This window comes from Nomascus leucogenys, chromosome 12 (assembly GCF_006542625.1).
Source record: "Nomascus leucogenys isolate Asia chromosome 12, Asia_NLE_v1, whole genome shotgun sequence".
In the NCBI taxonomy this organism is placed as follows: Eukaryota; Metazoa; Chordata; class Mammalia; order Primates; family Hylobatidae; genus Nomascus; species Nomascus leucogenys.
In genome coordinates this window covers 8,884,865-8,955,725 of record NC_044392.1, presented here as the reverse complement: position 1 = coordinate 8,955,725, position 70,861 = coordinate 8,884,865, and the positions used below count along the sequence as shown (strand labels likewise).

The 70,861-nt window shown below is 44.2% G+C and overlaps 2 protein-coding genes across 4 annotated transcripts; both read left to right on the top strand.

Moving 5' to 3' along the window:
• Window positions 1-2,715: 2,715 nt before the first annotated feature.
• Window positions 2,716-9,222, top strand: MYCL (MYCL proto-oncogene, bHLH transcription factor). 2 transcript variants are annotated; one of them, XM_012511042.2, is made up of 3 exons: window positions 2,716-2,819; window positions 3,186-3,690; window positions 6,679-9,222. In XM_012511042.2, exons 1-3 carry the CDS (start codon window positions 2,739-2,741, stop codon window positions 7,275-7,277), a joined length of 1,185 nt encoding a protein of 394 aa, XP_012366496.2. In that variant the 5' UTR covers window positions 2,716-2,738; the 3' UTR covers window positions 7,278-9,222. The 2 variants fall into 2 exon arrangements, with proteins under 2 accessions (XP_012366496.2, XP_030679043.1); XM_030823183.1 differs by having other exon boundaries at window positions 2,716-3,690; window positions 6,679-7,456.
• Window positions 9,223-21,699: 12,477 nt separating this feature from the next.
• Window positions 21,700-58,397, top strand: TRIT1 (tRNA isopentenyltransferase 1). Of its 2 annotated transcripts, XM_003273318.2 has the most exons (11): window positions 21,700-21,887; window positions 41,735-41,875; window positions 45,175-45,273; window positions 46,359-46,504; window positions 48,984-49,126; window positions 51,434-51,545; window positions 51,871-51,983; window positions 52,158-52,235; window positions 54,788-54,897; window positions 55,211-55,328; window positions 57,520-58,397. In XM_003273318.2, the coding sequence occupies exons 1-11, from the start codon at window positions 21,714-21,716 to the stop codon at window positions 57,687-57,689; spliced, it is 1,404 nt and encodes a 467-aa protein (XP_003273366.1). In that variant the 5' UTR covers window positions 21,700-21,713; the 3' UTR covers window positions 57,690-58,397. The 2 variants fall into 2 exon arrangements, 1 of the variants encoding a protein (XP_003273366.1); XR_004032564.1 differs by lacking the exon at window positions 54,788-54,897 and having other exon boundaries at window positions 57,520-58,377.
• The last annotated feature ends 12,464 nt before the right edge of the window (window positions 58,398-70,861 follow it).

The following is a 70,861-nucleotide window of genomic DNA, read 5'->3' as shown; positions in this document are numbered from 1 at the left end:
CTGAGGCAGGAGAATCACTTGAACCGGGCAGGCAGAGGTTACAGTGAGCCAAGATTGCACCACTGCACTCTAGCCTGGGCAACAGAGTGAGACTTGTCTTAAAGGAAAAAAAAAAAAACAACGCAAAAACTAAAGCATTAGTGTTTTGTGTTCAGTCATACACTCAGCACCCATGATGTGCCAGGCTCTGTTCTAAAGCCCTGGGGTACAGGCATGAATAAGGCTGACATTTGTCTGCCCTCATTGAGTTTACAGTCTGACGAGGAACACATTAAACAAACAAAAGTATGCAAAGTGAAGAAGCAGTGTAACTCTCAGAAGACAACTTAATTTCCTTTTTCCTACTTCTTGAGGAGGGACAGCACCTCCTGGTTGCCCCCAGATATCATCTACAATGAAACCATGAGAAGAGCTGCAGGGTGGGGGCTGTAGTCTGGGTAAAGAAGGCCCATTCTCCAAACATAAATTTCCAGCCTCCCTTGAGGTCTATACCACCAATTATTCCAATAAAGTCATTTTCTGCTTACATTTGTCTAAGGTTGGTTTTTTGTTTGTTTGTTTTGTTTTGTTTTTTTGTTTTGAGACAGAGTCTCGCTCTGTCACCCAGGCTGGAGTGCAGTGGCGCAATCTCGGCTCACTGCCAGCTCCGCCTCCCGGGTTCACGCCATTCTCCTGCCTCAGTCTCCGAGTAGCTGGGACTACAGGTGCCCGCCACGACACCCGGCTAATTTTCTTGTATTTTTAGTAGAGATGGGGTCTCACCGTGTTAGCCAGGATGGTCTCAATCTCCTGACCTTGTGATCCACCCGCCTCTGCCTCCCAAAGTGCTGAGATTACAGGCGTGAGCCACTGCGCCCGGCCTAAGGTTGGTTTTTGTTATTTGTAACCAATAACCCAGACTAGTACAGCAACCATCTCAGACATCTGCGGACCAGAGAAAAGTCACTAAAAGACAATCCAATGCCTGTGCCTTGGGGCTGCAACCAAACCTGGAACCCTTCTGATTTGTGACTTCCGTTTAGCACAAAGCAGGGCACACAAGCTGTCTCAATGAAATCTGGTTGGCTGAGTCCCTCAGTAAGTCAGTTAGTTCACAAATGTCTGCCAGAAGCTGTTCTAGGTGCAGAAATCACAAAGCAAATAGGAGCAGGTTTCTGCCTTCAAGATGTCCCACATGCAGCACAGACTCAACGTATCTAAAACGGAAGGCTGTCATTTTCCCTGCCTTCCCAACCCATGTAACAACTCACATCCGTGTCCCATGCTCCAACCACACTGAATTGCTTGCCCTTCTCACTTCCGTCTGCCACCAGTGAGTAGTTTGGTGTTCTTAGACCACAGGGGTGGGAGGGAAAGAGAGAGACAGCAGGCAATCAGGCTGGGGTAGACAGACACCAGACCTTGATGCCAGGTGGAGGAATCTAGATGCATTGGCTGCTGTCCCAAGTTACTCTCTGGCCTAAATCTCAGACTGGCCGTATAGTTTAATTTTTTCTCTTCCACCAAAGGTCATCTGTGTAGAAGATGACACAAAGGGGGACCCAGCACGGTGGCCCGTGCCTCTAATCCCTGCACTTTTGGAGGCTAAGGAGGGAGGATCATTTGAGCCCAGGAGTTCGAGGTTGCAGCGAGTCATGATCGAGCCGCTGCACTCCAGCCTTGACGCTGAGTGAGACCCTGTCTCTTAACAAAATATATTTAAAATTTAAAAAGAAGATTATACAAAGGGGTTATCTATCATCTTGGCCAGCAATGCAGGGCAAAACTTGAAACAACTTGGTCTGGCAGTATTTTCCAGATGCCAAATCCTCATTCTCTTTTCTCTGCTGTACAGCTCCCACAGTGTTTTGTGTGAGATGAGAGGGAGCATGGCGGGTCTCAGCCCTGGCTTTGCCCTGGGAAAAATTCCTCATTTCTGCACCGCCTCCCCAAAGTGGGGGCTAAGCCAGCGCCGTCTGCCTCTCCGCCTAGCCCAGGCCCCTTGCCTAGATGCCCTATTTCCCTAAAGTCTCACAACAACTCTGTGAGGTAAGCATTACCATCCCTTCATTTTACAGATGAAACTGAGGCTCAGGAAGTTACGTTTCGGGCTATAAATCCCGGAATCTTCGCTTCGATGCCGTCCAGGCTTGGGCCACCGAGCTCAAGAAATGGGCCGACGGGTGACCAGACGGACGCCGGGACCAGCCCAAGTTCAGGGCTGAGGGCCGCCAGGTGGCGCGTTTCCCTCCCCCTACCCCCCGCGGCGGCTCGGGTGCACCTGAACCCAGCGGGGCGCGCCGGGGAAAGTAGGCGCGCAGGGTGGGGCAGGGAGTAGCCCTAATTCCCCAGCTCGGAGTGGGCAAGGAGCACGGTTTAGCTCAGCCGGCTGGCACCGCCAAGCGGCCGCCGGGCCGCATCAGCCCTCCTCCTGTTCGAGCTCCCCAGCGTGCAATTTATTTGGGGGCTACCGGGGATAGAACGGAGCAGGCGAGCGCTGCCAGGAGGTGGGGCCGGCCCCACCTGTCGACTGCCCGTAGTGGGCAGGGAGAGGGCGGGGTTTGTCCCATAGGGCCCGCCCCCTAGTCCCCGGGTCCCGGGCGCGCGACGAGATATAAGGCAGTCAGGAAACAATGCACCAGCAGCTCGCGCTCCCGCGCCGATCCCGAGAGCGTCTGGGCCGCCGTGCGCGAGCGAGGGAGGGGGCGCGCGCGCGGGGGGCGCGCTCGTGAGTGCGGGCCGCGCTCTCGGCGGCGCGCATGTGCGTGTGTGCGGGTTGCCGGGCTGCCCCAAGCCGGCGGGGAGCCGGTCCGCTCCAGGTGGCGGGCGGCGGGAGCGAGGTGAGGCTGCGGGTGGCCAGGGCACGGGCGCGGGTCCCGCGGTGCGGGCTGGCTGCAGGCTGCCTTCTGGGCACGGCGCGCCCCCTCCCGGCCCCGCCGGGCCCCGGGAGCTGCGCTCCGGGCGGCGCTGGCAAAGTTTGCTTTGAACTCGCTGCCCACAGTCGGGTCCGCGCGCTGCGATTGGCTTCCCCTACCACTCTGACCCGGGGCCCGGCTTCCCGGGACGCGAGGACTGGGCGCAGGCTGCAAGCTGGTGGGGTTGGGGAGGAACGAGAGAGTCCGGCAGCCGGCTGTGCCGAGGGACCCGGAGACGCCTCCTTCGCCCTGCCGGCACCCGGTCAGCACGTCCCCCCTTCCCTCCCGCAGGGAGCGGACATGGACTACGACTCGTACCAGCACTATTTCTACGACTATGACTGCGGGGAGGATTTCTACCGCTCCACGGCGCCCAGCGAGGACATCTGGAAGAAATTCGAGCTGGTGCCATCGCCCCCCACGTCGCCGCCCTGGGGCTTGGGTCCCGGCGCAGGGGACCCGGCCCCCGGGATTGGTCCCCCGGAGCCGTGGCCCGGAGGGTGCACCGGAGACGAAGCGGAATCCCGGGGCCACTCGAAAGGCTGGGGCAGGAACTACGCCTCCATCATCCGCCGTGACTGCATGTGGAGCGGCTTCTCGACCCGGGAACGGCTGGAGAGAGCTGTGAGCGACCGGCTCACTGCTGGCGCGCCCCGGGGGAACCCGCCCAAGGCGTCCGCCGCCCCGGACTGCACTCCCAGCCTTGAAGCCGGCAACCCGGCGCCCGCCGCCCCCTGTCCGCTGGGCGAACCCAAGACCCAGGCCTGCTCCGGGTCCGAGAGCCCAAGCGACTCGGGTAAGGACCTCCCCGAGCCATCCAAGAGGGGGCCATCCCATGGGTGGCCAAAGGTCTGCCCCTGCCTGAGGTCAGGCATTGGCTCTTCTCAAGCTCTTGGGCCATCTCCGCCTCTCTTTGGCTGAAGCTGCCCGTGTAGCCCCCAACCGTGTCTGTCTGGCACGTGGGTGTGTTGGTAAACAGTTTGGAGAAGTGGCATAGGAGCCAGCGTCCCTTTGATGATTATTGGAGCCCCAGGGGACAAGGGATATTAGGTGAGGGTTGGCGCTTAGAGAGGACAATACTGGGGTTGGACTGTAAGGGATTTCTGTCCTAAGGAGTCTGGAAGGGGGTCCCTTAAGAGACACTCCAAGCCTGAAGTTTTTTTGCTGCTGCCTCTTTCCCTAGGAAATTCACATTCCCCTAGGGGGAGAAGAAGCTGAGAGCCTTTTGTGCAAAGCCAAAGCCTTCATCCTTTTAAAAACCTAGGTCTCCAGTTGGCTTTACTTTAAAATGCCAATAATAAATGCCCTCTTCTCGTGCTTCCCCACCACCACTTACCACTTGTGCATCCCTGAGACAGGGAGGGAAGAATGAACACTCCCCATTAACAGATGGAAAAACTGAGGCTCAGAGATAGACAATCACTACAAGTCAGCTCCAGCTTTCTGCCATCTAGCCAGCACCTCTTCCCCAGTGCTCCATCCCAGCCAGGCACCTCTTCCTTGATGTTTGGGTCTTTGTGGTAGCTTATCTTAGAAGCACTACACCTTGCCTTGCTGTTTGTCCTGAGATGGGAAATTGTCCTTCTCACTCCCCCTCAATACATCTCTAGCGTCAGCTGCTCCCTGGCATTCAACAAATATTCACTGGCCCCTACTTTGTGGCAATCTGTGGGCTACGTGCTGGTCAAGGCCGTAAAGCTCCAGGCCCTCCTCTCCCATCCTTGATGCAAGTGCAAACCTCGCTGAGGGCAGACTGGGGCATCCTGTGCCACTAAACTACATTGTTCTTATTCTGGCATCTTAGACCTCCACACCGATGAGAAATACTGGAGAGGGTATTTTTGTAGAGTGTAGACTGAGGCTAGTGACAAATCAATCAGGACCAAGAAAGCTCACTGTAGCTTTTAGGAATAACTTTTACACGACCATTTGATAGGGAACTGGGGAATGGGGTATGGAAGTTTTCATACACTTGAGAGAAAAAATAGGATAACAAGAAAAATTAAAAGTCTTTTTTTTTTTCCTGGTCCACTGTGTTAAGGTCATTTTTAACCAGCTTGCTTTCTACACCAAGAGTTTATGTTCGTTTAATGGCTGGAAAGAGAATCTTGAGATCAAAAAAACCAATAAAGATGTATCTCTACAACGGCTGGTGGAGTGGTAGAGTGGAAAGAGCATTGCTTTGGAAGTTGGACATTTTAGTTTGAGGTCCAGAACGTTACAAAGGTGATATGTGGACTTGGCTGATCTGGGCCTCAGTTTCCCCATTTGCACACGATGGGGTTGGACTTGATTGTCCTGCTGAAGACAGTTCCTTGTCTGGGTAGAGTAAGACACTACTCTCTGAAAGGGAGAATGGTGTCTTAAATTATTTCTTTCTTAGAATCTTCCTGAGCCACGAGGCTTAACACTGAAAATTAAAGGTTTGGGATGTAGGGAAGCCTGCTGAATCATTTTCTGACCTACCCTTTAACCTGAACCTGTTTGTGAGCTTCTAGTTCACTCACAGGCCACATGGCCTGGAACAAAATGCAACAGATTGCAAACAATGAGGCGGGGGGTGGGGAAAGTGATTGGCAGCAGAGCTCACCCAATAGGGGCTAGAGGCTGGGTAAGACAGCATTCCAAACACAGCGTAATCAGCCAATCATGGGCTTTGGGGCCAGGAGGGCTGAATGGTCAGGTTTTATTAATGGAGAAATAATGCGATTGTCCACACAATGGAAGCCTTCCTGACAAAGGGGCTCAAGCTTCCTGATATGCAAAGAAGCTGAGAACGGAGCTCTTCCGTTGCGAGGCCGAGATCCATTAAGGTGGACTTCTGTGTGGAGGCCGCAAAATGTGTGGAGCAGGAGGAGAGTTTTCTCCCAATTGCCCCTCTCCTGGTTAGGTTAACCTAAGAGACCTTCAAGCCAGTGAATAAGAAGGGCATGTCCAGGTGTCTCCAGGTCTCTGGTGTTTTGAGCCCCATATCTGGGACATTCTGCTGCCCAGTCTCTGCCTCTGGTGCAGGTAGTTTGGAAATGGTCGCTTGTACCTTTGTGAAGTTCCTGCAGCTTCGCCGACCTATGATTACAAATCTAACCTTCTAGTCCAGGGAAGGAGGTGGGGCAGGGGACCTATAAATGATGGATGACTTTAGAAACCCATTGAACCCAAGAGCAAAATGCTCCTAAGGGAAACCCTTTCCCTCCCCTCTGTGGGTGAAGAGGGATGGGTTGTAGCCCTCCCTTCTCTGAATCTTCAGCTGAAAGGGATGGCAGAATAGAGAGGTGGGGGAATAATAGGATTTATAACTTGTGAAAAGTAACAATTCCCCAAGTGCAGGCTGTGCTGGGCAGGAACAAAGGGCAGCTCTGCCCACAGACCCCTCATTTACAATTCTGATGGGGCATGAAAGAGCCCGACTGGGGGAGATCTTTATAGCTAAACTTTGTCCCAGGCCGGTAGCTCTTTCTCTCCATCCCCTCTGTGGGGGAGGGGAGAGCCTTTGCAGACTGGGGGCCGTTGGCTTGGGTCTGCCTTTTGTTCTTATCTAAGCCTTGCTGTGCAAAAGGAAATTGGAGAATATTTTCCTTCTTGCTAATGTCCCCTCCTTTCCTTCACTGTGCCCTTACCCCATTACAAATGAATCAGCTTTCTGCTCACCTCAATTTGTATATATCTAAATTGGAAAAATGTCACCTACCTTCCCAAGCACCAGCGTAGACAGCTAAAGCTGTAGGGTCTATGTTTGTGTTTCTCATGGGATGTGTTTCTTCTCTTGATCTCTTTTCTTGGACAGAGAATGAAGAAATCGATGTTGTGACAGTAGAGAAGAGGCAGTCTCTGGGTATTCGGAAGCCGGTCACCATCACGGTGCGAGCAGACCCCCTGGATCCCTGCATGAAGCATTTCCACATTTCCATCCATCAGCAACAGCACAACTATGCTGCCCGTTTTCCTCCAGAAAGCTGCTCCCAAGAAGAGGCTTCAGAGAGGGGTCCCCAAGAAGAGGTTCTGGAGAGAGATGCTGCAGGGGGAAAGGAAGATGAGGAGGATGAAGAGATTGTGAGCCCCCCACCTGTAGAAAGTGAGGCTGCCCAGTCCTGCCACTCCAAACCTGTCAGTTCTGATACTGAGGATGTGACCAAGAGGAAGAATCACAACTTCCTGGAGCGCAAGAGGCGGAATGACCTGCGTTCGCGATTCTTGGCCCTGAGGGACCAAGTGCCCACCCTGGCCAGCTGCTCCAAGGCCCCCAAAGTAGTGATCCTAAGCAAAGCCTTGGAATACTTGCAAGCCCTGGTGGGGGCTGAGAAGAGGATGGCTACAGAGAAAAGGCAGCTCCGATGCCGGCAGCAGCAATTGCAGAAAAGAATTGCATACCTCAGTGGCTACTAACTGACCAAAAAGCCTGACAGTTCTGTCTTACAAAGACACAAGTTTATTTTTTAACCTCCCTCTCCCCTTTAGTAATTTGCACATTTTGGTTATGGTGGGACAGTCTGGACAGTAGATCCCAGAATGCATTGCAGCCGGTGCACACACAATAAAGGCTTGCATTCTTGGAAACCTTGAAACCCAGCTCTCCCTCTTCCCTGACTCATGGGAGTGCTGGATGTTCTCTGGCGCCTTTGGCTTCCCAGCAGGCAGCTGACTAAGGAGCCGTGGGGTCTGCCTAGCTCACTAGCTCCGAAGAAAAGGCTGACAGATGCTATGCAACAGGTGGTGGATGTTGTCAGGGGCTCCAGCCTGCATGAAATCTCACACTGCATGAGCTTTAGGCTAGGAAAGGATGCTCCCAACTGGTGTCTCTGGGGTGATGCAAGGACAGCTGGGCCTGGATGCTCTCCCTGAGGCTCCTTTTTCCAGAAGACACACGAGCTGTCTTGGGTGAAGACAAGCTCGCAGACTCGATCAACATTGACCATTACCTCACTGTCAGACACTTTACAGTAGCCGAGGAGTTGGAAACCTTTATATATTATGATGTTAGCTGACCCCCTTCCTCCCACTCCCAATGCTGCGACCCCGGGAACATTTAAAAAGCTTGGCCTCTAGATTCTTTGTCTCAGAGCCCTCTGGGCTCTCTCCTCTGAGGGAGGGACCTTTCTTTCCTCACAAGGGACTTTTTTGTTCCATTATGCCTTTGTTATGCAATGGGCTCTACAGTACCCTTTCCCACAGGTCAGAAATATTTCCCCAAGACACAGGGAAATGGGTCCTAGCCTGGGGCCTGGAGATAGCTTGGAGTCCTGGCCCATGAACTTGATCCCTGCCCAGGTGTTTTCTGAGGGGCACTTGAGGCCCAATCTTTTCTCAAGGCAGGTGTAAGACACCTCAGAGGGAGAACTGTACTGCTGCCTCTTTCCCACCTGCCTCTCATCTCAATCCTTGAGCGGCGAGTTTGAAGTTCTTCTGGAACCATGCAAATCTGTCCTCCTCATGCAATTCCAAGGAGTTTGCTGGCTCTGCAGACACCCTTGGGCCCCTTCCAGCCTGCCATGAATTAGATCTCTTTCCCAGAATCTGGGCCTTTCTGAAGTTTTGGGGAGAGCTGTTGGGACTCATCCAGTGCTCCAGAAGGTGGACTTGCTTCTGGTGGGTTTTAAAGGAGCCTCCAGGAGATATGCTTAGCCAACCATGATGGATTTTACCCCAGCTGGACTCGGCAGCTCCAAGTGGAATCCACGTGCAGCCTCCAGTCTGGGAAAGTCACCCGACCTAGCAGTTGTCATGTGGGTAACCTCAGGCACCTCTAAGCCTGTCCTGGAAGAAGGACCAGCAGCCCCTCCAGAACTCTGCCCAGGACAGCAGGTGCCTGCTGGCTCTGGGTTTGGAAGTTGGGGTGGGTAGGGGGTGGTAAGTACTATATATGGCTCTGGAAAACCAGCTGCTACTTCCAAATCTATTGTCCATAATGGTTTCTTTCTGAGGTTGCTTCTTGGCCTCAGAGGACCCCAGGGGATGTTTGGAAATAGCCTCTCTACCCTTCTGGAGCATGGTTTACAAAAGCCAGCTGACTTCTGGAACTGTCTACGGAGGACAGTTTGGGTGTGGGTTACTGATGTCTCAACTGAATAGCTTGTGTTTTATAAGCTGCTGTTGGGTATTACGCTGGGGGGAGTCTTTTTTTTTATATTGTATTTTTGTATGCCTTTTGCAAAGTGGTGTTGACTGTTTTTGTACAAGAAAAAAAAAACTCTTGGGCAATTCTCCTGTTGCAAGGGTCTGATTTATTTTGAAAGGCAAGTTCACCTGAAATTTTGTATTTAGTTGTGATTACTGATTGCCTGATTTTAAAATGTTGCCTTCTGGGACATCTTCTAATAAAAGATTTCTCAAACATGTCAGAGTGGGGGCAGCTTATGCCACCTGAGTCATCCTCAACCACAGAAAACTATTTCAGGGTAGCCACAAGTGATCCAGAGGGCTGCACTTCTCTAACCATGTTGCTAACCTGGTCATTCCACTCTGGGTTCCTGAAATGCCATTTCAGACATGTTGAAACAATGTAGGCTCAGTACTCAGTGAACACGGAATTCTCTTGTGAATTGCAAAGAGTGCTGAATTTGTACTTTAGAAGGCTTGAAATCCCGGCTCCACCACTTCTGCAGCCTTTAGCTTTATCTTTCTGAGTCCTAGTTTCCTTATCGGTAAAATGGGGATAAATGCTGCTTCTCTGGGTTTTTGCAGGTATTAAATGAAGTGGTAGACTTTAAACTGCTTTCTAAACTATAAAGCCTTATACTCTTTAGGATGGTGTTATCTTAGTGGTATGATGACCTTCTGCAAGATGTCTTTTAAAATTTTTTTGAGAATTTATGTTGCAATGTACTTTTTTCTTACAGAAAGATAGTTTTAAAATTCTTTCTCCTGGCTGGGTGCAGTGGCTTATGCCTGTAATCCCATCACTTTGCGAGGCTGAGGCAGGCAGACTGCTTGAGCTCAGGAGTTCGAGACCAGCCTGGGCAAAATGGCAAAAACCCATGTCTACAAAAAATACAAAAATTAGCCAGGCATGGTGGTACACGCCTATAGTCCCAACCACTCGGGAGGCTGAGGTGGGAGGATGGCTTGAGCCTGGGAGGCAGAGGTTGCAGTGAGCCAAGATTGTGCCACTGCACTCCAGCCTGGGCAAGAGAGCCAGACCCTGTCTCAAAAAAAGATTCTTCCTCAATTAATGAAAGAAAGTTTAAGCTTCATTTTCTTCCCATAGTTCTCATAAACTTGCTGTAAATGCAAGACAAGGGAATTCAGTAATAGCTGTTCCTCATAGGGCACTGCTTATGTCTGAACACTCTGCCATATCAACCATGTGTCAGGGCTACAGATGAAGAAACTGAGGTTCTAAGAGTAAACAAAGCTATGCAAATTCACAAGCTTGTAATTCAGTTGTGATTTGAAACCAGCTCTGCCTATCTCCAGAGCAAGGGGTCTTAGTCACTCCATTATGATGATTAGCTTGTTTGTTAGCACGGGGTATGTGGAGAAGGTAAACGTGGAATTCCATCATTTAACTGCTTGTTGGAACCTCTCTCTTTGGGGCTATTGTGCCTGCCACTTATTGGGATGAAATGGAGCAAATGTCCCATGACCAGCAACTCTGAGGCATATGTGTGCTGGGTGGGATAGTGTTGCTGCAAAGGGGCCCCATCTGGGACTGAAAAGAAATCAGTTGCTGTTCAGGATGGTCATGAGCATCCGGGTGAAAGAAGCCTCCACTAACTCCTCCTTACAGATGGGACTTGGGTTGGTATTGCCCACCCGGATTCCTATGGAGCCTCAGTAAGGTCAAAAAGCTCCTCTTAATTCCTCACATTTACAAAATGACCCTCTTGTGACCCTCCAACCTGGTAAGTAAGCAATATCTGCCTGATGGTACTAGAGCCCAGAGAGTTTTCATGCTCAAAGTCACATAGCAAAATCAGGATTCCAAACCCAGTCTCCTATCAGGTAAGCTTTTTCCACTTGTCCCCCACTGCACATAGGTAACACACTTAGAACCTAAGAAGCTGTTTGGTAAAACTGACATGGATTATTGGAACTCTTTTCTTAAAACTCCCAGTGTATTTTTCTCCCTTTTTTGAGGCCATTAGTCAAGGGTCTGGTTTGTAGGACGTATCTCCCTTTACTGGACCTTGAAAGAATTCAATAAAAATTTTTGAAAGCACTTAGTACAATAGTATGGACCCATGGGTACAGGCATGAATGTTAGTAGTTTTGCATATCTTAATTCTTACAATAACTTGGAGAGCAGGATGCTGTCAGCCCCATTTCACAGATAAGCCAACTGAAGCTCAGAGACATTTAAGTCGTTTGCCTAAGCCCACACACCTACTACCAGCTGCCTGATTCCAAGCTTCAGCTCTTTTGAGTCAACTCTGCTGAGAAAGGAGTGGGAATAAAGCCATCTCCTGGGGGAAGGGAGGGTGTTTCTGGAATGCGAAGTATTTTAAGCTCCTTCCTAGCTCATTTCTACAGACTCCTACCTCTATCTTTGTCTGAAAATAGTCAGGAGTTTATTCCTGGATTTCAGAGGACAACTTCTACAAATTAGGTTTGCCTCTGAATAATGCACCTAAGGGATCACACTCCCAACTCAGGGACATAGACAATACGGGGTGACCCGGAAGCCACACTTGGTGTAGCAAAGAGAGAAGGACATCATCTCCGTTAGACAATAAAAGGCTAAAGTGTATGTTTAACTTCTGCCTCTGTTGGCAGTTATTTTGGGGAACTGAGACAGGTTGAACTATCTTAGATGTGCTCAATTTGTCTACAGTGCTCTCGAGGTCAGGATATTCCAGAATATTAAAAGGGGAAAAAGAGGATGGGGATGGCTTTGCTGATCTGTGATAAGTGATAGGAGGGAGTGTGAGAGAGGTTTCTTTTCAAGGATAAGATAACCAGCTGGGAGATGATTGATGACCGGGCGACTGGGAAGGGGGAAGGAGGAGGTGTCTAAATGTGTCAGCTAGAGTTCTGTTTGTTGGTGTGTGGGCATTTCTACTGTAAGCCCAGTGGGCAGCTTTTGTTAATGTCTGTTTATTTATACCCCCTGGCCAAAGGGAGCAACTGTATTAATGTTACCATTCTCTTGGCAAGCAAATGTAAATATTTAAAAAAGAAAGTCTCTAATCAGGTGTGTTATTAAATGATTAGGCTCAGTGCCAAGGGTCCAGTAGGTGCCCAGTAAATAATGGATTTCTTTTAAACTTGTGGGAAGCAGTATGATTAAGTGGTCACCCACACCCAACAGGTCTCAGTTCCAAATCTTGGCCCTGCGTTTTCTAGCATTTTCTTGACCTTGGGCAAATTATTAACCTTTCCTAACCCTAGTTTTCTTATCTATAAAATAGGTAGAAATAATAGCATGCACTTCATTGGGTTGTCAGGGCAATAGTAAGTGCTCAGTAAATGATTAGTATTATTTAAACCATGTTAACAGGCCACACCTAGAATATAGATTAGTCGTATCTGAAAGATGATAGAAGGAATTGGTAAAATAATAAATCTTCCCAGAGTGCACATATTGATGCTTCAAGAGGTGGTAAATTATTAGGGAAGAAATAGCCAGGTTTGGGGAGCTTGAAATAGGCAGCAGAGGAGGGAGGGCAAAGACTGGAGCTTCAGACTGGTTCACAGCATTCACAGCCCATGGCCAGCAGAGGTTGTGCATCAGCAAAGCCATTGCACATACAAACCCTCTACTTTTCCTTACTGGGCACTGTGGTGCCTTTAAACTGAGCTAGAGTCAACTGACTCCATTTAGTCATTAATGCCTATATTATTAAGACAGTGATTCTCAAACCTGAGTGTGTCTTAAGAATCTACCCACCCGGCCAGGCACGGTGGCTCACGCCTACAATCCCAGCACTTTGGGAGGCTGAGGCGGGCGGATCACGAGGTCAGGAGTTCGAGACCAGCCTGACCAACATGGGGAAACCCCGTCTCTACTAAAAACAAAAATTAGCCAGGCATGATGGCATGCGCCTGTAATCTTAGCTATTCAGGAGGCTGAGGCAGGAGAATCACTTGAACCTGGGAGGCGGAGGTTGCAGCGAGCCGAGATCGTGCCATTGCACTCCAGCTTGGGCGACAGAGTGAGACTTGGTCTCAAAAAAAAAAAAAAAAAAAAAGGAATTGGCCGGGCGCGGTGGCTCACGCCTATAATCCCAGCACTTTGGGGGGCCAAGGTGGGTGGATCACAAGGTCAGGAGATCGAGACCATCCTGGCTAACACGGTGAAAACCTGTCTCTACTAAAAATACAAAAAATTAGCCGGGCGTGGTGGCGTGCGCCTATAGTCCCAGCTCCTCGGGAGGCTGAGGCAGGAGAATGGCGTGAACCCGGGAGGCAGAGCTTGCAGTGAGCCAAGATTGTGCCACTGCACTCCAGACTGGGAGAGAGAGCGAGACTCCGTCTCAAAAAAAAAAGAATCTGCCCACCCTAGGTCAGGGCCAGGAATCTGCATTGCTACCAAGCAAGCAGGGAGGTGAATTCCTGAGGCCACACTTAAAAAAACATTGATATAAGGGGTTGGAGCCCAGGTTTTGCAAAGATAAAAAGTATTCACAGAAGGTGGTGTAGATGCCATGGTTAAGAACTTGGGGCCAGGTACAGTGGCTTATGACTGTAATCCCGGCACTTTGGGAGGCAGAGGTGGGAGGATCACATGAGTTCAGGAGCTTGAGACCAGCCTGGGCAACATAGCAAAATCCCATTTCTACTAAGAAATTAAAAAAAAAAAAAAAAAAAAAAAAAAAAGGCTGGCAAGAGGGCCTGTGCCTGCAGTCCCAGCTACTCCGGAAACTGATGCTGTGGTGGGAGGATCACTTGAGCCCAGGAGTTTGAGGAGGCTGCAGTGAGCTATAATTGTGCCATTTCACTCCAGCCTGAGTGACAGAGTGAGACCCTATCTCTAAAACAACAACAACAACAACAATAAAAAACAAGGACTTGGGGTTACTACCTGTGTGCTGTTGGGCAAATCACTCAACCTCTCTGAGTCCTACAAGTATCCTTCTTCTGTAAAATGGAGATAATAATGATATCTATGTCACAGGACTGTTGTGAAGATTAAAGGAGTTGTTACGTGTAAAGTTCTTAGAACAGTGCCACAGTGCCAGCTACATAGTGACAGCAATATGTTTGCAATGATACGTGAAGCTATGGTTCCTTCCTTCTGGAAGTTTATGAGCATGGAAACACAATCAGAAAATATTCTGGTCCGAAGTAATATAATAATAAAAAGATAACAAACATGATCACAAACTAAGGCAATATGTGTCTCAAAGAAGTGCTATGAACCTCAGAACGGGAAGAGAACATTTTGTTTAGAGTCATCATGAAAGTTTTTGTTGGAAATTGTAACATTAACCAGAACTAGAAGTACAGGTAGTATTTGGCTAAGTGAAAAGAAGGATGTTCTAGGCTAAGAGAATAGCTTTGGGGAAGAGCAGTTAAGAAGGTTGTGTCAAATTTGGGGACAGGGGAGAAATCTGGTCTGATTTGCTGGCTGGGTAGTCTCATTTTTACAAAATAAGGAGGATTGTACTAGATTTCTAAGGGGATCCTTTCAAGAGCAAACATCCTCTTTGAAATAGGGAAGTCAGGGGAAGAAACTGATTGTGGTTTGGGACATGATGAAATTAAGGTGATGGGGTCATCCAAAATGAAGTACCCAGCAAGTTGAAAATGTGATACTGAGGCTTTAGAAAGGGATTTGAATGGGAGATACAGGCTTGAGACTCATGAGGATATAAAGATGGCAGGGTAAAGTGGCTCATGCCTATAATCCCAGCACTTTGGGAGGCTGAGGCAGAAGGATCACTTGAGGCCAGGAGTTCAAGATCAGGTTGGGCAACATAGTAAGACCCTGTCTCTGCAAAAGAAAAATAAATAAATTAAAAAGCTGTTATTATTTATTTATTTATTTATTTATTGAGACAGAGTCTTGCTCTGTCACCCAGGCTGGAGTGCAGTGGCACAATCTCGGCTCACTGCAACTTCTGCCTCCTAGGTTCAAGTGATTCTCTTGCCTCAGCCTCCCAAGTAGCTGGGATTACAGATGCCCACCATCATGGCCAGCTAATTTTTGTGTTTTTAGTAGAGATGGGGTTTTACCATGTTGGCCAGGCTGGTCTCGAACTCCTGACCTCAGGTGATCCACCCACCTCAGCCTCCCAAAGTGCTGGAATTACAGGCGTTAGCTACCGTGCCCAGACCTAAAAAGCTGTTATCTTGACACTGGGAGGCTGAGGCTGGAGGATCACTTGGGGCCATGCATTTGAGACTAGCCTGGGCAACATAGTGAGACTCTGTCTCTTAAAAAAAAAAAAAAAACGAAACCGGGCGCAGTGGCTCATGCCTGTAATCCCAGCACTTTGGGAGGCCCAGACGAGGTCAGGAGTTCGAGACCAGCCTGGCCACCATGGTGAAACTCCGTCTCCACTAAAAATACAAAAATTAGCTGGGTGTGGTGGTGCGCGCCTGTGATCCTAAGGAACCACGAAAGATTGCTGGCAACCACCAGAAGCTAGAGGAAGGAAGGGCCCTGTGGACACCTTGATTTCAGACTTCTAGCCTCCAGAACCACGAGAAAATAAATTTCCCTTTGTTTTTTGTTTGTTTGTTTTTGAGATTTAAAAAAAAAAACAAAAAACCAGCCTGTTGCCCAGGCTGGAGTACAGTAGTGCAGTCTCTGCTCACTGCAACCTCTGCCTCTCCCGTTCAAGCGATTCTCGTGCCTCATCCCTGCCCCTGACTGAGTAGATGGGGCTATAGGAGTGCTCCACCACGCCCGGCTAATTTTTGTATTTTTAGTAGAGATTGAGTTTCGCCATGTTGGCCAGGCTGGTATTGAATTCCTGGCCTCCTGCCTTGGCCTCCCAAAGTGCTAGAATTACAGGGGTGAGCCACCATGCCCTGCCAATTTCCCTTGTTTTAAGCCACCCAGTTTGTAGTAATTTATGACAGGCCTAGGAATCTAATATAGGAATCATGTTCATCATAAAATATCTCCCACAGAAAATATTTTTTATTTGGGTAGCTAATTAGCGTGAAGATTGGGCTGCAAAGGCATCTTAGGTTGTACCAAAAAGCTAGTGTTGGCCGGGTGCTGTGGCTCACACCTGTAATCCTAGCTCTTTGTGAGTCTGAGGTGGGCAGATTAGTTGAGGCCAGGAGTTCGAGACCAGCCTGGCCAACATGGCGAAACTTCATCTCTATTATAAACTTGTATAAATAAATTTTTAAAAAGGCTAGTGTTGGTCTTTGACCCAACTTTCTTCCTTACCTTGGAGACAGATGCTTCAGGCCTCCCATAGCATGTTCCTTTTTCTGTCCTAAATGTCACCACATACTCTAAAATTCCATCTGGAACCTTTTGGATGATCTGATTTAAATGGCCCTTTTACTGTAATGACTACATCTTTTGCCTTCTCCCTGTAAATTTCTTTCTTTTATTTTTTGAGACGGAGTTTCGCTCTTGTTGCCCAGGCTGGAGTGCAATGGCACGATCTCAGCTCACCGCAACCTCCGCCTCCCAGGTTCAAGCAATTCTCCTGCCTCAGCCTCCCGAGTAGCTGGGATTACAGGCATGCGCCATCACACCTGGCTAATTTTGTATTTTTAGTAGAGACAGGGTTTCTCCATGTTGAGGCTGGTCTCGAACTCTTGACCTGAGGTGATCCGCCCGCCTCGGCCTCCCAAAATGCTGGTATTACAGGCGTGAGCCACCGCACCCGGCCAAATGTCTTTCTTTTTTAAAAGAGATTTTGAATGAGTTATTTAAAGTATACGGAGGATAGGAAATACTACTGAGTAAACACTCATGGGTCATCACTGAGATTTTCCTCCCTATCTTTTTGCACCCCCCCCACATTCTCCTTTTCTGCCATCTTTCTGTGCCCATCCCACCCTATGTATTGCTTTCAATTTCCTAAAGAAGGTGAGGTAGGTGCAGAACTCCTAACTATGTATCTGCCCTTGGGGTATGACACACACAGTGGGGGTGAGAATTAAATGACTGACTGTGGGCTTTCAGTAGGGCAGGCAAGGAATTATTATTCTCCAAGTAATTTGAGTATCCCTGGTACCTCATTTCTGCATTTTAGATATGCTCTTCCAGACTGAACTTATCCTGGCATATTTGCCTTTAAAACCAGGATTTCTTTGCCCATAATAATCTGTAATGCATGGAGCATGTCGGAGCTGGGATTCTGCATCCATCACCTCTAGACATATACATACATTTTAAGTGAGAGACTCTCTTTCTGTTTGAGCCTCCCTTCCAGAACACAGTGAGCTACTTCCCCTCTGGCCTCACAGAAAGGGGAGGCGAGTCAGAGCCAATACCTAGGCATGAGTACAACTAGCTTCCCTGACTCCCTTTTGCCTTCTTTTGTCTCTTTTTTTTTTTTTTTTTTTTTTGAGACGGAGTCTTGCTCTGTACCCCAGGCTGGAGTGCAGTGGCGCGATCTCGGCTCACTGCAAGCTCCGCCTCCCGGGTTCACGCCATTCTCCTGCCTCAGCCTCCCGAGTAGCTGGGACTACAGGCGCCCGCCAACACGCCCGGCTAATTTTTTTGTATTTTTAGTAGAGACGGGGTTTCACCGTGTTAGCCAGGATGGTCTCGATCTCCTGACCTCGTGATCCGCCCGCCTCGGCCTCCCAAAGTGCTGGGATTACAGGCTTGAGCCACCGCGCCCGGCCACCTTCGTTTGTCTCTTTTTAACCCTGCAAAGCTTCCCATTAGAGGGTTTTATGTAGTTTTTTAAAGAAATACTTATTATCTCTTGGTCATAGACTTCAATTTCCCAATTTTCCCTTGAATTTAATGTCTCCAATTAGGATTTCAAGTTACAGAATATCTTTCAGGACCTATTTTTAGTATAATTTAGAGTTCAGAAGATCACTAGGGAGACAAACAAAGCTACGAATAAAACAGCCTAAAGTATTTTTAAAAATATGTTCCCATTCTCTTTTGGTAGGACTAATAGAATTACGATGAATGGAAATGATACTTTTTTTCTTCACTTCTCATTTGTTTTGGCCCACAGGCTCCTTTCTGGTTTAGGAGTCTCTCCTGCTCAGCATTTTGGTGATAATTCTCCCCATAGTCTATAGGGTCCCTGTTCTCTTTGTTTCTATAGCAACAGTCCTGTGTTGCTTGGCTAGAAGCAATTTTCTGCTGCTATGGTGAAGCTCCATTTTTCCATTCCTTTCTCCCTAGTTGCCTTGGTAACGAGTCTCTTCATCTTCTGGTCTCTTGGTGGTAAATTCCACTCCCATCTTTTTTTCTCTTTCTAGTAATAGTCACCTGGTTCATGACTTGGACAGTGCTATCCCATCTGTGAGTGAGCATACTCTGTCATGGTCAGATTGTCATCATGAAATCAGCCTCCCTTTTCCTTTAATTGCATCATTTCTCTGGCCTGCCATCTTTCTGGTGGTTGTCATGGTAACTGTACCCTCTGAAAGTCTCTAGGCAAAGGTTCTACAGTTAACAACCATCATGTGAGAGTGTCTGCCAATATGTGGCCATGCATCTCCATTTTAAACCCAGCCCCAGGTGGGTACTACAAATTGGAGAGAACAGGGCTTTTGATCAAAGCAGGCTGGATTGAGAAAAGGAGGGACAGGGGACCCAGAACTGGGAACTGGTATTCTCCAAACAATGTACGTGGCAACAAGGTTTAGGCTGGATTTGCAAGAGTGGTCATTATGCCAATGGGGATTCAAGTGATTGATAAATGTATTAGCAGTCATTCCAGCAGGCCTGTCAAATGCTTGAAACTTGCAGGGGTCACTCCTTTGGCCCAGGGGATCCTGGTGATATGACCTGAGAGTTAGAGCCAATCTCAGTGAAAAAGCAATTATAATTCTTTTTTTTTTTTTTTGAGACAGAGTCTCGCTCTGTCGCCCAGGCTGGAGTGCAGTGGCGTGATCTCAGCTCACTGCAAGCTGCACCTCCCGGATTCACGCCATCCTCCTGCCTCAGCCTCCCGAGTAGCTGGGACTATAGGTGCATGCCGCCAAGCCTGGCTAGTTTTTTGTATTTTTTTAGTAGAGATGGGGTTTCACCTTGTTAGCCAGGATGGTCTCGATCTCCTGATCTTGTGATCCACCTGCCTTGGCCTCCCAAAGTGCTGGGATTACAGGCGTGAGCCACCGCGCCCGGCCTAGAACTCTTAAATTGGCTAACAAGGGGTTAGTAGAATAGGTATTTAGGCACCTTTATACATTACTGAAAATTTCTCTGCCCTTAGGCTGCTGCTTTTACCTCTTTAGAGAGGCAGATGGGGTGTTACCATTATAATAATACAAAGTGTTCAACAAATAGTGGGTGTTATGTGCCAGGGCATTGTAGCAGGCACTCTTCAGATATTACTTCATTTTCTCCTCATGGCAATCTTGAGAGGAATTTAAAGATAAGAACACTGAGGTTAAGAGGTAAATTTAGGCCAGAAGTGCTGGCTCACTTCTGTAATCCCAGCAGTTTAGGAGGCCCAGGCAGGAGGATCACTTGAGCCCAGGAGTTGGTCACCAGCGTGGGCAACATAGCAAGACCTCATCTCTCAAAAAGAAAAAAAAAAAAAATAGTGGGCATGTTGGTATGGGTCTGCAGTCCCAGCTGCGGTGCGGTGATGGGGTGCTGAGGTGGGAGGATTGTTTGAGCTCAGGAGGTCAAGGATGCAGTGAGCTGTGGTTGATTGTACCACCGCACTGCAGCCTGGGCAACAGAGCAAGATCCTGTCTCAAAAAAAAAAAAAAGAGGTGAAGTTAATGAAGTTCACAGAGCTGATAAATGGCAGAGCTGGGATTTGAACCCAACTCTATATGACTCCAAAGGCCTTTCTTAAAATGGTGTGGTCTCTGGAATTTTGGTCCTCTCTGGCCCTAATTTTTTCCACCTCCATTTTAACCTCAGGGTTGCTACAACTTTAATCCTTTCTTTTTTTTTTTTTGAGACTGAGTCTTGCTCTGTTGCCCAGGCTGGAGTGCAGTGGCTGATCTCGACTTACTGCAACCTCCGCCTTCCGGTTTCAAGCGATTCTCCTGCTTCCTGCGTAGCTGGGATTACAGGCACGTGCCACCATGTCTGGCTAATTCTTGTATTTTTAGTACAGACGGGGTTTCACCATTGTGGCCAGGCTGGTCTTGAACTCCTGACCTTGTGATCCACATGCCTCGGCCTTCCAAAGTGCTGGGATTACAGGCGTGAGCCACCACGCCTGGCTATTTCTTTCTTTCTTTAAGAAGGAATTTAGTTCTTGTTGCCCAGGCTAGAGTGCAATGGTGTGATCTTGGCTCACTGCAACTTACACCTCCCGGTTCAAGCGATTCTCCTGTCTCAGCCTCCCATGCAGCTGGGATTACAGGTGTGCACCACCATGCCCACCTAATCTTGTATTTTTAGTAGAGACGGGGTTTCACCATGTTGGCCAGGCTGGTCTCAAACTCCTGACCTCAGGTGATCCACCCGCCTCGGCCTCCCAAAGTGCTGGGATTACAGGCGTGAGCCACGGCTCCCGGCCAACTTTAATCCTTTCTACCTGCCTTCCTTTTCCCTTTCCTATTTTGCGGATTGTAGTTTACTTGCTTGTTTTTCTCTGTTCTCACTCCACCCGTGGCATTCTTTGGTCAAGGAGACGAAAAGGTTTGTCTTCTGCTTTTTTTGTTTTGTTTGGGACGGAGTTCTCCCCTTGTTACCCAGGTTGGAGTGCAATGGCGTAATCTCGGCTCACTGCAACCTATGCTTCCCCGGTTCTCATGCCTCAGCCTCCCAAGTAGCTGGGATTAAAGGCATGCGCCACCACGCCCGGCTAATTTTTGTATTTTTAGTAGAGACGGGGTTTTACCATGTTAGTCAGGCTGGTCTTGAACACCTAACCTCAGGTGATCCACCAGCCTCAGCCTCCCAATATGCTGGCATTACAAGCGTGAGCCACTGTGCCGGGCCAAAGGTTTGCTTTGTGATTGAGTATGAGGTTGTACTACCGGATGAAAATATTAGAGCAGCTGCGCTGGCCTGAGAACTGGGCAGACCTCATTCTGGAGAATGCCACACCTCTGAGCTTACTGCCCTGGGCACTAGACCGGCAAGTCATTTTCCTCTTCATTTAACAAGTATTGGGTGTCTCTTGGGTACCAGGTACCGTGCTAGACACTGGAGATACAGCAATGATCTAGGCAGAATTTGTCCCAATAAGTCAGACAAAAAAACAAGAGACATATTTATAATTTTATATTGTAATAAGTACTGTGAAGAAAAATAACTTGAGTGCTGTGAAAGAATAATAGGGACGCATCTATTTAGATAGGGTTGCCATCTACCATTTAAGACGACAGGTGGCCCGGCGCAGTAGGGCACGCCTGTAATCCCAGCACTTTGGGAGGCCGAGGCGGGTGGACTGCCTGAGCTCAGGAGTTCGAGACCACCCTGGGCAAGATGGTGAAACCTCGTCTCTACTAAAATACAAAAAATTAGCCTGGCATGGTTGCGGGCGCCTGTAGTCCCAGCTACTCGGGAGGCTGAGGCAGGAGAATCTCTTGAACCCAGAAGGCGGAGGTTGCAGTCAGCCGAGATCGCGCCACTGCACTCCAGGCCGGGCGACAGAGGGAGACCCCGTCTCCAAATAAGAAGAAGAAAAGAAAAAGGCGGCGGGTAGTTGAGGTTCTGACACCAGTTAGTTGACTGCAGTCATGTCGCCTGGGTCCTGCCGCTCCCTCCTCCCTAAGCAACCTCACTACAAAGCCCGAGATCTGCGCAGGAGCATAGACGGTTGCCATGGGGACAGCTGCTCCGGCGCAAGCGCAGACTTCCATAAGATGGCGTCCGTGGCGGCTGCACGAGCAGTTCCTGTGGGCAGTGGGCTCAGGGGCCTGCAACGGACCCTACCTCTTGTAGTGATTCTTGGGGCCACGGGCACCGGCAAATCCACGCTGGCGTTGCAGCTAGGCCAGCGGCTCGGCGGTGAGATCGTCAGCGCTGACTCCATGCAGGTATGGCAGTGCGGCTGGCCCGGGCGCCTGGGAACCCGGGAGGCCGCGTGGACACCCTGTGGCAAAGGTCTTAAAGGGTGAACCCCGAGGCTTGTAGGGGCGGAGGGGGTAGGTAAAGGGAGCCCATACTTACTAAGCACCCGCCGCATGCCAGACACAGTGCCAGATGTTTCCCTTATCATCGTCTCATCAACTTCTCACGACGTTACTGTTTGGTAGATACTATTATCTCCTTTTATGGAGAAGGGAATTGGGGCTTAGGGAGGGGAAACGACTTTTTCCATGTCACACAGCGAAGAAGTGAAAGACATGGTATTTGAACCTACAAGGTCGACAGATAGGTATCCAGTAAATATCTTTTGAATAAAAATTATTCCAGAGCTTTTGTTGTAACTCTAACCCTAACCCAGCGAGATCAGGATAAATTGGATACCACCTGCGGTGTCTGCTGGGGGGAGTGGAATAGGGTTGACAGTCAGGAGACCTGGATTCTAGTCCTGAATCTGCCATTGGCCATGTGACTTCGGATCAACAATGTCGTTCATTTGGACGTTATTTTTTGTGTCTGTGAAGGGAGGAAAATGTCACCTACCGCACAAGGTTATAGTGCTTAATAAATGGGATCATGAGCGTTAGAACGAAGAACAGAGTGCCCTGTCCGGAATAAGGCCAGACTCGTGGTAAATGCTTTTTTAAGCAGAGGTTTTAAATCATAATGGCTGATTTAAAGTTGAAGGGGCTTTGTCCTCTTCTTCGAACTGGGAGGCCCAGAAGGGGTGTACATCACATCTGGGAGCATTTTGCTCCATTAAGAGTGGGTAGTGGGTGACATTTTGGGTAAATCTCTGATGGAGGAACTACAGCAGCTATTTGTTGAAGAGAATTTACAGTTATGAGCCTTCACAGAGTAAATGAGATGTTGAACATGAAATGCCTGGCAGTGAACATAGCACCTGATGAGTACTCAGCAAAGAAGGGCAGTTCCTTTCCCCAACTCACCCAGAAGCCAGTGGGCATAGTTTCTGCTTTCATTAGTTTATTTGGCATGACAAGACCATCAGCACACATGAAACGATCAGATAATTCAACAAATAATTTGTTTGCAGTCTACTTTGTGCCAGCTTCAGAAGACAATTTACCTCAAATCCCAGCCGTCTTTTCCAAGATATGCAGCTATAGCCTAACCTCTTCATACCTTTGTTTCTTCTTCTGTAAAGTAGGAAGAATAATATCAATAACACAACATTATTGTGATGAGTAAATGAGATAAAGTATGTGCAGTACTTAATACAATATATGGCACATAATAAGAGCTAAAAATACAGTAGCTGCTATCTTCTGCAACGCCCTAATGGAGAGACAAAATCATAATTTCTGCCCTTGAGTTTTAGTCCAGCTGAACATAAAACAAGGCGGAGCTAATAAATGTTTGGACAGAGATATTAATGGATTTGCAAGATGTTGGGAGGAGAGAGACTACAAATGTAGATTTTATGACACGTATTATAGAATTTCTGAGACAGGAGAAATTATCGAAGGCTGGCTTAGTACGGAAAGCTCTCTGAAAAAGGGCTTGAAAAATAGGTCAAGTTTGGATAGGTAAGAAAGAAGAAAAAGCTTATTAAAGGGAAGAACATGAAGCTGGTCCAAAGGTATTGAGTTGTCTCAGTTGATTGTTCACAGTCAGTTACAGATGGAACTCCTTTTTCTACTCTTTGGCCCTTTCTCACTACTGTACATGACTAGTCTTAAAAAAAAAAAAGGAACATGAATGAAGATGAAGATTTAGAAGGTGAAATGGCCATAGTGTGTAGGTAGGATAGTAAAAGGAGACTGTTCAGTTGTAGATATGGAATGTGAGATGAGTAACATGATGAAGGCAGTGTGTAAGGAACATTCATTTGTGAGCAGTACGTATGGTACTTGGATAAAAAATATCCAAGAATGGTATAATAGTAGACCTTTGGTCTGATACCTCAGAGACTTAAGTAATAAGAGTTTCAGTAAGATGGAGTTACACTGATGACATCTAAGGTCCATGCCAATATTTATGTTCTATCATTTCTTTTTTTTGGAGACAGAGTTTCGCTCTTGTCGCCCAGGCTGGAGTGCAGTGGCGCGATCTTGGCTCACTGCAACCTCTGCCTCCTGGGTTCAAGGATTCTCCTGCTTCAGCCTCCCAAGTAGCTGGGATTACAGGCACCTGTCCCACACCCAGCTAAGTTTTGTATTTTTAGTAGAGACGGAGTTTTGCCATGTTGGCCAGACTGGTCTCGAACTCCTGACCTCAGGTGATCCACCCGCTCCAGCCTCCCAAAGTGCTAGGATTACAGGCGTGAGGCACTGCACCCGGCCTTACATCTATTTTTAAGTAGGTTACCTGGTTCTGGCAGTGAGGGTTGGATATAGCTCTATAGTAGCTATTATGTCTCGTTACTCATAGCTGTGTACCATAGAAATGTTTCTATCTTTTTTCTTTTCTTTTTTTTTCGAAACGGAGTCTTGCTCTGTCGCCCAGGCTGGAGTGCAGTGGCGCAATCTCTGCTCACTGCACCCTCCGCCTCCCAAGTTCAAGCAATTCTGCCTCAGCCTCCCGAGTAGCTGGAATTACAGACACCCGCCACCATGCTTGGCTAATTTTTGTATTCTTAGTAGAGATAGGGTTTCACCATGATGGCCAGGCTGGTCTCAAACTCTTGACCTCGTGATCCGCCCGCCTTGGCCTGCCAAAGTGCTGGGATTACAGGCATGAGCCACCGCGCCTGGCCCAACTTGTGTTTTTAACCAGTGAAAGGAAATGCTGCTTTTCAGTGACTTGAGGTTGACTCAGAAGTATTTGGTAAACATGTAAACAAAATGATATTGTTGATGTTGAATCACCACCTACTTGAAATAACATTTTCAATTTCAAGTAACTCCACAGGCAAAGCAATAATAAATATCAACAACTCAAATGTGCAAAGCACTGTTTACCAGATGTTTACAGTTTCTTCTTTTTCTTCTTTTTTTTGATTTGAGGTCTTGCTCTATTGCCCCGGCTGGAATGCGGTGGTGTGATCATAGCTCACTGCTATAACTTTGTTTTTGTTGTTTTTTTTTTTTTTTTTTTTTGAGATGGAGTATTGCTCTGTCACCAGGCTGGAGTACAGTGGCACTGTCTTAGCTCACTGCAACCTCCGCCTCCAGGATTCCAGTGATTGTCCTGCCTCAGCCTCCTGAGCAGCTGGGACTACAGGCACGCGCCACCAGGCCCAGCTAATTTTTGTATTTTTAGTAGAGATGGGGTTTCCCCATGTTGGCCACGATGGTCTCAACCTCTTGACCTCGTGATCCCCCCACCTCGACCTCCCAAAGTGCTGGGATTACAGGCGTGAGTCACCACGCCCAGCCTTTTTTTTTTTTGAGATGGAGTTTCGCTATTGTGGCCCAGGCTGGAGTGCAATGACACCATCCTGGCTCACTGCAACCTCCACTTCCCAGGTTAAGTGATTCTCCTGCCTCAGCCTCCCTAGTAGCTGGGACTACAGGCATGTACCACTGCGCCCGGCTAATTTTGTATTTTTAGTAGAGATGGGGATTCACCATGTTGGCCAGGTTGGTCTGGAACTCCTGACCTCAGGTGATCCGCCTGCCTTGGCCTCCCAAAGTGCTGGGATTACAGGCGTGAGACACTGCGCCTGGCACTGCTATAACTTTGAACTCCTGAGTTCAACCAGTCCTCCTGTCTCAAGTAGCTGGGACTATAGGCATGGAACACTGTGCTGGTGATATATATATATTTTAAAAATCCTCACAGTAGCCTCATAAAATGGATATTATCACTTCACAGTTAAGAAAACAGGCCTAAGGTCTTAGAATAAGTAGCAGACCTGGAGTCTGAACATGAAAGTTTCTGCTTTCCATGCTCAGTGGCATATCTGCTACACAAAGCCATTTCCTTTAAGATGACCAGGGGCTGTGGGGTTCAATCAGTAGGGAGTTTTTTGTTTGTTTGTTTGTTTGTTTTTGTTTTTGTTTTTTTTTTGAGACGGAGTCTCGCTGTGTCTCCCAGGCTGGAGTGCAGTGGCGCAATCTCGGCTCACTGCAAGCTCCGCCTCCCGGGTTCACGCCATTCTCCTGCCTCAGCCTCCCGCCTAGCTGGGACTACAGGCGCCCGCCACCTCGCCCGGCTAATTTTTTGTATTTTTTTTTAGTAGAGACGGGGTTTCACCGTGTTAGCCAGGATGGTCTCCATCTCCTGACCTTGTGATCCGCCCGCCTCGGCCTCCCAAAGTGCTGGGATTACAGGCGTGAGCCACCGCGCCCGGCCGGGAGTTTTTAACTTGTATGCCAATCATCCTTCTTAGGAGTGTGCAACATTTTGATCAGGAAGAAGATGTATTTTAGGATTCATATTGTAAATCACAGTGTTAATTCATGGTGATATCTGTCAAGTGGAGTGTTGAGCTGACTGGAAGCCACCTGATGTACGCTGGGGATAAAATTTGCTGCAGCTAAGAGATATTAATAGAATCTAATATCAAGTTCGTATCAAAGACAGATAGTGTTTATTGGAACAAAGGGTAAACTTGGATTTCTGGAGAGCCTAGACAGAACAGTAAACTTCTTTGTTGTAACACACCAGTGACCAAATAGAAAGTGTGATCACTAGAAAGTTTTTTCAAGTTTCCAAATTGGGTTTTTTAAAACCAATATTTGCATTTTAATAATTCCTTTTGGTGTGCTGCTGAAAATTTTCTATTCAGAAGTGTACCAGTAACTCAAAAACTATTGTACAACGCTATCTTAGATGTTAAATTGTCTCATACCTCATACTGCTTTTGTCACCCCTTTGTCCTGCTTTAAACTGTAGGGTCATCTAAGGCAACACCTACCCAAGGTCAACCCTACGGCACCTACAGGGCAGTTCCTATCCAGAGAAAGTATTTGTTTTTGTAAACATTGAATAAATACTTTAAGCTTTGAGGTAAAACTACAATGGGGTTGTTAAAGGTATTGTGACTGTAGTGATAATTTCTTCATGTAGCCTGATATGCAGTGACTTGCTTCTGTAGCCATCTAGCATCTGAAGGTCCTGCCTGTCCTCTTTCTTCCCAGTGTTCTTTTTTCTTTTTCTTTTTTTTCCTATGACACAGCCCCAAGAGGTCCTGAGAACACATGCCCTTCCATGATTCTTATGCAAGGTAGTTGTGGATTGGGAAGTCAGAACTACTTTCTGAGGGGATTACCTTCTTTGGGATTTCTCTTGGGTTTTGCTGAGGATTTCTACATGGCCATTCTGACAGAAGTGACAAACAACATTTGTGCTTTCTGAGTCTTCTGAATGCTGGTTGTTTCACAAATTATAGAAATAAAAATATTCTCTTTTAGTAGTAAGAGTCTGAATTCAAGGAGGGACAGGTAATACAATCCCTGTTTTCCAGGATGGAAAAACTGGAGCTACAGAAAGATTAAAGAGCTGTCTAGAGATCACACTGCAAGACACTGGGAATTGGATCTGGGTCTTCTAACTCATTTGTAGAGTGTGATATATTTCAGGAAGATGATACCGAAGGTCTTCTTTTCAGTCTGAGTCTTTTTCTTGGCTTGTAAATTCAAGGTACGATGCCGGGCCTTCCGTGACTGGATGAAACATTGTACTGAGAAATTGAAGGCCCTTGCCAAACATGTACAATGATGGCCTGGAAATACAAACTACCAACTATATGCTAAGAGAAAAGAAACAAAGCGTTCTGTTTGGGTTTATAGAGAGGAAGTGTCTCTAATGCCTCGTTTTTCAAGTCCTGTGGTGAAGCAGTAGCCGTACATAGGAGCACAGTTCCTTTTGTGTTTGTTTAAAACTATAAGAGGAGAAACAAATGATTTTTGGCAGTCTGACTAGTAAGCAAGCAGAATATGTGTCATCTTGTCATCTAATAGATGTGGAGCTCTTTGTTCTTTTTTTTTTTTTTTTTAACAGAAATGCTATGTTGCCCAGGCTGGTCTTGAACTCTTGGCCCCAAGTGATCCTCCTACATTGGCCTCCCAAAGTGCTAGGATTACAGGCATGAGCTACCCCACCTGGCCTCTGTATTCTTTTTGTCTGCTTTGGGACATACTATAGGAGCAGTGTTTGTACCAAAAGACTGTCTGATCAAGGGAGATATGGGATGCTTAGGGGAGGGATATGAAAGGAAAGATGGGATGGTAGATCACAGTGGCTAAATAAAATGTGAAAACCTGTTTTTTTTTTGAAGACCCATTAACCAGGAGAAATGGGGTCTATCTGGAAGCCGTTTGCCACAACTGACAAAGGCAGTCCTTTTTTTTTTTTTTTGAGATGGAGTCTTGCTCTGTCACCCAGGCTGGAGTGCAGTGACTCCATCTTGGCTCGCTGCAACCTAAGCCTCCCAAGTTCTAGCCACTCTCCTGCCCCAGCCTCCTGAGTAGTTGGGACTACAGGCACCCGCCACAACGCCTGGCTAATTTTTTGTATTTTTAGTAGAGACGGGGTTTCACCGTGTTAGCCAGGATGGTCTCCATCTCCTGACCTCAGGTGATCCGCCAACCTCGGCCTCTCAAAGTGCTGTGATTACAAGCGTGAGCCACTGCACCCAGCCAATGGCAGTCTTTTAGAAGGACTGAGACTTACAAGAGGCTAAAAAGGAAATCTCAAAATTTTCGACTCATCATTCATATATATATATACATATAAATAATGAGTTTCTAGGTCCCTTGGTTCACCTCCATTGTAAGTGAATTTAGTTTTCCTTTGGCTACAGTATTAAGCTGTGTATGTTGTACATATGTGGTCACGTTTTTGCACCTACAGGGAGAACTTTGGAGTCAAATCTGTGTTATATAAGGAAGGAGAAGTGACTACTGGCCAAATAGGAAATCATAGGAGAGCACAGATGAGGCTTGCAGATTCAGATTCATGAGGATGAGTGCTATCCTGATGTTTCAGTGCCTGAGGCAGGGTGTTGAAGCAGCTCCACTTCAAAAAGAAATATATATTTGAGGAGTAAAAGTTACTTGGGGTATATAGGAATTCACATATGTGCTCCATTGTGATTTAATGGAATTGGTTTTGTTTTTCTGTGTAGTTTTGGATTCCTTAGAGACTTGAATCAGACCAGGACCCTGCTTGCCTCTTGATCCCTTTGGGGCTCTGCTTGTACCTCCCTCATTGTGGCAGTCAGAGTTCAAGCCCTCACTACAGGAATGATCATAATAATTATACTACTGAAGATAATAGCAAGAATAATATATATGTCAGGCACTGTTCTAAAAGTTTGACAAATATTATCTAATATCCTCACCATAGCCTTTTGACATGGGTGCTGTTATTGTCTCATCCCTACCAAAAATTACTTTATTAAATCCTCATCTCCATGCTGTTTTATACTTTTCCCTCTAACTCTTATTTATTTATTCATTCATCCTCCATCCCATTCTTTTCCTCTGTACCACTGTGTACATTTTATCAAGCAGAGAAGTGGGAAGAATAATATTACTGACAAAAGAACAGTAGGGGCAAAGTTAAGAAAATGCATGGTATGTTTTCAAGGAATGACCAGCAACTATCTGGCATAGAGGGTACTTGAGGGACAGTAGTAGGAGGTAAAACTAAAAATATAGACCCTGGGAACAAATTTTTGAGGCCCTCAAAAGTCATGCCATGAGGTTTGAGGTTTTAAAGAGGGAAGTGGTAGTAAATCTATTTTTTTTTTTTTGAGACAGTGTCTCGCTCTGTCGCCCAGGCTGGAGTGCAGTGGCGTAATCTCGGCTCACTGCAACCTCCACCTCCTGGGTTCAAGCAAGTCTCCTGCCTTAGCCTCTTGAGTAGCTGGGATTACAGACGCATGCCACCACGCCTGGCTAATTTTTGTATTTGTAGTAGAGATGGAGTTTCCCCGTGTTGGTCAGGCTGGTCTCGAACTCCTGACCTCGTGATCTGCCCACCTCGGGTTCCCAAAAGGCTGGAATTACAGGCATGAGCCACTGCACCTGGCCTGTAAATCTATTTTACAAAGTAACTGGGTGGAGAGTGGGTTAGAGAAGGAAAAACAGTTTAGGATTCTGTTACATTAGCCTGGGTGAGAGGCTGGAGTTGGGCTTTGGCTGGAGAGAATAGGTAACCATTTTGATATTTTGGAAACAGAACCAACAGGATTTTGGTTATTGAATTGGAAGGACTATGAAAAAAGTGACAACAAAGCATTTTTGTGTTCAGAAAAATGAGACATGCGGGGGCCGGGCATGGTGGCTCACGCCTGTAATTCCAGCACTTTGGGAGGCTGAGGCGGGCAGATCACCTGAGGTCAGGAGCTCGAGGCCAGCCTGACCAACATGGAGAAACCCTATCTCCACTAAAAATACAAAAGAATTAGTCAAGCATGGTGGTGCATGCCTGTAATCCCAGCTACTCAGGAGACTAAGGCAGGAGAATCACTTGAACCCGGGAGGCCAAGGTTGCAGTGGGCTGAGATCGCGCTATTGCACTCCAGCCTGCGCAACGAGAGTGAAACTCCATCTCAAAAAAAAAAAAAAAAGAAAAAAAGAAAAATGAGACATGCTTATTAAAAAAAGCCAATAATACTGAAAAGTACAAAGACAATATAACCATAGTCTTAGCATCCTGGAGTAATGATTTTGGTTCACATCCTTCCAGACATTTGTATATATATTTAAGCACATGTGTCATGTGTGTATATGTTATTACATAAATTGACTCAGAGGTTAGATGCTATTCTATTTTCTTTTAACACTATGTTATGGATATCTTTATATGTTAATGTATATAGCTATATTAGTAGTCTCAACTTGGGGTGGTTTGGCCTCCTAGGGGACGTTTGGCAATCCCTGGAGACATTTTTGGTTCTAATAACTGGGGAGGTGGGTTCCTGGCATCTAATGGGTAGAAGCCAGAGACATTGCTAACATTCTAGTAGGCACAAGACAACTTCCCATAACAGAATTATTTGGCCCCAAATATTAATTGTACTAAAGTTAAGAAACCGTCCTATATTATTGTTTTTATAATTTTTTATTTATTGATTGATTGAGACAGGATCTCACTGTGTTACCCAGGCTGGTTTCAAACTCCTGGGCTCAAGCAGTTGTCCCACTTCACCTTCCAAGTAGCTGAGATTACAGGTTTAATTTTGATTTTGAAATAGTTGTAGATTTTAATTTTAATTTTAATTTTTTTGAGACAGAGTTTTGCTCTTGTTGCCCAGGCTGGAGTGCAATGGTGTGATCTCAGCTCACTGCAACCTCCACCTCCTGGGTTCAGGCAATTCTCCTGCCCCTGCCTCCCGAGTAGCTGGGACTACAGGCATATGCCACCATGACCAGCTAATTTTGTATTTTTAGTAGACGTCGGGTTTCTCCATGTTGGTCAGGCTGGTCTCGAACTCCCGACCTCAGGTGATCCGTCCATCTCGGCCTCCCAAAGTGCTGGGATTACAGGTGTGAGCCACTGCACCTGGCCTGAAATAGTTGTAGATTTACACAAGAGTTTCAAAGATAGTACCAAGAGTTCCTGTATACCCTTCATCTACCTTGTCCTAATATTAATATCTTACATCATCATGGTGCATTTATTAAAACTAAGAAATTGATATAGGTACAATACTATTAACTGTAGTCTTGGGTTTCACCAGTTTTTTCACTTATGTCCCTTTTCCATTTCAGGATTCAATTTAGGATACCATACTGCAGTTAGTCATCATGTATCCTTAGTGTCCTCCAATCTTTGACAGTTTTCAGTCTTCCCTTGTCTTTTACGACCTTGATACTTTTGAAGGGTAGTGATCAGCTCTTTTGTAGATGTCTCTCCATTTGGGTTTTGGTTTCTCGTGATTAGACTTGGCATTATGGATTTTGGGAAAGTATACCACAGAAGTGAAGTACCCTTCTCATTGGATCACATCAAAGTATGATATCAACATAGTATTAGCATGGCTTATTACTGGTGTTGGTAACTGATCATTTGGTTGAGATTGTTATACACGTTTCTCCACTGAAAAAGTCACGATTTTTCCCTTTTCCTGTTATTTTTCTTTTCCATTTCCATTAAATGACAGTACCTAGTCATATTTGTTGGAAATCATTTGCCAAGTCTGGCCCACACTGAATAGAAGGAGAATTAAGCTTCATTTACAGGATGAAAGCTTATCAAATAATTTGCAGACATATGTTAAAAGCACCACAGTAATTAATAAATATTTTAGGGGAGCTACTCTCAGGCTATGCAGATGTCCTGTTTCTCCTTAAAGTTTCACCCTCTGATTTTAGCATTCATCAGAGTCTTTCTTTTCTTTCTTTTTGTTTTCTTCCTTTCTTCCTTTTCTTTCCTTTTCCTTCCCCTCCCTCTCTTCTTCCCTCCCTCCCTCCCTCCCTTCCTTCCTTCCTCTCTCTTTTTCTCTCTCTCTCTTTCTCTCTCTCTCTCTCTGTGTGTGTGTGTGTGTTTAGTACTTCCTGTCTGGTACTACAAGATGCTTCTAGTCCCTTTCAGTGGAAAGAGCTAGGAAATATATGTATGTATATTAATCTATATATACACACATCTATATTTATTTCTCTATCTGTATGTATATTAAAATAAGCATGGGTTTGTACTGGTATCTGACTAATCCAGCACCACAAGATTCATTCTAGTCTTCCCCGCTTGCTTATTTGTGACTTCTTTCTCAGAGTAAGAAATTTAGCGCTCATTCCCTATAGTATATTTACTTATTTGTGTAACCTGTAGTTTCAGTGATTACTCCTGTGAGAAATTTACCAACTAGAGTACAATGTTTGCCTACAGTTTGTTTGTTTTTGTCCTTACAGTATCAAGTAGTAACATTGTTTTATGAAGTTACTTAGATCAGCTCCTTTTGTCTTCCTCCCTGAGGTTATATCAGACGTTTGTAATGCAGTTAGATTTCGTTTGTTACAGTCTGTAGTCTATCCTGGGTTCCCGGATATTCTGGTTATTTTAAAAAATTTGCATACAGTGGCCAGCTGCAGTGGTTCACACCTCTAATCCAAGCACTTTGGAATGTCAAAGAGGGAAGATTGCTTGAGGCTAGAAGTTTGAGATCAGCTTGGGTAACATAGTGAGAGCCCATCTCTACAAAAAAAAAAAAAAAAAAAAAAAAATTAGACCTGGTAGCACATACCTGTAGTCCCAATTTCTCCTGGCTCAAGCAGGAGGATGGCTTGAGCCAGGGAGGCCAAGGCTGCAGTGAGTCATGATGGTGCCACTGCACTCTAGCCTGGACAACAAAGCGAGACTCTGTCTCAAAAAAACATTTTTTTAAATTTTTTGCATACATATAGTAAAGTGTACTCTTTATGATGTTTAGTTCTATGGGTTTTGACAGATGCATAGAGTCAAATATATACCCCACAGTACCATACTGAACAGTTCTGTCACCCTAAAAAATCCCTCATAATGGCCCCGTTGTAGTCAACCCTCCATCTCCCCCAGTCTCTGGCAACAACTTACCTGTTTTCCATCCCTGTTGTTTTGCCTTTTCCAGAATGTCTTAAAATGGAATCATACAATATGTAGCCTTTGAGGTTTGGCTTTTTTCACTTAGCAAAATACATTTTTTTTAAGGTTGATTGATTGATTGATTGGAGACAGGATCTTACTCTGTTGCCCAGGGTGGGGTGCAGTGGCACCATCTTAGCTCACTGCAGCCTCAACTTCCTAGGCTCAAGCAATCCTCCCACCTCAGTCCCCCAAGTAGCTGGGACTATAGGCGTATGCCACCACACCTGGCTCATTTTTGTATTTTTTGTAGAGACAGTTTCACCACATTGCCCAGGCTGGTCTGGAACTCCTGAGCTCAAGCAATCCACCTGCCTCCGGCTCTGATTATAGGCTTGAGCCACTGCACCTGGCCAGCAAAATATGTTTAAAATTCTTCTGTGTTGTTGCATGCGTCCAGTGCTCTTTATTGCTGAGTAGTATTCCATTGTTTGGATGTACCATAGTTTGTCTAGTCACCTTTTTTTTTTTTATGAGACGGAGTTTCTCCCTTGTTGCCCAGGCTGGAGTGCAGTGGTGTGATCTTGGCTTACTGCAACCTCCGCCTCCCGGGTTCAAATGATTCTCCTGCCTCAGCCTCCCGAATAGCTGAGATTACAGGCATGTGCAACCACGCCCAGCTAATTTTGTATTTTTAGTAGAGACAGGGTTTCTCCATATTGGTCAGGCTGGTCTTGAACTCCTGATCTCAGGTGATCTGCCCACCTCAGCCTCCTAAAGTGCTGGGATTACAGGCGTGAGCTACCGCGCCTGGTGTCTATTCACCTATTAAAGGACATCTGGGTTTCTGGTTTTTGGTGATTATAAAGAAAGCTGTTGTAAACATTCATGTACAGGTTTTAGTGTGAACATTTCATTTGAGTGAATACCTAAGAGTGGGATTGCTAGGCTGCTTGGTAACTTTATGGTTTAACTTTATAGGAGACTACCAAACTGTTTTCTAAAATGACTGTACCATTTTGTATTTCTCCCAGTAGTGAATGAGAATTCTTGTTCCTCTGTATCTCTCTATTATTTCCAGCATTTGGTATTGCCAGGCTTTTTTTTTCTCTTTTAATTTCAGCAGTTCTAATACATATGTACTGGTATCTCATTGTCGTTAATTTACATTTCCCTAAAGACCAATGATGTTGAGCTTCTTTTCTTTTTCTTTTTCTTTTTTTTTTTTTTTTTGAGACGGAGTTTTGCTCTTGTTGTCCAGGCTGAAGTGCAGTGGCAGGATCTCGGCTCACTGCAACCGCTGCCTCCTAGGTTCAAGCAATTCTCCTGCCTCAGCCTCCCGACTAGCTGGGATTACACGTGCCTGCCACCACGCCTGGCTAATTTTTTGTATTTTTAGTAGAGATGGGGTTTCACCGTGTTAGCCAGGATGGTCTCTATCTCCTGACCTCGTGATCCACCTGCCTCAGCCTCCCAAAGTGCTGGGATTACAGGCGTGAGCCATCGCGCCTGGCCTGGGGCCGGATAATTCTTTGTGTTGGGGGCTGATGGCTAGACCAGGGTGCATCATTGGATGTGTAGCAGCATCCTTGGCCTCTACCCTCTAAATATTAGTAGCACCCCCAGCCCTGCAGTTGTGACAATCAAAAATGTTTCTGTCTGGGTATAGTGGTTCATACCTGTAATCCCAGCACTCCGGGAGACGGAGGCTGGCGGATCACCTGAGGTCAGGAGTTCGAGACCAGCCTAGCCAACATAGCAAAACCCCGTCTCTACTACAAGCACTAGCCAGGCGTGGTGGCAGGCACCTGTAATCCCTGCTACTTGGGAGGCTGAGGCAGGAGAATTGCTTGAACCTGGGAGGTGGAGGTTGCCGTGAGCTGAGATCACACCACTGCACCCCAGCCTGGACATTGCCAGATGTCTCCCAGTGAACAAAATCACTTGAGTTGAGAACCATGGCTCTGGATTCTGCTGGTTTTCTTCTTCTAGGTCTCTGTTGTGGATTTCTTTTTTTGTTTTTTGTTTTTTCCATATCTTTTGTTGTTGTTGTTGTTTATAGTTTTTTTCATATCTCCTTTTTTTTTCTCTGTTGTAGATTGCTTTTACCTTCATTAGTTCCTCCAGGCATTTCAGCTCTGTTGATTTGGAGAGTTCAGGTTATTTCAGCGCTGTACCATTTTTACAAATTTTTTTTTCAGTCGAAATAAAACCATCAATAGAGGTGCAACAAAGTGGTATATTTTTCTATAATGCCCAACTTAATGCCTAGAACATTAAATGTTTAGTGGTTATACACTCTTACATCATGTATCTTCTTTAATTACAGCTATTTGTGTCTAACTTGGACTCTTTGAGGACTAGGACTCTTTTTTTTTAAGAGACAGGGTCTTGCTCTGTTGCCCAGGCTGGAGCGCAGGGGCACCTTTTTAGCTCACTACAGCCTTGGACTCCTGGGCCCAAGCGGTCCTCCTGCCTCAGCCTCCCAAGTAGCCGGGAGGCACGTGCCACCACACCCGACTAATTTTTAAATTTTTGGTAGAGATGGAATCTCACTGTGTTGGCCAGGCTGGTCTTGAACTCCTGGTCTCAAGTGATCCTCCTACTCAGCCTTCTAAAGTGCTGGAATTATAGGTGTGAGCCACGATGCCCGCCCATGGGACTTTCTTAATCTTCTTTTCATAACTAACATGTTGCAGTATACCTAACACACAGTAGACGCTTAGTAAATGTTTGTAGAGATAAGTCAATTATGTTAGATAATTGATGAAGTGGATTAAACCTGGAATTTTTCAGAATATTTCAGTCATCAGGCCTTACAAAGAAGCCAGTAGTCCCTTAGTATTGTCAAAATATGGTTTGTGCAGAGAAAAGCATTTTATTCCAAATCATTTCCATGTACACAGATCACAGGTATCCTTTGGGAGAAGGGGAAATGGAGCAGAGTGGCATGCTGTCTTTGAAAGATAACACAGATCCTCTTGGCTCTTCCCAGCATTCAGGCTGACTGTAGGTAGAATGATGCTGAAACTGTAATTGAAGCTGAAAAATAGGGGAAGTGTAAGGCATTCAGCTACAAATCTCACATGTGAATGTTTTCTAGGCTGGTAATAAAATAATAAGCCTGATTATGGCATTTAGAGCATGGATGTGACCTAAACCTCTGGACCAAATGTGATATTTACAAAATTGATTGATTTCTAAGTTTGTTTGGATATTTATGCTTGGTACAAATGTGAAAAATGTTGTGTTTTTGCTTCTTAACTGTGCAGTATGATTTTATTTGATAAAGGATGCCCATAAAAACACATAATTAATAACTGTACAGCTCAATACATTATCAAAAAGTTAAAATACCTGTGTAACCACAACTCAACTGAATTTCAATTCAAGAAATAGAGTATCACAAGAAATAGAACATTACCAGCTCTCAATAATTTTGAAAATTTTATTTCATTGCTGCTATTCACTAGTTTCTTATTGTGCTTAAAAGCTATCATCCAAGTCTTTTTTTTTTTTTAATTGTGATATAACATTGACCATTAACCATTTTGGTGGCCATTTTAGCCATTTCAGTATTTCAGTGGTATTAAGTACAGTCGCATTGTTCTGCAACCATTACTACCTTCCATCTCCAATAGGTTTTTATCTTCTTAAAATGAAACTGTGTACCAGTTAAACAATAACTATTCTCCCCTCTCCCCAGCTCCTTGTAACTAATATTCTACTTTGTCTCTATGAATTTGACTACTCTAGGTACTTCATATACATGAGATCGTACAGTGTTTGTCCTTTTGTGATTGGCTTATTTAACTTAGCATAGTATGTTCAAGGTTATCCATGTTGTAGGGTGTGTCATAATTTCATGCCTTTCTTTTTTTTTTTTTTTTTTTTTTTTTTGAGACAGAGCCTGGCTCTCTTGCCCAGGCTGGAGTGCAGTGGTGCAATCTCGGCTCACTGCAACCTCTGCCTCCTAGGTTCAAGCAATTCTTCTGTCTCAGCCTCCTGAGTAGGTGGGATTACAGGTGCCTGCTACCACGCCTGGCTAATTTTTATATTTTTAGTAGAGATAGGGTTTCACCATATTGGTCAGGCTGGTCCTGAACTCCTGACCTCAGGTGATCCATCCACCTCAGCCTCCCAAAGTGCTGGGATTATAGGCATGACCCACCGCCCAGCCAATTTCCTGCCTTTCTTAAGGCTGAATAATACTCATTTGTATGCATAGACCACATTTTGTTGGTCCATTTATCTGTGGATGGATACTTGGATTACTTCACCTTTTGGCTATTGTGAATAATGCTGCTGTGAACATGGATGTGTAAATATCTGTTCAACACCCTGCTTTCAATTCTTTTGGGTATATACCTGAAGTGGAATTGCTAAGTTTATGTTAGTTCTGTTTTATTTTTTAAGGAACTGCCATATTGTTTTTCTTTCAGTTTTTGTTGTTGTTTTTAAGTTCTAGAGATGGGGTCTCGTTATGTTGCCTAGGTTGATCTTGAACTCCTGGGTCTGCCTTAGTCTTCCAAAATGTTGGGATTACAGGCATGAGCCACCTTGCCCTTCCCGAAACTGCCATATTGTTTTCCATTATAGCTGCACCATCTTACATGCCCCTCAGCAATGCACAGGGGTTCCAGTTTCTCTACATCCTTGCCAACATTTGCTATTTTCTGTTTCTTTTTTTCTTTTTCTAATAGCCATTATAATGAGTGCGAAGTACATCCACGTCTTTTTTGAGACAGAGTCTCACTCTGTCACCCAGGCTGGAGTGCAGTGGCACCATCTCAGCTCACTGCAACCTCTGCCCTCCGGGTTCAAGCGATTCTTCTGCCTCAGCCCCTGAGTAGCTGAGATTACAGGCGCGCGCCACCACGCCTGGCTAATTTTTGTATTTTTAGTAGAGACGGGGTTTCACCATGTTGATCAGGCTGGTCTTGAACTCCTGATCTCATGATCTGCCTGCCTCGGCCTCCCAGAGTGCTGGAATTACAGGTGTGAGCCACCGCACCCGGCCGTCTTTTTTTAAATAAACTTTTTGTAATGGAAATTTCCCAACATATAAAGAAAGTAGGGCAAGTAGAGAAATGAACTATCCATATATCCATCATCTAGAGTTGATAATTATGAACACTTGGCCAATCTTGTTTCACTTAGAGTCTGTCTCTCCTTTCCCTATTGTTGCAATGCAGGTCACAGTCATATACTTTGATTTATTGTACTTTAATATACTGTGATACAGGTTGAGTATCCATTATGCAAAATGCTTGGGACCAGAAGTGTTTTGGTTTCCTAGTTTTTTCTGATTTTGGAATATTTATATTTACCAGTTGAGCATCCCAAATCTGAAAATCGAAAATCCAAAATACTCCAGTGAGCATTTCCTCTGAGTTGTGTGTTTGGTGCTCAGAAGTTTTCAGTTTTAGATTTAGTTAACAACTATAAAACATACCCATAAAACCATATTATATGTAAATCAGGTGTCTAGTCTATATCACCCACATCTTTATGACCCATTTCTTTTAATCTGAATGTATAAGAGGCAAAGAGTTAACAGATCACCCAAAGATGACAATTTATTTTAGTAACCAAGATTTAGTACTTTTATGAGTTACAGTTTTTGTTAACTATGAGTAAGAGCTCTGCTTTCTTTAAACCATTAATACTCTTTTCTTCTTCCTGATATTTGGTGGCATTTGTGTTATCTATCATAAGCAGTACAATAGGCCACTTCCTTTAGTAAATAAGGTGAGCTAGCTCTGGGTTACCTTCTGTTTGAATTATATTTATGTGTCCATTTGTTTAAGCTCACCATTTTAAGGGCCTCTAGAAGATACACCTAAAGGCAGATTACAGGAAGAAATTTTATCTAGCCTTCTAGGGTTTCTGATAGAAGGTGCTGGTAGAGATATTTACATTTTGACCTTGTTGGAGGTGTGGGTAATTGTACATTTGCAGCTATGCATTTGACACTGATTAACATTAATCTCAGTGTAAAAACTTAGAATCCTTTTTACTGTAACATACTTAACAGGATTTAGAAATCCTCTACTAGCCAAATCAAGTTGTTGCTACGTGAGCTCTTTAAAATGGGATCTTTTGGAATTCTAAGCTACAGCAGAGCCAACCAAGGGCGTGGGAAAAAGAGAGAGAGAGAGGAATAAACAGTTATTATTAACTTTTTCCTCCCTTTAGTTTTCTTTCTTTCTTTCTTTCTTTCTTTCTTTTTGAGACAAAGTCTGGCTCTATTGCCCAGGCTGGAGTGTAGTGGTGTGATCTCGGCTCGCTGCAACCTCCGTCTTCCAGGCACAAGGATCCTCCCACCTCAGCCTCCCCAGTAGCGTAACTACAGGTGCATGTCACCACACCTGGCTAATTTTTGCATTTTTTGTAGAGCCGCAGTTTAGCCATTTGCCCAGGCTGGTCTTGAACTCATGAGCTCAAGTGATCCACCCGCCTCGGCCTCCCAAAGTACTGGGATTACAGATGTGAGCCTCTGCGCCTGGCCTCTTTCTTTTTTTTTTTTCTTTTGAGACGGAGTCGAGTCTTGCTCTGTTGCCCAGGCTGGAATGCAATGGCGTGATCTTGGCTCACTACAACCTCTGCCTCCTGGGTTCAAGTGATTCTCCTGCCTCAGCCTCTTGAGTATAGCTGGGATTATAGGCACACGCCACCACACCCAGCTAATTTTTTGTGTATTTTTAGTAGAGATGGGGTTTCATCATGTTGGTCAGGCTGGTCTCGAACTCCTGACATCGTGATCCGCCTGCCTTGGCCTTTCAAAGTGCTGGGATTACAGGCATGAACCACTGCGTCTGGCCTCCGCTTTAGTTTTCTTAATTTGCACAGAAGACACCAGTGTATAATAACCATATGACCTTGTATCACATTAGAAGGAAGTCTTGTTCAAGATACACAGAAAAGAATACTCTATGATTTATGATTCCATTAATTTTCAGGTATGAGAATGTGAGTCTGCTGTCAGGCACAAATTAAATGAGTTAAAAAGGCAGAGTTGATACTTTCCTTATGGCTCTTATTTACATTATTTTTTATTTATATGCTGTTTTACTGTTTACCGATTTTATTTCACTGAAGATCGCTTATATCCTTGCTTGGTAAATGACCTCAGTCACTAAGAGCATAGAGGCTTCTAAGTATTAAACAGTAACACTAAAATTATTTCCCTTTCTCCTTTAGTTATTGTGATAGTAGTAGTGATAATGACAGCAATTAGGTAGTAGTGACCCTCAATGTGGCCCTTAAAATGTGCCAGGCAAAAACTAAGTGCTTTTTAGTAGTAACTCATTTAATCCCCACAACAACCCTATGAGATAGATATTATTATTTTCATTTTACTGATGAGGGATTGAGGCCCAGAGAGGTTAGCAACTGACTTCTCCAACTAGTAAGTGGCAGAGCTAGGAAATGAGCTGAGGCAGCCTGGCGCCAGAGTCTTTCCTCCTAACCATTACACTGTACTGTACTTATTTGACACCCATGTAAGTAAAGGGAAACGTGAGATAAAAATGCTTTTAACATCTTTGTGGGCTCTACAGAACTTATTATTTGTTCATTCAGTGCTCCCTGTAGAATCAGTGATTACAGAGAACATTTAATCTCAAAGTATTCATCCCTATTTTCAAACTGGTATTTTCAGATCTGTTCTTGGAGACCTTGCATTTAGAAAAAGTACACTTGAACTTTTTAGTCGAATTGGCAGATCAAGAGCTCACAGACAGGATATTGCCTTTGAGTATTTAGATTGTCCTTGCTGACCCCTGAAGCAGTAATTTTGATAGATCACAGTGTTTCCACTAGAGTACAGCAGTATTAGGGGTTCTGACTTCAAAGTGTGTATGTGTATGTTTTATATGTATTTTTGTAGACTCCTTCTCCATAAATGGAACCAATCTTATACAAATTCTGAAAACCTTTTAGAGCCATTTAAATCCAAAAAATACCTAAGCATTTTGAAGTAGAACTATGAGCAATGAATGCAAAATGTTACCTTTCTGGAGTCTTGTGATAAGTAAAATAAATAAAACAACCTGCCCAATTTTCAGTGCTTTAAAGTTCTGGCCATGCAGAATTGGTTTTTCCTAATTCTGGGCATGTATTTACATATCCTTCTTACCTTTAAATCTGAGCTAATAGCTAGCTACTATTTGGTAAGAAAACCAATGCTGTATTTTCTTCTTTCTTTGTTTTGGGTTTCGTGGATCTAGCTGTGCTGTTTGTTAGAATACATCTACCCTGGTGCTTTGGGTCAGTGAAGTGTTTGGCAGGAGGGAGAAACAGATCAAAATTTCTATTCCTAAGTATGCATTTTTTATGGAGGTGGTTGACTTTCTCATGTTAATTTTCTCTCCCCTAGGTCTATGAAGGCCTAGACATCATCACCAACAAGGTTTCTGCCCAGGAGCAGAGAATCTGCCGGCACCACATGATCAGCTTTGTGGATCCTCTTGTGACCAATTACACAGTGGTGGACTTCAGAAATAGAGCAACTGCTCTGATATCCTTAGGAAAGGCAGCAGCTGGGTTTGGTGGGTGAAAGCAGCCCAAGCCAAGAGAGAAGTTTTCATTCTAGTGGCAATTTCTTCTCAGAAGGGGCACCCAAGGCTTAACTACTGATAGATGCCATCCCCACCAGACTATGGACTGAAAGATACAGTGTCTTTGTCACTCAAATTCTTGTCCTTAGACTGTGGCATCATCATTCTCTGGGAACTTGTTAGAAATGCTGATTCTTGGGCCCCACTCCAGACCTACTGAATTAGAATCTGCATTATAACAGGAGTCCCCAGTGATTCATATGCGCATTAAAATTTGAGAAGCACTGTTTTAGTGATAAGAACACCAATTTAAGAATCAGAAAATTTGTGTTACAGTCCTAGAACTGCCTTTTTTACCATGTGAATTTTACTGGGTAAAGCATTTCCTTAACCCCACTGAGCTTCAGTTTTCTATCCTTTAAATGGAGATACGAAGTTAATCTATAAATATAATGGAGTTATAGTTAGAATTTCAAAGAGATTGTTAGATAGGAGAGGACTGGAAAATATAGTTCTAGGTAAAACCAAGAAATTTTTGCAAAAAGAATAATATAAGGGGGATTGCCCTTATGTCTTAACATGCAGACTGCCTTTAGTATCTGGATTGCTATATATTAAAAGATTGAAAAGTCGTAATAATTATAATAGCATGGAACTTATTTAGTACTAGATATATTTTGTGGCACAGAATAGAAAACCCAGATATAGATTCAAATGGAAGTGTGTAAATTTTTTTTTTTTTCTCCTAGAGACAGTCTCACTCTGTTGCCTAGGTTGGAGTGCAGTGGCACTGTCATGGCTCATTGCTGCCTTGACCTCCTGGGCTCAGGTGATCCTTCCACCTCAGCCTCCCAAATATCTGGGACTACAGGTGCTTACCACCACACCCAGCTAATTATTTTTATTTTATTATTATTATTTTTTGAGACGGAGTCTCGCTCTGTCACCCAGGCTGGAGTGCAATAGCACGATCTTGGCTCACTGCAATCTCCGCCTCCCGGGTTTAAGTGATTCCCCTGCCTCATCCTCCTGAGTAGCTGGGACTACAGGCACATGCCACCACACCCGGCTAATTTTTTGTATCTTTGGTAGAGACGGGGTTTCACCATGTTGGCCAGGCTGGTCTCGAACTCCTGACCTCAGGTAATCCATCTGCCTTGGCCTTCCAAAGTGCTGGGATAACGGGCATGAGCCACCGCGCCTGGCTATTTTATTTTTTGTAGAGATGGATTTCGCTATGTTGCCAAGCTGGTCTTGAACCCCTGGGCTCAAGTGGTCCTCCTGCCTTGGCCTCCCACAGTGCTGGAATTACAAGTGTGAGCCACCACACCTGGCCCCAATCAGCCTTCTTGATTCGACAGGTGAAGGTACTAGATACTGAGGCCCAAAGAGTAGAAGGGTGTTTGCTCAATATCACAGTCATTTCATGGCTTGCACAAGTAAGTTAAACCTTTTCCTGTGAAGTATGTCCTGTCCCATCTTCTTTCCTCTTTCCACTCTCTCCTCTTCTGGAATCTTAACATTTTTCCCTTCCCTTTTTCATTTCTTTGCTCACTTTGCCTTTGTTAATCATACTACAGGTTGAACATCTGAAAATCTAAAATCCAAAATACTCCAAAATCTGAAACTTTTGGAGTGCTGAGATGATGCTCAAAGGAAATGCTCATTGGAGCATTTCAGTTTTCAGATTTTCAGGTTTGGGATGCTCAACCAGTAAGTATAATGCAAATAATTCAAAATCTGAAACATTTCCTTGGTCCCAAGTATTTTGGATAAGGGATATTTAACTTGTATATAATTGAATTTTATCGTACTGTGGAAATTGTATGCTCCTATTTTTTTTTTTTTTTTTTTTTTTTTTTTTTTTTTTTTTTTTTGAAATTGCTTGTCAATAGAGGGAAATAGAGAATTTGTTTTCTCTTTTTAAAACAAACAATTTTTTTTTTTTTTTTTTTTTTTTTTTTTTTTTTTTTTTTTTTTTTTTTTTTTAACAATGTTTTTTCTTTATGATCCTTGATTGGTAACATCTTTCTTCCCACCCCGCCTTAGCCACTTAAGGGTTAGTGGGATTCTAGTAGAAAAGAGGTGGTCTGTCTCTATGCCTGCAGATTGGCTGGCAAGGAGAAATGTGTAAATGATATTTACCTGGATATTGAAAGTCTTTTAAAAAAAATTATTTTCGGCCAGGCACAATGGCTCACGCCTGTAACCTCAGGACTTTGGGATGCTGCAGTAGGTGGATTGCTTGAGCTCAGGAGTTCAAGATCAGCCTGGGCAAGCAACATGGTGAAACCTTACCTCTACAAAAAATACAAAAATTAGCCAGATGTGGTGGCGTGTGCTTGTAGTCTCAGCTACTTGGTGGTGGGAGCTGAGGTGGGAGGATGGCTCGAGCCCTGGGAGGTCGAGGCTGCGGTGAACTGTTTTCGCGCCACCACACTCCAGCCTTGGTGACAGAGTGAGACCCTGTTTAAAAAAAAAAAATTGTTCTCAGGAGCAAAGGCCTTCTTAAAGCAGATAATTATCTGTTCAACGGAGACTCTAAAGAGAAAAATTTAAAGTAGCAGAGATGTAAAAACAATAGTGGCTAAATTGAGGGCTTACTATTTTTTAGGCATTGTGGTAGGGGATTTCTGTGCATTGTCACATTTAAGGCTTATGGGGATTTTTACAGGTGAGAAAACTGAAGCTCAGACAGGCTGAGTAACTTGCTCAAGAGCTGAACCTGGAAATTGAAGTCTATTTATCTGCAGAACCTGTGCGTCTCACTTAATTTGGTGAAGCCTCAAGTGGCAAAACTGATAGTCTCTCCATGATGGTAGAGACTGACTGAGTCTAAGAACCTTAGAGAAACCAGCTTGTGTTTTGCCTTAGAAGGCAAAGTCATGCAATGGATGTCACCTTGATGGCCTCCTGAGCATCTGACACTTGGTTCTGTGAGAGTCCTTGGGCTTGTGCTTGTTGAACTGATTTGGAATACTAATAAAACTTTGACTTTTAGCAGCAAGACCTAGAAAGTTCCAGAGCTGGAAGGAATTACCACTATGCATTTGTCTCTGGTTTCTGCAAGTCCCTCCAGAACTGATTGGACATGATTCTGGAAATTTGTTGGAAACATTGGGGGCTGGTATCAACGCATTTTGGTTCCCACCCCTTCTCCTCTGCTCTGCAGATAAATGAATGTGGTTTCTTGCTAATAGTGTCCTTCCAAAGTGAGTCAGGATTCTCTTGATATCGTGATATCTTTCTTAATGTTCACATTGAAGATATATTTGCCCGAGACAAAATTCCTATTGTTGTGGGAGGAACCAATTATTACATTGAATCTCTGCTCTGGAAAGTTCTTGTCAATACCAAGGTAAGTTTAGTTCACTCGTAACTCACTGAGGAAATGGATGGCTCTTTCTTGCTGGCTAGTTTTAGTGGGAGAAAGGTTGACTCCTGCCTATTTCTTATACTCAGCAACTATAATTTTCCTACTTAATATTCTCAAGCAAATGCCACCTCCATATGTGAAGTGTGTTCCTCCAGGCTGGTCTATGGGAAGGGGCTGTGTGTGGGAAAAACGTTGCTGTGTGGATTAATTAGCATCTCCATATAAATTAACAGTGCATTAGGCCGGGCGTGGTGGCTCACACCTGTAATCCCAGCACTTTGGGAGGCCAAGGTGGGTGGCTCACCTGAGGTCAGGAGTTTGAGACCAGCCTGGCCAACATGGTGAAACCCCGTCTCTACTAAAAATACAAAAATTAGCCAGGCGTGGTGGCGCGTGCCTGTAATCCCAGCTACTAGGGAGGCTGAGGTGGGAGGATCACTTGAGGCTTGAGGCGGAGGTTTCAGTGAGCTGAGATCGCGCCACTGTACTCCAGCCTGGGCAACAGAGCGAGACCCTGTCTCAAAAAAAAAAAAAAAGAGAGAGATGCGATTCAAGAAAAAAATATGTATAATTCTTTAGAAAAATTATATTTAAAAAAAACCAGTACGTTAGCCATTAGCCTGATTCAGTATTTCCTGGCTGGCAGCACAGTATGTATATCAGGGAGATGTCCAACACTGACCTTATTTACGTAGGTGCTACTGTGTAGGGTCAGACTGTGTAAACTGTCATTTACTGGCAATCCTGGTCTCCTCGTTCACCCTTGCTAAGAAGACTAGACTCCTGGATATGTTAAAATAGACATATTAGCCCTGGTACCTGTTTGAACTTCTGACAAGGAAGCAAATAGCCAAGTGTTTCCCTATGCTATAAGTCTTCTGTCTCTTTTGTTTGCTGTGGCTTCATAGCACTTACCACAGCATATTGGAATTTTCTGTTTATGATCTCCCACTATATGGCAAGATCTTCTGATTATTCTGTATTCCTGACAGTTAGCAAAGTGCCTGGCACATACACTGTCTCAGTGTTGGTTGAATTAAATTTACTTCTGAACCATCATTTAATAGCCCCAGGAGATGGGCACTGAGAAAGTGATTGACCGAAAAGTGGAGCTTGAAAAGGAGGATGGTCTTGTACTTCACAAACGCCTAAGCCAGGTGGACCCAGAAATGGCCGCCAAGCTGCATCCACATGACAAACGCAAAGTGGCCAGGTAAGAAAGCCTGGCCCGCTGACCCCAAATTCCTTTACAGCTAGGGAGCAGTCAGTTCTTCGGTTTGCCCAGGTGATGAGAGAGATTTGGTAATAGCAGTTAGTGGAGATTGATGTGTTGTTCTGGCTCAGCAGGTTGGGAGGCCCTGAGTTATTGCTTCAGTTCAACTCCCTCAATAAATAATTGCAGCCTACTTTGTTACATTTTAAATGCATAGTACAATATCGTTTTCCCCTAGGGCCTATATAATGTTGCTTCATTTTCTATTTGATCTTTGCTTGTATAACAGTTTTCATATACATTTTTTCTGGCATGCAGAGCGTTTACATTGTGATTTGGGTTTCATAATTGATGATGCAATGCCGTGTTCTGCCCCAGCAGCTTTCCCAGTGGGAGGTGGATTTTATAAACTGTCTCACAGATCAGCTCACCTTTGCACATGGAGACTATCTGGTAGGGAAGAGAGGTAGTGAATGAACTCACAAGGTCATGTTTTTTTAGGTTGTTTTGAAATTGCAGCCTCATGTTAGGTTTATTTTTCTGCAGTATTAGGAGTGATACCACTTCTGGCATAGTAGAACATCTAAAGAAGGACCTGTTCTATTGATGGTTATACAGGTTAAATATTAAAGTAACATCTCATATTCATAGGGGTTGTGAAGTATTCCACTCAAATGAATTTGATATTTTTCCTCCTAATTTTACCCCCCTCAGTGAAACTTAATGTTAGAATATAGGATTTAAAACATTCATTATTATTATTACTTTTTTTTCTTTCTTTTTTGTTTTTTAAAGAGAGAGAGTCTTACTTTGTTGCCCAAGCTGGAGTACGGTGGCACAATCATGGCTCACTGCAGCCTTGACCTTCTGGGCTCAGGTATCCTCCTGCCTCGGCCTCCTGAGTAGCTGGGACTACAGGTGTGCACTACTATACCTGGCTAGTTTTTTAAATTTTTAATTTTTTGTAGAGATGTTTTGCTGTGTTGCCCAGGCTGGTTCCAAACTCCTAGGCTCAAGCAATCCTCCTGCCTCAGCTTACCAAAGTACTGGGATTATAGTCATGAGCCGCAATACTCAGCCAAGAAAAGGATTTCTTCAGGTAGGGTTGTCCTTTGCATGGCAGGGGGGTGGGGCACAAATTGTAATATCTAAGTTTTTTCACCCCCTTAAAGGCGATATAACCCCATTAAGAATGCATGTTTTAATTAATGAAGTTTATACTTTTCAGTATCCAAACATTTTAAACACTTTAATAGAAAACATTCAATTTTTTTTAAACCTAGGAACATTATGATAAACATTTGTTTTTAGATTGTTTTATTACATGATTCTAGAGCTTGGTGTTTATTATTCTCTCCTTTTACTAATCAGTTCTTATCACCTCTCCTCATTTTGCTGCGTCTAAACGAGTAATGAGTTTGAGAATTTTTTCTTAGTAAGAGTCAATAGGTTCTAAGCAAGAGCTCTAGAGTCTCATTTAGAGAATGAGGACTTTTTTTTTTTTTTAATCTTTCTTTTGGCTTGAGGCTGTATTTTAACTCCAGATAAGTGAGATATCTATTACTACATTTTTTCTCATAGATCTTCTTTGAGAAACCAGTGATACTGAAAGACAAGGGGGTCTACACTCTTGCGTTAGGGTTTCAGGAAGTAGAATTGGGTCAGGAAGAGAAAGATCACTTTCAGGCTGATAAGTTGCAATCACCCAGAGTGGTAGAGTATAGATTTGGGAGTTAAATTACCTAGTGCTGCATAACATAATAGATACAGACAGAAGTGGATGGTGGCTTAAGAATAAGTATGTGAGTTCTTTTCTCAGTGATCTTTGTGCCAGTAGAGCACTGGATTAGCCAGGAGCATTCTTCATTAATTTGACATATTTAAAAAGAAAGCTGATGAGCTGGATGTACAACATGCTTTTATACTGTGGGAAAGGCACGCCAGCCAGACCAGACTTGTTGGCTTGTTACAGAGTGTCCCAAACAAGCTCTTTTACTGTTTATCTGAAAGTGAGTGAGTACCATTCTGTTTGTGTAGAAGAAACCTGTTGTTTCTGAACCTATTTAACTGATTTCAGAATAATTTATGTATCTTTAGAAAAATAGTATTATTTCTTACTTTACCTAAAGTTTTCTTTAGTACCCTTTTCTGAGTAGCTGTAGGACTGGAGTAACCCTAGACCTTCATGTCTTCTGGAACTTAATGCCAAGAAAATGAGAATAAGCCTTTCTGCGTCCCCCTTTTTTGAAGAGACAGGGTCTGTTGCTGCTTAGGTTGGTCTTGAACTCCTGAGCTCAAGGAGTCCTCCCAGTTTGGCCTCCTGAGTAGCTGGGACTACAGACGCACACACTGTCATGACTGGCTTTCAAGAATGAGGCTTTGTGTAATAAACAGCCTTTCTCCTTGTTTTACTTGAGAATGAATATTTTCTATTGGTTTTTATGGGTGTGCCCCCTCCCTCCCCTTTTAAATTACTTAGGAGCTTGCAAGTTTTTGAAGAAACAGGAATCTCTCATAGTGAATTTCTCCGTCGTCAACATACAGAAGAAGGTGGTGGTCCCCTTGGAGGTCCTCTGAAGTTCTCTAACCCTTGCATCCTTTGGCTTCATGCTGACCAGGCAGGTAACAGCCCTTTGATGCCCTAGAGTCCATCTGTGATGGAACTTAGAGTAATAAGTTACTGTATAGAAAATGCTTAGAACCATGGGTGGCTCATAATAAACACTAAACAAGTATTAGTTATTAATTTTATTATCATGATCATTATTTGTTGACTTAGGCATAGTGCCATTCCCCTAGATATCTGTTAGGAAAGGGAGAAAGGATAGCCCTGGCATTAGGAGAAGACATCACAGGTAGAGTGGGATGGGATGGACGGAATGGGAAAGAGACTGCCATACAGGGAAGGTCCAAAGGAGAAAAAGAAGGCAGTCTCTTGTGGAAGGTCGGCTGGAGGCTAGAATGTTCTAGAAGCAATATGCCTTATAATTAGCTTGCTAGCCTGATGGTGCTTTGTTGCTAAAGTATAATTATGTCCTGTGATAGTAGTAACTTATTCATCCAGCAAACATTCAGTAAGCATTCAGTGAAGTGCTGGGTATTCTGTGTGGTACTTCGGTTTCAGAGTTGAAGAGACAGTGCCTTTTCTTAAGGAATTCCCAGTCTAGTGGGACAACAGACAAGGAGATAGATACTATCTGTCTGTCTATTATTTATGTGATAAATGCTGGGCTAGATATATTTTCAGAGTGCTGTAGGGCCACAGAGAAGGGATGACGAACATTATCTTGGGGGGAGTCAGAGACCGGTTTGCAAAGGTAGCCTATGATAGGCCTGGAAAGATGACATCATTGTGTGGACAAACAGTAGAGTGTAGCACTGAAGAGCACAGGCTCTTTTTTTTTTTTTGAGACGGAGTCTTGCTGTGTCGCCCAGGCTGGAGTGCGGTGGCGCAATCTCGGTTCACTGCAAGCTCCGCCTCCCAGGTTCACGCCATTCTCCTGCCCCAGCCTCCCAAGTAGCTGGGACTACAGGCGCCCGCCACCACGCCCGGCTAATTTTTTGTATTTTTAGTAGAGACGGGGTTTCACTGTGTTAGCCAGGATGGTCTCAATCTCCTGACCTCATGATCCGCCCGCCTCTGCCTCCCAAAGTGCTGGGATTACAGGCGTGAGCCACTGCACCCGGCGAGCACAGGCTCTTGAGGCAGACTGTCTAATAGCAAATTCCTGCTCCACTAGCTTCTAGTTATGTGAATTGTAAGACAAATTAGTTTACCTTTCTGTGTCCCAATTCTCCTGTAAAATAGAGATAATAGTAATAACACATATTTCATAGCTTCATTAAGGATTAGATGAATTAATACATATATAGTTCTCAGAATGTGCCTGACACATGATGGGTCCTCAATAAATGCAAACTTTCTAGGAAGGTTACTGTTGCTGTAGGCCAGTAAATCACAATGGTAGAGATGCAGAAGAACATAATTAAAATGGTGACAATCTGTTGTTAAATTAATCTACCATAAATTGATAAAAGTAATTTTTCAATAATGAAATTTTATAAACAAAAACTTTTACTCTACAGTTCAGCATAAAATAATGGTATCTGATTCATAATAAAGTATGACCTCTCATTCTTTGTTGCTTTGCTTGGCTCAGTAGTTTAGAATGTATCTAGGATGTCTTTTTTTTTTTTTTTTTGAGACGGAGTCTTGCCCTGTTGCCCAGGCTGGAATGCAGTGGTGTGATCTCGGCTCACTGCAACCTCCACCTCCTGGGTTCAAGCGATTCTCCTGCCCCAGCCTCCCAAGTAGCTGGGATTACAGGCACGCGCCACTACGCCCAGCTAATTTTTGTACTTTTAGTAGAGACGGATTTCACTGTGTTGGTCAGGCTGGTCTCAAACTCTTGACCTCGTGAGCCACCCACCTCGGCCTCCCAAAGTGCTGGGAGTACAAGCGTGAGCCACCGCACCCAGCCGTATCTAGGATGTCTTTGGATCAAAGTTCCATGTTCTTATCCAAGGTGTCATCTAGGGGTTCTTAAACATAAAGTAACACTAAGTTACAGTATAATGACACATTAAATTAAAAATAAGAAAGGTAAACCAGGGGATCCTCAGCCACCTCTAAAACACATTGGGATATACGTTCCATATGAGAATAAAATATTTGTCCTTCACAATTGCTGTAATTGTATGCTTTCTCTATATAATGAGGCATGTGCTTCATTCTGACTGTTTTTATTTGGAGTTACAAAGTCTTAAATGTTAGTAAAGTATGAATTATTATAATAATCTTTGGAATCTGAATTCTTTCTTCCATTTGGACAAATTCTCTTTTTTTGTGACCGTGTGTTCACTCGTCATGTAAGTATATAGTAGGTACCTACAACTTGCTCGCTGGTTGATGGGCTAATTTGATTCAAGTTCTAGATGAGCGCTTGGATAAGAGGGTGGATGACATGCTTGCTGCTGGGCTCCTGGAGGAACTAAGAGATTTTCACAGACGCTATAATCAGAAGAATGTTTCGGAAAATAGGTGAGGATTTGGCTGTTATTCTGACCTACTGTCCGTATTTTGCAGACAATCAAAAGACCATAACGCTGATACTGGTTTTGGGTCTACTTGTTTATCAGCCTTCATTGCAGATGCAGTTTTTTAATCTTTCAGACAGTCCCAGGAGTTAACATTTCAAGAAAGTAACCTGGTGGGTAGGGGAGGGGGAAATTTCAGAGAATCAGTAACTTCTCAGGATCTCAATTTCCTTATCTGACAGATGAAATGGCTCAACTAGGTCCATCTCCAAAGCCCCTGCTAGCTTTTAGGAGCAATGGCTCATCTGCTGATACCCTCCTGTTCCCAGCCAGGACTATCAACATGGTATCTTCCAATCAATTGGCTTCAAGGAATTTCACGAGTACCTGATCACTGAGGGAAAATGCACACTGGAGACTAGTAACCAGCTTCTAAAGAAAGGTGTGAATTCTTCCATCAAATCTAGTCTTGGACATCTTTGGGTGGCAGAGTACTCTGCTGGTATGGTCTGAGAAAGAGCCAAGGCTCAAAGCGTCCCAAATAGCCTTCAGCTCAGAACCGAGATTTTTGTCCACCAAGTCTGACATTATACTCTAAATCTGTTGTATCTTTCAGGTATTGAGGCTCTGAAACAAGTAACTAAGAGATATGCCCGGAAACAAAACCGATGGGTTAAAAACCGTTTTTTGAGCAGTAAGTCTCATGTTTTTCCTTATCCTATGGGTCTGTTTTCAATAGAATGTAGATGTCCTCAGCTCACCCAGAAAATGAATTTTAGATTCTGGGCCTGTTCTAAGATTTTGGATCTGACCTAAGGGAAGTTCTATAACATAAATGATTATCCAGGGATATTTTCTTGTGATGTCTCAGAAAAAAAAAATTGTTTGCATTGAGGAGTCTGCCTTCTGCCTTGAACAGATGGATACTGGCTGCAAACAGCTAAGAACAACAGCAGCACCTTGTTTGGAGAGTTGGTGTTCAGGGCTGATTTTTAGCTTCAGTTTTGTACCTGAAGAGCAGTCAGATTTCTGTAGGGAAGATTTCCTAATTACAGTGTTTTTTGGGGGCCAGATGAGTAGTATAAAAAGACACCTTCACCATTTCTCCCAGCGTCTCCACATGGTGCTTCAGATTGCTTCAAATGAAACTTTAGTTGAACAGCATTTTTACGGGAAAAGAAAGGAAAGTCTCATTGATTTGGCTCTGTACTGTGTCTTTGGCACTAAATTTGGTGTTATATTATTGAGTCTTCAAGGTAGGTGTTATTCTTTTCTTTTTACAGATAAGAAAATGAAGGCCTAGTGAAGTTAAAATCACCCAGCTAGTCAGCAGTAGATAACTGAATGCAGGCCTGACGGAGTCCACACTCCTTTATACTACTCTTACTTCCTTTAGCTGTAACTTTAGCAAGACAGCATTAGTATTGGACCGTGGGTAAAAACTGTGTGGTTATGAGCTAAAGGAGATTAAGCATAGGTGAAACTTCAGTTTTATCTTGTGGACACGTTTCAAATGTGCTTCTGAATCATCCTGTGTTTACCTTTTGCTGGTAGACTTCTGCTCTCAACTACAGACAGGGCCAGCTGAAGCCTCTGCCCCACTCGGTGCCTCTGAAAATACATCCCTTGATCCCTGCTGTTGACCACTAAACTGCTAACATTCTTTCTCCCAGCTCCCACTCTGCCTGAGCCCTCCAGTGGAGTTCTGGTGTGGAGAGGCTCGTTGGGCTTTCTTCTGCTTACCCTGTTTTCTCTGCGTGTCCTGGTAGATAGAAGTCTTAGTGTCATCTGAAGTTGAAGCTCAGTGCTGTACTACAAATTTCTAATGCAGCTTCTCTTATCCCCATGTCTGACAATAAGCCTTTAACAGAAGACTTTTTGGTAATAATTTAGAACTTCTTCCTGTAGTAAAACCACAATAATTCCTCCATCTCTGTGGCAGGAGGAGTTGATGGCACAGTGTGTGTCATATGCCTGTTCCTCATTCGTGTGTATGCCGGCATCGTCCTGGTGCTGGAGTGAAAGACACAGCTGCCCTGTAAATCAGGAGCTGTGCGTGATTGGCCAGGGCTGGTCTGCTGGGATATGGTTCTGGCAGGAAGCCAGGGGGACTTCCCCACCCCAGCTTGGCCTTGGACCCAAGCCAGAAATAGCAGCTGGGAGCCGAGAACTTGTTGAAAGGTGCTTAGACAGGGCACAGAAGCCCAACAAAGGGCTTAGAGGAGAAAGGAAAATGTAGAGTGGCCTGGAAACAGGTGCAGAGCTTAGCCAAGGCCAGGTGTGCTGTGGATGCTGCCTGCACCCTCCTAGTCTCACCTTTCCGTGTGGTGGCAGGTGCAGCCCAGTCCAATTTATGAAGAATCTTATTTGGGGTTGGCACAATCAAAAGGCCAGCACCTGCCAGTCGTTGGCATCCCAAGGCCTTTGATGTTTTTGCCCATGGGCGATGCTCCTTTGCCTTTAGGCAACTGACTTAACCTAGCTGTGGAGGGCAATTTAGTGTGTACATAGGTAGGGAAGCTAACCACAGAGACTAAACTCTTGCAACATGGTTGGCTCAGGTGGGTGAAATACCTGTTGCTGCACTCTTTGCTACCTTCAGTCTCATCTTCATTCAGAAGTGTCTACCAGGGGGTGTTTCTTGAATACCCTCTAGATCAGGTTTTTAAAAGAAGCTGCCCAACTACATCAATTCTAAGACTTCTTTCTGGTTCGCAGATTCTGTGGCTTATTGGCTGATATGATTCTGTTCCCAGCCCATGCTGTCAGAGCATTTCATGAGTCCCAGGCCGCTGAGGGAATATATGCAAACCTGAGACTAGTATCTGCTCCTAAAGAAAGCTGTGAATTCTCTTGCCACAGATCGCCATCATTGTAAGATGATATGGAACTTAGAATAGGCACTTACTTAAAGCTGTTAGTTTATTTCTTCTTACGATGTGCTGTCTTTGTCTTGTAGCTCACACAATGGTCACTCGAGCTGTTAACTCTATTCTGGTTTCCTGGCTGATCTAGAAGATCCTGCACCCATGTATCCAGATTATGTAGCTAGTCTTATTGGCTGCAGAGCAGTTAAACCTCTAGGTCTTTCTTGGATTGTGGTTCATGTTTAGTTAGAATTAATAGCATGGTCAGAATGTTTAGTCCTTTGGCTCTATGTATTTCCCTGGAGGATTTCAGAGTCCTGGGTGCAGAATAGATTGGGTTTGAGGCTGACCTCTCACAACCTTTCTTTGTCATCATTAGGACCTGGTCCCATTGTCCCCCCTGTCTATGGCTTAGAGGTATCTGATGTCTCGAAGTGGGAAGAGTCTGTTCTTGAACCTGCTCTTGAAATCGTGCAAAGTTTCATCCAGGTAATTGTGAATCATGATACATTCTATTGTCTGGTTTTCAGAGCACTTTCATTAGCTGACACCTTTGTTGCTATATTGAAGAACCAGGCCTTCTTTTCCATAGAATAAAGAAGAAGGGCTGGCTGCTTTTTAATACCTGGAGACTGCTTTTTCTACTTTTACATTCAGAAAGGTTGTTGCTAAAATCTGTATACAGCCCATCTGCTCTCTGGGTTGAGAAAAAGGAATCTTAGGAAAATCCCATTTCCCTTAATAGAGAATTATATCCAGATCTCTTTGAATTGAATACTCCCTTCCACCCTTGTTCTTTTAGGGCCGCAAGCCTACAGCCACTCCAATAAAGATGCCGTACAATGAAGCTGAGAACAAGAGAAGTTATCACATGTGTGACCTCTGTGATCGTATCATCATTGGGGATCGCGAATGGGCAGGTAGAGTATGGGGAGGGGCATGAAGAAATCTATAAGGGTGGGTTCACATTGACTTCATGAAATTTAGGGTCTTTGGCAGATTGAACCTGGAGTCTATTTATTTGTAAAGGGACAGCTAGATTCCTCTAAGAGCCTGTGCTCAAATTCCTTGGAGGCTTCTCCCAACTGGGGAGTTGTCTCTGTATTCTGAGATTCAGAGGAAGATCAAATGCTCTCCATCTTCAGCTGGAATTAATATTTTATACTAAGAGATCTGCAGTTAACTGTCTAGAGCCCCCTTGACTTTGTGGTCCTGCCTTGGAGGAGTTTCTTGGCCTTTCATGTTTATAATTCAGTGGGGGTTGGATCAAGAAGTAAGAGTGTAAGGGAAGCCAGGCAGCTCATCCAGGAGACTGGAAGCAGAAGCATAGCTGGGAGGGGGCAGGAAGTACAGTTACTCCTCCAGAGTGTGGTTTTTAAAAGTGGTATCTCCAGTAACTTCTGAGGTAATTGTTGACATAGTGGTAGTTGCTAAAACTGTGATAAAAAGATGTTAAGGGAAACTGTGTGAAAGTAAGCCTGTCACACATGTATAAAGAAGGTTAGTTCCCCACCATCTCAGGGCCAGCCCCACCCTAAGGCTCTATCCCTGCATTAGAGCCTGGATCTGCCTCTGCCACAGAGTGACATTGCACACACATCATTGGATTTTCAGATTTCTGTAGTCATCCAGTCAAAGCCCAGGACTTCTTCCCCAAGCCTTGAGTTTACATGGTATTTAGAAATAGGTGTAAGGTTTGCTGCTTTCAGGCACAGTGGGGCTTGTCATTTACTCAGCGGCTGGGATCCTTCTGTTCAGAGTACTGTTTTGCATGGGATTCTCAGAGAAGTAGATTTTTCTCCCCAAAGCAACCAATAGGATGATTAGGTCTATTAACTGGTAACTGGCAAAATGAACTCCATTGTCAGAGACTGGGGATGGCTGTGATTGCCCAACCAGCAGAAGAAGCCTCGATTGTCGTTGGTTTATAATGATGAAAGGGGAAGAGAAAGAGAGTATCTGATTGTTTTTTTCTAAAGGAAACTTAGTGGTTCGATTTGTTGAATGTCCTTCAGGGATAGCCTTAGAGAAGCAACATGTGTGAGCCTTTGTGAGCTTAGCTTGTGTAAGCCCTTCTGTAGTGCCATCTGTCAAGTCCTTGCTCCCATCTCCTGCTGCCATGGAGAGCCAGCCTAGAAGCCCGTTTTTTGCCTTAGGCTCTAGCTGGAGAACAAAGCTGACTTCTTTCCCCAAGTAAGCTTTTCTCTTAATTCTAACCTCTACCTTACTTATTCTTGCTTCTAAACACTTAAAAATGACGTTTTTAATATGTATAAAAGAGAATTTAAACTAGTTGTCTATCTCTTTCAGTGTTCCCAGATGAGATTTCCTTGAAAAAAGAACAGGATAGTGAAAATAAACCTGTATGAGTTAGTCAGAAGGTGGGAACTGTCTTAGGGGTGACAGGTCAGCAGTTGATAGCAGGCAACAGTGGCCCTTTAGCTTGACTTCCTTCTTGGACCCTCAGAAGAGATCGTCGGTGATAAATGCACCTTCCTGTCTCCCTGGAGCAGTATGTGCCTAGAGAATAGGAATCTTGCCAGAGAGTCGTTCACATGACCTTTTTGACCCAGGCACAGGTATGCCAGACCAGGAAGGACAACAGGCAATGCCCTGCAATACAGATGAGGATTTGAATTTCTAACTTTTCAACCTTACAAGTTAAAAATGCATCTATAACAGGAAGCCGCATACTACAGAGACCGGATTCTGGAAAGTGGGATCTCTTTTTGGAGGTATATAGGTCTAAGTAGAAGAGTTTACCTGCTGTGTGACCTTGGACATTTTGCAAGACCTCTCTGAACTTCAGTTTCCTTTGTATAAAATGAGCAGAATAGTACTATCTTACAAGACTGCCATGAGGATTGGTGATGTAAAGTACCTAGCAGGGAGCACTTGATATGTGGTAGCTCACTCTATTTTGCTAGCTGGCTGGACATATAATTTATTCTTCCCTTAAAAATGCGAAGCAGCTATACCAGTACATGTGTTGATCTTGCTGTTTATTGTTGAAGAAAAGCATTGTATAGTTAATTTTACTTGCTTCTAGGATTAATTCTAGAAAATTCTAATGAGTTTTTTTGTTTGTTTGGTTTGATTTTGTCTTATCAGCGCATATAAAATCCAAATCCCACTTGAACCAACTGAAGAAAAGAAGAAGATTGGACTCAGATGCTGTCAACACCATAGAAAGTCAGAGTATTTCCCCAGACCATGACAAAGAACCTAAAGAGAAGGGATCCCCAGGGCGGAATGATCAAGAGCTGAAATGCAGCGTTTAAGAGACATGTCCAGTGGCCTTTGGAAAGGTGGTGGGGATCCAATTCAGGAGGGAGGGGTATGTTTGTCTCCCAGTCTGGGCAGAGGAGTGCTATGCAGAATTTTCTGTATAGCAGAAAAACTCCCACCATTTTCTTTTGATGTGGTTTTAAAGTCTCATGTTCTCTATAATAGAAACAGCAGGTCTTGTCAGCTCGTTGTGTGGCTTATGTGTCTGGAAATGATGTAGTTCAGAAAAGCATTTTTTTTCTTTGAACCTTAAAGTTTCTATTATTAAAAGCGGCACAGATTCCACATTTTTACACATGAGGATCTTTTTTGTGGTGAATACCAGGATTGACTGCATCCCTTTAAAGAAGTTTTATGTCCCTGACTCTGGCTAAAATTATCTAATTTCCAGATGCTTTTTGTAGATGACTGAAGTATTTGTGAGCCACATATTGGGAGTTCTAGATTTGAGTGAATGGCAGGAAAGGGCCATCTCCATTGAGATGATTAAGTGAACCAAACTAGTTCTCGGAATTCTACAGAGAAGGAGGGAATCAGACTGAGGAAGCTGTGACATGGGACTTGAAGACCAAAGACTTCGAAATTTGCGAGCTGCTCATGTGTGAGTTATTATCACTGCTGTCTTTCTGTTGAGTTACAAATCTATATTTTTATTGAAGTTTAAATAAAAAATTTACAAGAGCCTCTTTGATCCTTAAAAAGATATGCAAGTCCATGTCTAGTTTATACACAGTATGCTCTGTTATCAACATGATAGCTTTTTCTCAAATTTGACATTTTTCGTAGATCATGCTGTCTGTTCATTTATGTAGCAGGTGTTTATTTAACACATTATAGTCCTTGAAGACATCTAGAGAGGGTCTTTTACTGGAGATCTATTACTTCCGATTGAAACCCTCTTTCTGGAGTGACCTGAGCTGCCAGCAATGTTAAGTAGATACTTATTTATATATAACATCAAATATAGCATTTTTAGGGTATAATTCAGCAGCATTAACTACATTCACAATGTTGTGCAATCATTCCCACTATTTCCAAAACGTTTTTGTCACTCCAGACAAACTTTCTGCCCTTTAAGCGTTAATTCCCCATTCAAATACATTTTGTTTGTGCAGAATCTACTATATGAGAGGCCCTGAATTAGGCTAAAGGGAATGCAGAGATGAGATGTGGTTCTTGCCTTCAGGGAGCTTATAAATAATTGCATGTGTACCCAAACACCAATCCAGGCAAGAGAGTATCAAAGGCCATAAGAGCTGTGTAGAATTTCAGTTTAGAAGGAACGGAAGGGATCATGGAAGGAGGAGCATTTCTGCTGGACCTTGAAAAGCAATTCTTGGTAAATGTTTTGTTTCCTATGCATATAAGACTTCATAGAGGAGAAGGTAGAGTAAAAAAACTATCTAACTTGATTGACCTTTTTAAACAGTGCTGAATTCCAGAGCCTCACCCACCTTTAACTAATTTGAATCTCAAAAATAAATTTATTCTCTGGGCAAAGAAGTTTATTAAATACTTTAGGACTTAACAAGGTGGGAAACCACATCTTCCCGGTGGGAGTGGAGATGAGTACTTACTGTGAGCCAAGCAGTGCCAAGTCCTTTTTATACGTTATCTTCTCACACAGCCCTGGGAGGGAGATGCTGTTTCCTTTGCCGTTAACCAAGGAGGAAACTAAGGCTCAGCAATGGAGTACAGCTAGCAAGCGGTAGAGCTGGAATTGAGGTGAGGCTGGTAGACTCAAGCTATTAAGCACTGTGTTAAGCTGGCAGTTTGTAGGGAAGAACCTTTAGTTTCTCTGAAATATTCTTCGTTCAAGTTGCTAAGTATGTTTTAAAGCCTAAAAATGTTTCAGTAGACAAGCAGGAAAAACTAGTTTTAATAATTGTATGTTAAAAAGCTTTTAATCCTTCCATCTGAAATACCTGGAGCAGTAACTTCTTGTTGAACTCATTGTTATCTCTATGGCAATTGGAAATCAGGACTTTTTTACAAAAAAAAAATCAAAGTGTCTAATATTTATGAAGCACTTACTAAGTGTAAGGCACTGTGGTTGAGCCCACTGTTCATATTCCTAGAAATTGTAAATTCAGCCAAATGAAATTCCTTTATCAGCAGCAAAGAGCCTGGGAGAGGCAGAACACTCACTAGAAATCTGCCTGGTGCTCTGGTCTGAAGCATTGCCCTGAGTAGATTTCCCCTTTTGTGCGTGCTCCCCTGTGAATGACTTCGCTGTCGAGTGTAGGGAAGGAAAGTAGTTTGTCTTGTGATGGTCGTAAATGTAGAGATGAAAGAATTCTTTATCTCTTGTATGGATGGGGAAACTGAGGCCTAAAACATGGATGTTCCAGTCACAGAGCAAGGCAAAGCCGGGACAAACCTTAGATCACCTTTCTTACTCTATTACTAAATCTCATACCAAATCTCATTTGAGAGCTGAAAAGTACCATAGAGCTTTGAGCTATTTGCTCAGCCTGGAGTGAGAATGAGGAATCTGGCCACAGAAATCCCAAGGCAAGCAGAGCCTCCAGTCCAGGTATCCAGAGCCTCCAGTCCATCACACCAGCAGTGCCATCTAAATGGCTTTGGCAATTAATTCCAATACTCAGTGAGCTATTAGGTTCATCTGCTTCTGTCAGTAAAAGTCTTGATTAGGCTTTAGATACTTCTTACAGTTCAGGCAGTGCTGTTGTAAATGGGTAGAAAGTACTTTGATTCTGAAGAGAGATCTAGACTTGAAAATACTTTGCTTGATTCTTAGGGCTAAGCAAGAGAACAGCTCATCTGTATTCCAGGAATATGGCTTGATCCTTCTTAACTCTTGGTAATTTTTTGTACTCTCTTAGCTCTCTTTAGTTCCAAAGAGGATTTTTTTGCTTAAAACAAAACAAAACACCCAGTATAACATTAAAAAAAAAACAGTCCGGGAGTGGTGGCTCACGGCTGTAATCCCAACGCTTTGGGAAACTGAGGCAGAAGGATCACTAAAGAGGAGTTTGAGACCAGCCTAGGCAATGTAGTGAGACCCAGTCTGCACAAATATATATATATGTGCCAGGTATGGTGGGTCGTGCCTGTAGTCCCAGCTATGTGGAAGGCTCAGCCTCAGGTAGGAGGATGGCTTGGGCCTGGGAGATTGAGGCTACAGTGAAACATGATCATGCCACTGCATTCCAGCCTGGGTGGCAGAGCAAGACCGTGTTGCTCAAAAAGAAAATAAAATCAACAACCCCCTCCCCCAAACACACATGCATGAAATCAACCTTTTATGAATGCAGTGACTTGTCAATATCCCTAGCACCTAGATACAGTCAAATATTTGTTGAATCAATTGCATGAAAGCATGAAAACTAAGTAGGTCTCTACATAAGTGATCTGCTTCAATTGTTAAATACTCTTTAACCAGGATGAAGAAATTTTGGGATAGCCACTGGCAAGAATTTCAGTATTTGATTATCACCTACTTGGGCAGTTAAGGCTGTTTTCTAAAATGATGGCCAACTGGTTATTTGTAAAGCTACTCTGAATGCTTACAAAGGAAGCTGCATGTTTGTATTAGTTCAGGTAAAAGGCTAAGTTGCTATAACCAAGAGACTCAACAATACAGTGGCTTAAAGAACAAAGAAGTTTATTCTTTCTCACATAACAGCTCTGAAGGGAATTAACCTATCTGAAGTGAGTGATCCAGGTCATTGGGGCAGCTCTGCACCAAATGGTCATTCAGGGACACAGATTCCTCGTATCATGTTGCTTCTCCATCTTCTGGAGCATTGTCCTCATCTGCTGCATGCTTGAAGCTGGGTCATCACTGGTCCCAGCTGATGGGAAGGGGAAAAGGAACAGGGAGGAGGCAGACCCACTGCCTGAAGGCCTGGACCTTGCAGTGGCACGGATACTTCTGCCTACATTCTCACTTTCCATTGGCAAGGACTTAGCCCGATGGCCACACCTACCTGCCAGGAAGGCTGAGAAACGTATTCAAGCCATGTGCCAAGAAGGAATGGGAGGACAGGTTTTGGTGGGCAACTTACAGTCCCCACTAGATTGGTATCATGGAAGGAGCACTCAATTCCAGGCTCATTTAACTAATTAATTAACTCTGTTAGTTTGCTAGGGGCAAACCTCTCTATTTCTCCATCTGTGAAATTAGTGAGTTGTATTGAGCTGACCTCTGAAATATTTCAAAAAGTAAAGCTTGAGAAAATCCTGGCTGGTAGGACTTTAAGATGAGAATAAGAAAGCATTATAGGGAATGGGAGACTGTATAAACCTCAGGGCCAGTGGCTCATACTGTAAAGATGGTTGGGAGGAAAGATGGAAGGTGTTTTGGTGGCATTGTTGAATAACTGAACTAATGACTTAACTGCCTACCTTCAGACTTCGTTTTATGTGGCAGGGAGGGGACAGGGGGAGAAAGAAACCACTATTTGTATTTGCAGCTGAACACTTTACTTTCTAATATACTATCTGTGTGATCTTGGGAATATTGCTTAAAAGCCTGTTTCCTCATGTATAAAATGAAGTTATCTGTATTCCACGGGACATGGTAAAGATTAAGTGAGGTCCTTTTGTAAATAGCATACTGTTTTGGCACTGTAGTGCCCAGTGAATGGTAAGCATAAATTGGATTTATTTGCTTCATTGGGGAAAAATTGTTAATGCTACTAAAATGTTGGTTTATGATATGGTATCTTTTCTTGGAAGTTATCAGGGCAAGCTCTGACTTAAGACTGACTAGTTTGGTGGACTGTAGTACTAATGGCCAGAAATGGTGCCTCAGGCTTCGGCTGCCACCCACCTAGGCTTCAGCTGTTAAGTTTTGTTTGTTTCAATGCATATGATTTCTCCCATGGGTCAGTTCATTTGCTTGAACTGTTTTCTTCCCTTGAAATGTCCTTTCCCCTGCTCTTTACCTAGTGAACTCCTGCACATCCTTCAAGGCCCAGATCTGATGTCCTCTCCTTAGAAAAAGCTTCTTCGACTCCTCTAGGGAGACTTAATTTCACCTCCTAGCAGTTAATACGTAATAGTGTTAATATTAGCTGGTGCTTAGGTAGTCCTATGAGCTAGGCACTGCTTTAAGCACTTTTACACATATTAACTCATTTAATCCTCACAAAGCCCTATGAGGTAGTTTTGTGATTGTTCTTGTTAGCTCTGTCTTACAACTGAGGAAACTGAGTAGAGCAGTTAGGTGACTTTCCCAAGGGCAAGCTGGGATTTGAAAATAGGTGGGTGGCTCCAGAGTCTGTTCTGCCTCATTATTTTGCTACAGCTCATAGCACCTGTTATTTATCTCTTGTTCCCACTGGAAAGTAAATTCTGCCAGGATCTGAGTACTATTTTAAGATGATTGTGGAACATATAGGGGGCACCCAGTGTATACTGAGGCTAGTTTCTGCAAGGCACACCTCCCTGTCTAAACGCAGACATAGCTTCTCTTTATTGAGTGCTTTCTGTGTGTCAGGCATTATATCAAGCACATGCATACGTTATAATGATTCCTTAAAACAAACGGACAAGATAATTTGTTATCACCATTTTATAAACACAGCTTAATGAACAGTGGTTGGCACAGAGTAAACATGCCAATATTTGCCAAGTACCAGAGATAAAGCTTGGTGAGGGTAGCGATTTTTGTCTGTTGCTCACTGCTTTATCCCTGGCACCTACAAGGGCCTGCTGCTTAAAAGCACTTATTTGTGTTTTTGTTTTTTACTTGAAGTCAGCCTTTTATTTTTATCCAGATTTATTGAGATATAATTGACAGATAAAATTATATATATTTAAACTATATAAAGTGATGATTTTATATATGTATATATATGTGTATATCTATCTATATCTATCTATCTATCTATCTATCTATCTATCTATCTATCTATCTATCTATCTATCCATCCATCCATCCATCCATCTATACCACCATCAAGTTAGTTAACACATCCCATAAACACTTGTTGAGCTAGGATTTGAAGCCACTTTGGGCTGACTCCAAACTCATGCTCTAACCACAACCCTCTACTTCTGCAAGGGCATTTCTTTAGGGTTTTTGAATGTACAAATTATTTATAGCCCATCTACTTCTAAGAAAGAATCAAAGGAAGAAAAGGTTAAAAAAAAAAAAAGAAAGAAAGAAAAGACTGAAGAACTAACTCTTGTACAAAGATGTTTATGGCAAGAATCATGGTTACAAATGAAACAACTCAAACTAACTTAAGTAAAAAGGTGGATTTATGATTGGATTAATAAGGTGTCTCATCAAATTCAAGGGCAAGAAAGTATCTAGGCTCCAGGCACAACTTGTACTACCCAATCTGAGGCTTTAGAGACTTTCTCTTTTCTCTGCAAATCAGCTCACTCCTCTCACTGTAAACAGGAGACAGGGCTGCTAGTAGCGCCTGTGTTTCACCTCTTATGGCCTTGACAACTGGAGACAGATTGTGCGGATGTTTTCTCTAGTTCTAAGTTCAAAAGCCCTAGGACACCCCGTACCCATTAGAATGGCTGCTATAAAACAAAACAAAACAAATAAACCCAGAAGATAACAAGTGTTGGCAAGAATGTGAAAAAATTGGAACCCTTTGCACTGTTGGTGAGTATGTAAAATAGTGCAGCTGCTGTGGAAAATGGTATGGCAGTTCCTCAGAAAATTAAAAAGGGAACCACCATATGATCCAGCAGTCCCCGCTCTGGGGATATATCCCAAAGACCTGAAAGCAGGGTCTCAGAGAGATACACCCTTGTTCTGCATAGCAGCGTTCTTTACAATAGCCAAGGGGTAGAAGCAGCCCGGTTGTCCATCAAGAGTGAATCTAGGCCGGGTGCAGTGGTGCACACCTGTAATCCCAGCACTTTGGGAGGCTGAGGCAGGTGGATCACCTGGGGTCAGGAGTTCGATACCAGTCTGGCCAACATAGTGAAACCCTGTCTCTACTAGAAATACAAAAATCAGCTGGGTGTGGTGGCACAGGCCTGTAATCCCAGCTACTTGGGAGGCTGAGGCAGGAGAATCACTTGAACCCAGGAGGTGGAGGTTGCAGTGAACTGAGATCACGCCACTGTGCTCCAGTCTGGGTGACAGAGTGAGACTACATCTCAAAAAAAAAAAAAAAAAAAAAAAAAAGTGAATCTAAGGGCTGCACATGGTGGCTTGTGCCTGTTATCCCAGCACTTTGGGAGGCCAAGGCAGGAGGATCGCTTGAGCCCAGAAGTTCAAGACCAGCCTGGGCAACATAGTGAGACCCCATCTCTACAAAAAATAAACAGATTAGCTGGGTGTGGTGGTGTGTGCCTGTAGTCCCAACTACTTAAGAGGCTGATGTGGGAGGATCACTTAAGCCCAAGAGGTCAAGGCTGCAGTGAGCTGTGACTGTGTCACTGCACTCCAGATCCTGGGTGACAGAATGAGACAGACCCTATCTCAAAAGTAAGAGTGAGTGGATAAACAAAATGTAAGTACATATGATGGAATATTCACCCTTAGCAAGGAAGGAAGTTCTGACGCATGCTACAACTTTGAGGACATTATGCTGAATGAAAGCCAGTCAGGCTGGGCGCAGTGGCTTATGCCACTTTGGGAGACTGAGGTGGGCGGATTGCTTGAGCCTGGAGTTTTGAGACCTCAGCCTGGGCAACAGAATGAGACTCCACCTCTACAAAAATGGAAGAATTATTACCCAGCACTCGGGGATGAGAGGTGAGAGGATTGCTTGAGCCTGGGAGGGCAAGGCTGCAGTGAACCTTGGCGCCACTGCACTCCAGCGTGGGCAGCAAAGCAAAAAAAAAAAAGCCAGTCACCAAAAGACAAATAAATACAGTATAGTTCCACTTACATGAGGTATCTAGAATAGTCAAATTCATAGAAACAGTATGGTGGTGGCTGGGGGTGGAGGGGAAGGGTAAATGGAGAAGTTTAATGGGATAGAGTTTCAGTTTTGTAAGATGAAAAAGTTCTGGAAATTAGTTGCACAGCAATGTGAATATGCTTAACACTACTGAACTGTATGCTTAAAACTACTTAATACACTTAAAACTACTTTAATACACTTTCATACTTTAATACACATAACATTACTGAACTATACACTTAAAAGTGAATTTTACCACCATTTTTTTAAAAAAGTAGAAGTCCCAGGAAAGGGATCCTTTAGCCCAGCTTGAGTCTAGTGCTTATCCTGAGGCCCATGAGCCAGTCTGGAGATGGATTCCTGAAAGGATAGGACAGTTCCCATGGAAAGGATGGAGTGGAGGTGGAGTGATTCCCAGAGGAAGGGTGAGCGGGTTGGTGGGAGGGGAGGGCACCTGGGCAGACAAGCATTGGTGTCCACTGTGGAGTTGCTGTCTGCTAGTCAGTAAGACACTTGGTTTTCTAGCAGCAGGGCTGAGCTTAACTAAGTCCATATACCTTCTGGGTGGTTCTTGCCATTATCTTCATCATGAGATATCTGTAGTAGTCGTTCCTTAGAAATTTATGGCCCAGTATGGTTTTAACAAAACTACATGTCTTGTTAGTACTTGCCAAAAACATTTGAGGTCGTTTCTACAAATGAAGAAACAGACTCACAGTATTTCAGTGACTTAATACAGGGTTGGTGTTAGTTCAGTTGTAAGGGACTAAAAGTCAGTTTAAACTAATTTAGGTATAAAAGAGGATTTGTTGGCTTATGGAATCTAAAAGTCAAACAACTGAGCTTCTCCTGAAAGGACAGGCAAGGTGCAGCTGGGCCTCAGGGACAATTGCTCCCAAGGACTCGGACACTACCAGCACTGCCTCATCTCTTCTCAGCATGCCGATTTCACGTTTTTCTCCATGCAAACCAGCTTTCTTCACGTGGTCATTGGAAGCTGCCACACCTCACATCTTACAGCTTTTCTTCACTGCAAAGAAGTGGACCAAATCCCAAGTTTAAAAGCCCCAGGAAAAGACACAATTGAGTAGAGCTGAATTCTGTTGTCTGCCCTTGGATTAAGCAGGACAGCGCACCATCTAAGAACATGGCCCTCTCTGTAGAACAGTATGATAGAATGAAGCCAGGGAACATGAGAGTTTTCAGGAAGAGGGCAGGGATGGGATTGGTGCTGAGTAGACCAAATAATAGGTGTCCATAGCAGTGACACAGAGTAGGTGGCAGATCAGGAGAGAAGTCCAGGTCCTCTGACTACAACCCTGACTAGCGCACAGTAACTACCGAGTACTTCCCATGCAAAAGGAAGACCCTATCTCTGCAAGACCTCTGGATGGTACATTATCAAGTGTGAGGCTGGGGTCAGACTCTGAGTCACCAGAAGTGAAGTGACAGATGACCTGAAAGCAAGGCATAAAGGAAAACCATTTAAGTCTGTGCCTTCTGCCTGAGCCTCCTTGTTAATATGAAGGGGATTGAGGTATAAAGACTTTTTATATTTTTGAGACAGGGTCTCACTCTGTCACCCAGGTTGGAGTGCAGTGGCACTCCTGGGTGCAGGTGATCCTCCCACCTCAGCCTAGGGAGGTTGGGACCACAGGCACCTGCCACCATGCCCAGCTAATTTTGTATTTTTTGTAGAACTGAGGTTTCACCATGTTGCCCAGGCTGGTCTTGACCTCCTGGTCTCAAGTGATGCTCCCATCTTGACCTCCCAAAGTGCTGGGATTACAGGTGTGAGCCACTGTGTCCGGCTCCAAGGTATAAAGACTTACATAGATGTTATTTGTGGATTCAAAAATATCTCTGTGTCTTGCTAGGTCTGCATAATGAAGTCAAGTTGCTCGGAGACTGATGGGTTCCTGATGGCAGACAAAAGTGCCAGCTTACTCTCTCTGAACTTTGGCAGTCAGACTCTTCAAGTGCTTTTTAGAAACTACCTTCTTTTCTTTTTTTTTTTTTTTTTTTTTGAGATGGAGTCTCTCTCTGTCACCCAGGCTGGAGTGCAATAGCGCGATCTCGGTTCACTGCAACCTCCGGCTAATTTTTGTACTTTTAATAGAGACGGGGTTTCGCCATGTTGGCCAGGCTGGTTTCGAACTCCTGAAATCTCAGGTAATCCACCCGTCTTGGCCTCCCAAAGTGCTGGGATTATAGGCGTGAGCCACCGTGCCCGGCAAAACTACCTTCTTACTACATTCGTGGCTTTCTGTTGTTTTAAATGTCAGCATGTAAAGGGTGCAGAGAATTCGTGATCATGTTTCAGTTGTTTTCAAACTTGTTTTTAGCTGTGGATCCTTTTTTTTTTTCCTTCTCCCAAGTCATACGTGAATTCCAAAATATAATACATACCGAACTAGAATGGCTTTGGGTCTGGGTGGGGTGCACAGTCTTCTGGTCCCTCTGATTTAGCGCCCCACCCCCACCCCACTGTGGGACACACTTTGAAAATCTCTGATCCAGATTAGCCACATTATTGAGCAGACAGAGAAAGTGAGTCCCAGAGAGGTTAAGTAAGTCACCAACAGCAACACAAAGAGTTAGTAAGTAGCAGAGCTGTGCCTGGAACCCTGGTCTCCTGGTTTAGCAGTAGTGTTCTTTTTACTGGATTATGCCACTTCTAGTTATTTTGAATTAAAAAGTAGTTGTACTTTTCATCAGGTACATGGTAAGTTGAACCAGTTCTGGACTAATATTAAGGCAAGTAGAGGACTTTAGGAGTCAAACAGCTTTATAATTAGGAATACCTGTTCATTCAACAGACTTAAATGAGTGCTTGTCATTCACTATTCTAGGTGCTAGAGATACATCAGTGAACAAGACAGTTCCTGTCTTCAGAGAGCTGGAGTCTTGCATGCTATCCCAGTGAATATGATAAATGCCATAATAGAGTCATTGAAGGAATACACAAGATTTTACCTGACTCATTCTAGAAGAGTCTGGGAAGGCTTTCCTGAGGAAATGGCATTGAAAAAACATGAGGCCGGGCACCACGGCTAACGCCTGTAATCCCAGCACTTTGGGAGGCTGAGGCGAGGGGATCGTTTGAGGTCAGGAGTTTGAGACCAGGCATGTGCCTGTAGTCCCAGCAACTCACAAGGCTGAGGCAGGGAGATTGCTTGAGTCCAGGAGGCAGAGGTTGCAGTGAGCCAAAATCAGCCACTGCACTCCAGCTTGGGCAACAGAGTGAGACTCCATCTCAAACAAACAAACAAAAGACCTGAGAATAATGGGCAGGAGCCAGGTAGGAGAGTGTTAGGGGAAAAGGCAGGAGGGGTCTGCAGGACCAAGGTCATAGAGGACCCTGTAAACCATGAATCCCGAGAAAACATCAGACGTGTTTCCTGGAGAGATCACTCTGGTGCAATGCAGAGAATGAATTGGCTGCAGACAGCCTAGAGGCAGGGGACAGTTTGGATATTTAGCAGGTAGCATTTATAGGACTTGATGAAATGTTGGAGGTGAAGGAAGGGAAGGGGTCGGGAATGAGGCTCAGGTTTCTGACTTGAACAATTGATTGGACAGTGGCCAAGTCCTTTGGCCAAGATAAGAACACTGGAGGAAGAGCAGGTTCGGGCTGACGATGAGTTCAGTTTGAGACTTGTGGAGATTGAGGCGTCTGTAGAGAATCCTCATGGAACTGGATATTCGAGTTGAGCCCAGATTGCACTCTGGGCTGGAGATAGGGATCTCAGAGTCATCAGTATTGATGGTATTGGAAGCCGTGGAAGATGAGGTCACTCGAGCAGAGGGTGTAGTGAGAAGAGAAACAATCTAGAGCAGAGCCTTGAACATCGACAGAGCATCTTACAGAGCTTTGAGAAGGGAGTGGTCTGCAGGAAAGCGTGTAGGGGCCATGCACAATAAGGAATGATAAGTATCCATTGGATCTTAGTGATGACATCAGTGGTAACCTTTGTAAGAGAAGGGTCAGCTGAGGGTTAGAAAATGGAAGCCATATTCCAGTGGTGTGAGGAGTGAATGGGAGGAGAGAAAGTGGTGAGTGTCTAAGTTAGGAAAGGAAGGAGAGGGGGTCGCTAAAGGGAGGCTTGGGGTTGAAGCCGGTTTTTTTTTTTCCCCTTCTAAGAGACTTTCACATTTTAAAATGCTAATTGGAAGGAGCTAATCATTCTAAATACTAGAAAATGGTTTCCTCCTTTTGTGAAAGATTTGGAAGACCATTTTTCTTAATATGATACAGCTCTTCCTTGATGCTGTCTACAGGTGGGGTTACCAAGTCATCTTGTTTGGCTTGGGATTTACTGGTCTTAGCACTGAAAGTCTCATGTCCTGGGAAACCCCTCAGTGGGTGCAAACCAAGATAATCAGTCACCCTTTGTAGAGACCTCCTTCCAGAAGAATTAGGTAAGACACAGTCTGCAGTTGCAGAGACTGTGATTTAGCTTCTCTCTGAAGATTTAGAGGAGTACCTACCTCTGAAAAAGACTTGTTGCAAATAATAGAAGAAAGTGTAGGTGATACCTGATTGAAGTTTCAATAGGATTCAAAAGATGGTACATAATTCACTTAGAACCAGCAGTCCTACAATTGGAATAATCTGGGATAAGAAGAGATTAGGAGGAGATTAAAGACATGGCTGCTGAATTAAAAACTGCATGGAAGCAACGAATGCCAGGTCCAACACAGAAGATCAATTTAGTAAAGAAAACAAACTTCAGATGGTCTCCCAGAACACAGGAAACTGATAAAAGACATGAAAATAAGATAAAAGAGGAGCTATGGAGGGCAGAACAATGAAAGATGAATTTTGATAATTCAACTGAGTGGACTCATGATTAATAGTGAATAATAAGAGTGAGGACATGTTGAGTGCTTGCTCTGTGGCAAGCCCTTTCAAACCCTTTACATGTGTGGACTCATTTAATCCTCATAACAATACTGAAGGATGGGTACTGCTATCCTCCCCCTCCACCCCATTTTCCATCTGGCAAAACTGAAACAGATTATTAAGACAATGTGTGCAAGTTTATGCAGGCAGGAGATGGGGAACTGGTGAACTCAGGTGGTCTGGCCCCAAAGTCTTTGCTCTGAAGTGCTGTGCTGCACTGCCTCAGTATAACATTGAAATCAAATTGTTCAGGCATTCATTCAAGTGTTTTTTTGGTGCCTACTAAGTGCCAGGCTTAGCTCTGCTGCTGGGAAAATACAGACAGGGTTTCTGCCCAAATGCAGCTTACATTCTCATAGGGAGAAAGAAAAAAATGCAAGTAACAAGCAATAAAGAAAACTTCAGTAAG

Bases quoted from the DNA above. Each gene is read 5' to 3' on its own strand.
- TRIT1 (XM_003273318.2), top strand. From the start codon at position 21,714: ATGGCGTCCGTGGCGGCTGCACGAGCAGTTCCTGTGGGCAGTGGGCTC. The intron at 45,274-46,358 runs GTAAGTTTAGTT...ATCATTTAATAG, and splicing joins AAGTTCTTGTCAATACCAAG to CCCCAGGAGATGGGCACTGA. The intron at 51,546-51,870 runs GTGAGGATTTGG...TCCTGTTCCCAG, and splicing joins AAGAATGTTTCGGAAAATAG to CCAGGACTATCAACATGGTA.
- MYCL (XM_030823183.1), top strand. From the start codon at position 2,739: ATGTGCGTGTGTGCGGGTTGCCGGGCTGCCCCAAGCCGGCGGGGAGCC. The intron at 3,691-6,678 runs GTAAGGACCTCC...TTTCTTGGACAG, and splicing joins CGAGAGCCCAAGCGACTCGG to AGAATGAAGAAATCGATGTT.